The sequence below is a fragment of the Numida meleagris genome, chromosome 26 (assembly GCF_002078875.1).
Source record: "Numida meleagris isolate 19003 breed g44 Domestic line chromosome 26, NumMel1.0, whole genome shotgun sequence".
Lineage (NCBI taxonomy): Eukaryota > Metazoa > Chordata > Aves > Galliformes > Numididae > Numida > Numida meleagris.
In genome coordinates, this window is record NC_034434.1 from 998,050 (window position 1) to 1,070,138 (window position 72,089).

Consider the following 72,089-nt stretch of genomic DNA (forward strand, 5'->3'; position numbering starts at 1 on the left):
CTAAAGGAGAATTTGCAGAGGCAAACAAGGCAGTGCTGCACAGGTAAGCACTTGTGAAATTATTACAGAGAGCTGAAATAGCCCTGTGACGCTCGGGTTCCCAGTTTGCCCTGGTGTTATTCCATTCATAGCTGCTTGTCCTTGAATCTCCAGGTGCAACTGACTGCATTAAGCTCCTCCAGTCTCCACGTTTCACCAGAAAGATTTCTTGCATCTACTTTCCTTTTGCTGTGGGGGAGTAGAGCTCTGCAGTTCTCTTGCTAACCCTAGATGGTGCAATTCAGTTAGAAAGCCTCAAAAGGTGAAGAAACACAGATTATAAGAATTACAAAGGTTTATTTGCAAGTCAGGTGGGACTTGTGAGGATGCGACAGCACAAATATAGTGGACAGCCCACACCAGGTGCAAGAAGTCACAGAATAATCAATAAATTTGCCAATATGTCCAACTGCTGGCTGCCTTATGACTGTGCCTGCTCTCCCTCTTGTGTCCGTGTCGGATGTGGAGGTAGAGCTGCACTGTGGGCAGCAGCTAAGGCTCTGATCCTCCATGCCAGACGAAGGTCTGTACAGCTCAGCTTCTTACCCCAGATTTGTCATGGGCTGGAAATCCCCATGCTGGTTAAGGTCTAAACTTAACGTTTTGGACAGACCTTCAAGGTCCAAAAGATATTGCTCATTAGCAGTCTGTGTTGTGCCAATGGGAATTCTTAAATAAAAACAAACAAAAGAACCCCCACCAGAGTCAGTGCACACCGAGCATGGCAAGCATAGCAACATGAAATAAGAACACGAGCAACACAAGAAGCTGAAATCACCTGTCCAAGAAGCTTTCTGTCCTCCACGTGTCTCCAAAGCCCTTGCTCTGAGACCTCTCTTGTGTTTATTGTGCTTCATTTCTGACTAGAAAACATGAAGAGGAGCAGGCAAAATGAATTCATTCCCCTTCCCAGTGGAAACAGAGTTCCAGAGGGCAAACTCTTCCTCTAGCTTACCTTGTGTGGGTTCCCTGGGGGTTATGTTCACAGCCTGTCAGCAGGGAACTGGTGCTATAGCCACCATCTGACTGGTAATGCAGACAAGCACTGCTTCTTGTCTAAGATCATTTAAATAACTAAATATCAATTATTATCCTTAATTGCTTCAATAAATCCTCTCAGGGGAGGCATGCATGCTTATGTTTCACCTTTATCCAGTTACTGCACAGCGGGAGAACAGTGCTGAAGCGTTGTGGCTCCGGTATTGCTGCTCAGATCCCCCTGTAAGCGCCAGGCCCTCCTCCTGTGTCGGCACCAACAGGACCTGAATTCCTCAAAGAGGCAAAGCAGAGCTCTGCAAAGGTTTAGCAGAATCTCTGGTGCTCCCTTCCCAAGAGTTAGCAAAGACTGGCCCAGGTCTGACATTAGGAGGTTTAGCTTCAGTGCTGAATTAAACTTCAGATCCAATGCTAAGAATAGGGCAGCTCCAGCCTACGAATGCTGGGGGAGTTTAACCATATAGACATGTTTCGGGTAGAGATGATCTGAATTTAGAGCAGAATGGATTAAACGACTTCTTGAGCTCTCTTCCAGGCCTATCTCCTTGCAAGTTTTAAATGAATGACAACAACAAAATGCTATCAGAGTTTAATTCATGGGTCTAAGCCTGCTTTGGACCTACCAAAGAAACAATCTGATGGAAAATTCGGGAAACTTCATCATTTCTGGGTTTTCCTTCAACAAGAAAACCCTCACACCTCGTAGTTTCAGACAACAGCAAGGCAAGGTGAGGATCTGTGACCACGATCAATGGTCACCATAACCAAGGCCAACAGATGCTGACAAGAAGCCAAGGAGTGGTGTGAGCTGCCAGCAGAGCACACAGCTCTTCGTCTCTAACAGGTTCTGTCTCAGTGCAGCCACAGTCTACAATGAAGAATAACCATAGGAGTGGTGTCAGAGACTCAGATGTAAAAGCATTTAATGCTTCCAATAACACAGCACTGTAAATAATTTAATAATAATAAATAGTTAATTACAAGAGCTATTTAAAATCACTTTTCCTAAGATGAGATATGACATTTTATATAGACAGGAATACATCATTTTAAATGCTTATTCAAAGCCCATTTCAAGCTACTTGTAAAATGGAGTGCATAACATTAATTTTATGGATTTCTATAAATATTTTGCCTTTTTTTCAGTCATTCATACACTCAAATTACGGCCGTATCCAAGTCATTAAAATTAACATCAAAATAAAACATAACTCCACATTATTATTAGCATAATTGCTCTACTATACAAACAACAGGCCCTCTTAGCATGAATGGCTGTTTCAAAAATAGATAGAAGCAAGTAACAAAAGTAGTCTCCAGCAGAGAGAGCAGTGTATGTTTACAACTTCTGACAGCTTGTGCTGAACTGGAAGCCAGCTGCCTGCGTCTGAAGACAGGCATTAAGGGCAAAACCAATTCGCCATTCTAATGATGAGAAAATTTGTCAAGTAATCCATTTCAGCGCATCACCACTCCTAGCATTAGGAAGATTTCACTCCTGTTTAAGCTGAATCTTGCTGCAATTTCGTTTCATTACAGTTTATCCTATGTACCAGGGGCGTGGAGAAGAGATTTGTTTCATGTGAAGACCACATGAAGGCTATAAAAATCTTTTTGCGTTAGTTGGGCCAGAATATACGCCAAAAATTACACATAAGGAATGTAAAATAAGAAAGGTGATTTATGCAAGCAGATGTTTGTTGCTGAACTTCTGACACAGAACAGTTTGATCTCCATTAACGACAAGACATGCAATTAGGTGGCTAGAAGGCAATAAAACTGGAGCCTGGGCAGGCGCTGCAGCTGATGTATCGCTTGCTAAACTGGCATTTCTGCAGCTGCAATCAGCAGTCAAATGCCATTAGTCTCTGCCCAGAGATACTGTTGCTCTGACAGCTTCTCTTGGTACTGGGATCTCTCCCAGAGGTGAAGGAAGACTCTGGATTTCTTGTACTTAAGACACAGTGCTGGGTTAACGTAGAGCCCTGACCCCTTTCTATCCCCTGTATGTGTGTGTCTGATGAGTGCTGGCTGTTTTGCTTAGCTGCACGTTTGTATTCTAATGAAAACATTCCACAACATTCTATTTGTCAAGATCATACAGCATTCCTCCCAGCTCTCTGAAAACGTAATAAATGCAACTGCTGAGGCATGGTTCGGATGGTTAATGGAAGCACTGAGCAGAACTGGACATAGGACAATTGCTAATGAAACCTGACTCATTTAATTCTTCCAAGCTCCCCTGGCCCACCCTGCTGTACTTTCATCTAGACTAGATTTCTCTAACATGCTTATGGAAATGTCATATTTCTTGCACTTAAGTACATTGCCTTCCATGACATATGCTTTTCTACTATCCAAAAGGTCTTTCTGTGTTTTAGGAGTAAATTTAATTTATCTGACATGATTTATGCTTTACTAATCCAGATTGGCTGCAGCTCATCCTCTTGCTCCCTCTCGCATGCTCAACAAACATTTAGGGCTGCTTAGTATTTTCCAGATATTGAGGTCAAGTCCAAACCCACGACGAAAGTCTTTTAGAACAAAAGTACCTTTGGTTCAGCTAACTTCTCCTGACAGCTTGTTTCTGCTTTTTCCCCACTGAATGTTGTGCTCCAGCCCTTTGCCCGACACAGCTTGCTCCTGTAAACTGCATCAATGGACAGGGCTTGGTTTTAATACAAAGCTGGCAGAGTATGAGTGCTAAGCAGCGCAGAACAGCCAAACATCTCCGTTAAGGAGCAGAACAGCACTTTCTGAGGCTTCTCGTGGTATATTTTGTGTCATTTTATTTAACCTGGGATTTCTTTCACCTCCTGTGTCCTGTGCAATGCTACCCCTTCTTACTGTACCCATGCACTGGCCACCCTTAAAGCCCAGCTTTTCTAATCTAACTTGCTTTCCATTTTCTGCACATGCAACAAGGAAACAAGAAATCAATGGAAGAGCTGACTCTAATTGAATTTTCTTTTCTTCCTCTAAATTGAGATGATTTGTGCTCACAGCTCTGCTATCAAATTAAAAACTCCGACCTCTCCTTAGTTTCCTTCCTAGTGCATCTGCCTCCCATAAATCTCATCTGCCGCTTCCAAGTTACTGACAGCTATCATTATTCCGCTGTTATTCCTTCTTCCCTGTAGAATAAATGTAGTCATTCTCACCCCAGCTCTCCTCTGTCTTCACTCTCACCAGTTCTTTTGTCTATTGGTGAGAATCCACCTTTCTCCTGTTTTGCTTCTTCCTCCCTGTCCCACAAAGCATCTCCACTAGTATGTCCCAGTAACTTGGTCTTGCATCAGTTTGCTGCTCTTTTCCTTTCCTGAACGTTTCTGTAGCTAAAATCTCATTTCCATCCTGCTTATCCACCTTCTCTTTCCATTAGCGGAAAGCAAGAGGGGAAATCAGAAGGCAGGAATGGCCTCTGCGGCCCTCACAGCAGTGCCATGAGTTGAGGATTTCTGCGCACCAGGTTGAAGACTGAAGGTTGCTGCCATGGGAGCAATGCAGGATGCAGCCTGCTCAGTGCCACACTTGAGTCGCATGGTTCAGAGGACGGTGAGAGCACATTCATTTTTCAAGCTAACCCAAATATTTCAAGTAAGTGCTGCTTCCGTTCTTTATTTCCACTCAATACTTGTGGTTTAAGCAAAGCCTTCCAAAGAATAAAAGTAGCAGGAGCAACAAGAAAACAAACAAACAACAACAACAGAAACCAAATGATCAGCTAAAACAAACACAACAGGATTTGACATGGGGGTCCTAAATTATAACAAGGGAAGCAAAGGGAGCAACAACCCCTGGTTCTTCCCAGTGGCACGCGGGCACCATGCATGCTGCCAAAGGGCTGCTCAAAACACCTTTAGGTTTTTGTACACACAATGCTGGGTATCTTCCTGCCATGAGTTTAAATATGCTCTAGCAAACAGCACTCCAATATTTCAACGCAATCTATAATCTAATCTTTTAATTAAACTATCCAGTAAGAAGCCCTTAATGGGGTTGTTTCACCCCAGGCAAAAGATTTATTCCCATTCTTGAGGATTAGTTAAAAACTTACCCACTTCCAGTCCTATTCTGGAGCTTAAAACGTGCATAAAGTCAGGAAAGAAATATTTGCTTCTTGTTCTCTTATCTGAAGGAAAACGAGGGTTTCTTTAGCATGGATAAGGAAGACATTGAAATGCTTTACATTTCTCAGAAATGAAGTGTTTTAAAAAAGCATGATTTATGTCAACTTTTTAACTGGAAATGTAATTTTTTTTTTCAGGTTATCAAGACTGCCTTCAGCATTTGGGGTCAGGTACTTCCTATCAGATGTCTCTTATTTTCAGAAGAAGCACAGACTTGAGTCCACTGCATGACTTCATTTGCATTCCTTGGGAAATTCTGACCTTTATAATAATTTAATTCCAAGTAAAAAACAGCAACCAAAATTCAAAAGTTTCACAGAATGAACTTTCCCAAACTGACAGACATCAGTATATTCCTTGATAAAGCGAAATGTTTTCTTTTTGGTGAAATAACACATTAAAACTTATAGCTTGAGTTCCCCAGACAGAAAACTTAAAATCAAACCATGCCAAGTCAGTCATATCTGTATTTCCAGGCTCTAAAAAACACTCAGACACAGTTTGTTGTGTCATAAAATATATTCATTGTGATTTGCAAGGTATTATAAAGCCAATGACATTTTTTCATGCTATAGGATGGAGTCATAATGCTATTTCAATTTAGTTTCTAAGCAGAAGGATAAATCTGAAGAGGGAAACACCCATATTGAAGGACATTTTTGTATTGATGTGAATCATTGTCAGGCAAATTAGTATTCTTGCAGACAAAGAGAAGTCAAAGCAACCATGCAATAAGTAATAGAGAGGGAGGGAAGGTTGTCCTACAGAAGTGCACTCATTATCTATTTGCACGCAGCAGTATTCAGAGAACTTCCAGGTGTAACTGGAGTGGCCAGGAGGCAAAAAATGAACAGGAAGAGAAGACGTTGTTCAAGTGGTAAAGTGCTGCTAAGTGAGTTCCTTCAGGACTTCCTCCATTGAAAAGGTTGAGAGGAATTCTTAATGAGGACCGGGAGACACTGCATGTAGGTTGTACCCAAAGTTCATAGTACTTCTGTTCCCTAGAAATGGAGAATATAACCCTGAGTTTTGCTGGAAGAGATATATTGTTTAATTTTGTTTTCAAACAGACTCCAAAGTCTGGTGCACTTGGTCTGCAGGAATGACAAACTGCTTTACCTGCCGGTGCTTGGCTTAGGATGTACTTGCTACCAAATTTCAAATCTCAGGGCTTGTGAGGAAATTACTCAATCAATATCCACAGTGTGATAACCCAAGGCTACAGCTAACTGCATGTTGTCAGAAAAATATTTGTTTTAAATATTAAACCAAACACATAGAACCAGTCAAATTAATGTAGTACGGTGTAACAGATATTAAGAAACATAATAGTTGTTTATACTTCTTAAAGCAAGAAAAAGCTTGTTTCTGCAAGTGCTGCAAAAGCTTTTTATGAATTTTATTATATATTTTATATTTTGGACCCCAGCTGGTTCCATTACGGACAAAAACCCAAGAGGCTGGGCAGCCATGTGGGCTGAGCTGCAGTGCCCCAGCACACTGGCACCACTCGTGTTCTTGGGATAGGATGAGGATGAATTCAAGCATGGATTTATCTGCGTGGACGTAGCCTGAAGGAACTGGTACCAGACCTACAAAAAAGGCACTTGGCATTGAAGTTCTACATTTGGGGAACGAATGCAAATGGTCTGGGGTAGATAAAACATCAATGAGTTAAAATGAAAGAGCTTTCATTATCAATCCCCAAATTAAATGCAACAGATTGTGATCCCAGAGGCTGGCCAGGTGAACCACCGCACAAACAAGGATACACCAACTTCTGAAGAAGGTAAATTAATCACTTGAACAAGCTAATGCAGTCTGGCTTGCAGTTGAAGTGAAATCTATGGGGTCACTTCCTCCAGTTCAGCTGATAAGCAGGAGTAATTCAATCATTTGCCCTTGTATATCAGTATTTAAGAGTCTGATTAAAAGCCCCAAGCCAGGTGTTGAAACCGAAACGTTTCCTGATAGGACTGTGTGCACAATCTGTATTTATGTAGCGACAAGATCATGGCAAGCAGGGAACGAGGCTTACATTTATCTTCTGCCTTTCATCCCAAAGATGCACAAGGCACATTCCATCCAGGGCAGTGCTGCTGCAGCTTTCATATACAGCTACTGCCGGGGTGTAAGAAGCAGCCAGGGCATGGCAGTGCACAGCCAGAAAGAGGACGTTCAGCTCTACTCATGTGCAGATCCCCGCAGCCAGACAGCTGTGTGCGTGGCTGGGCTGAACGGCTGCGAGGACTGGTTGCTTCTTAGGCCTCTCAGGAAAAATGGATGATTCTTCTCAGCAAAGAAATTCTTCAGTTTTTGAGGCCAAGATCCTTCATCTCACACTAGCTTGGAATAATGAAGTTTACTACTCTAGCAGTGGAACAGCATGACCCTGTGCTACCATTCTAAAGCCAGCACCTTGAGTAACAGTCCCATGAGCAGACACAACCATGCCAAGCAGAAACCATTCACACTGCCTGTTTTACAATAGCATGCTCAGCTCTTGAGAATGTGTCCCTGTACTGGAGGATCCAATTTAAAGAATTAGCTGGCCTAGAGTCTGTGATCTACAGCAGCAAAACCATGGGCTGCTGTCTCTTGAGTTGAAAGCTGTATTATTACCATCTAATGGGAACACAGTCACTCACATAAACACAGTACGACATGGGGAAAAACACGTTAGCTTTATCTAGATACATTTTGGCAGTGCTTCTGAGATGCTCTGCTGCTGTCTTCCCTCTCTGTCACTGAGTGACAGGTTTGGTTCTGGCTGGCCCACCCATCTGCATTGCCTCCTGCATGAAGGAGCTCCACTCAGATGCCCTCCTTGCTGCCCTGCTGCTGGAGGAGAGATGTTGATGCTGGCACAACCTCCCCCATTTAGCTGGGAGAGAAGCAGAGAGAAGCACGGGTACCCAACAGCCCAGGGAAGCACTGCTCCTCATCTCTTTGCATCTTCTGAGCAAAAGGAGTAGCTACTTGCTGTCTCTCCTGCTCTTCCTCCCAGAACTGTCAAGCCTGGCAGTGGGCCTGGGACTTTTCTGCACACAACCATGCACCTTCCTAATTCTCCACCTCCTTCCTAATGCGACTCCTAGCAGAGACTAAACTAAGTGGGAACAAGAGACCCAACTTACTTAAGGCCAGCACTTGCCATTGACCACTGCAACTGACTCTCTGCTCCGCCTTGGGGAGAGGCAGAGAAAAGGAGAGCAAGAGGCATTCAAGGTAAAATAGAACCTGGGACAACATCCAGTGCATCAGAGGTGGCTCCCATAAGACAGGTAAAACCTTCAGATATTGCTGCGAACAGTTGCTACAACACTGCCACAAATCCAGTGATTCCCCCAAGGCCATTGGGTGAGCAGGCTTTGGCCAGGACTGCTTCTTCATATGGATGTGGCATAACAACACCAAAGCCTCCAGCACACTATGTTTTTGTTCAGATCAGGTTAGGAAAGAAAGAATCAAGAAATCGCAGGAGTTGGAAGAAACCTCTCGAGATCATCCACTCCAGCCCTCTGCTAAAAACAAGTCCCATAGAGTAGGTTGTACAGGAAAGTGTGAGCAAACAGCCTGCTGTGATACAAGCACTCAGTATACAAAGCAAGCCTAATGTACAGATTGCCATCAGATTGTATCGCATCCAAAACTGAACAGGCAAAAAAGATGTCCCTCTAAGTCTCAGAAAGAGTCAACGGATTACAGAAGATAGATTATTCTGGAGATAGTAAACATATTTTCCCAAATCTATCACCATTGCAAAGGAAAATCACTGAATGATGGAGGGTGATGGAGGCCCAGTCTGGTGCCCAAATACCTGCATCCATGCACTGTGAGGTCACCAACCAAGCAAGGGGGTGGGACATCAGCAAGAGATGACTGTGACCTCCCTGATGCTCGTGTATAACTTTGAGCACCGGCAGAGTGCAGCGTGGACTCGTGTCTGCAATCCAGTTGAGCATATTTGCAAGACTTGGAGTGCCGTACGAGGACTTTGTTGGGTCATGCTATGGGGCTGCTGGCAACACTTCTGGGTGTCCAGCCCACAGCATCGCCAGTGTTTCCACAGCCCTGCCTGGCTCAGGCAGCCGGGGCTCCACAGAGTGCGCTTGCAGCAGCAGAGGTGAGCAGTGCAAGGATATGGCCCCAGGGCGGCCAGCAGGGAGCAGGGGCCAGGAGGGTTTGCTGCTCAGGGATCACAGGCATCACTGCTGCCTGCCCTGGGGACAGAGAGTGACCGAGGCCTCTCTCTCTCTCTCTCTTTTTCAGTTTGTGACACCTTCTGCCTGCTGCAGCGCCTGTGAGGGGAGCAGTCTCCTGACATCGGCTCTCCCCAGCCCACCACACAGCTCAGAGCCATGGAGGTGCCATCGCCCTGGACCTGCCCCATCTGCGGGCACAGCCAGGGTACTGTGGCCTACGTGACCCCCTGTCTCCATCAGCTCTGCTATGGCTGTGCACTCTGGCGGGCCAAGAAGAAACCGAGCTGTGCTGTATGCGGGCATAAGATCAGGACCATCCAGTACTCCGTGAGGTCAGACGAGGATTATCTCGAGTGTGCCGTCCCGCAGCCTGCGGCACGCTCTGGTTCTGGCCTGCAGGGTGAGCAGGGGCCTGCAGAGCCAGCATTCATCGCTCCAGAGAACAACTTTCCTCCTGAGGTCTGGGCTGTCTTTTTCCGACAGCAGCCCGACCTCAGACCCCTGCTCCAGTGGCTCAACCGGGAGTTCAGGACCATCTCCAGGAGCACGTGGTGGGTGGTGCACTCCAAGCAGCAGCCATGTCTGAGGACATGTCAGAGGCCTCCTGCCTCTGGACCAGGCCGCTCCACCAGCCCTGCAGGCCCCAGCGTGGAGGAGCTCCCCAGTGACCTTCAGGGGGGTCCCCAGGCACCCCACCACCAACACTGTGCCCTCAGAGGAGGATCCAGGGCAGGCGGCAGCAGAGGGCCCCTCTGCCCAGGGCAGGGACCACTCTCCTGGGTGGCCCTGACAGCCCCTGAAGAGGAAGGCCAGCAGCAGCCCCCAGGACTTGCCCCCACCCCACAAGAGGCGGCCCTAATGGTGGTGCTAGGCCAGCACCCCACCACCAGCCAGAACACAACACGGAGGACAACATCTGCCAACATCGGGTTGGACTCTTCTCCCAGGTAACACCAATAGGATGAGAAGCAATGGCCTCAAGTTGCACCAGGGGAGATTCAGGGTGGATATTAGGAAAAATTTATTCTCAGAAAGAGTGGTCAGGCATTGGCACAGGCGGCCCAGGGAGGTGGTAGATACACCATCCCTGGAGGTCTTCAAGAACCATAGAGATGTGGTCCTGAGGGGCATGGTTAGTGGGCATGGAGGGGATGTGTTGGGGTTGGACTTAGGGATCTTAGAGGTCTTTTCCAACCTTTATGATTCTGTGATACATCTGTGTAGAAGGCACCACATCCAAGTCAGTTGTTTAGGGTTTAACCACAGAAAATGGAAACAGAACAGCTTCTTCAAGTGAATTTTTATCCCATCCCAAGATATCAACCTCTATCTGGTAAAATTTTCTCCCCTCGATGGTGCTGCTCTCTCCCATTACCTTCGTGTGACTACAGTTAAAAGAGATGAATTCCACCCAAAGTAACAGATATTTCTCCCACTGAAAGCAAGATCATACTCATAACAGAAAAGAGGAATGGAGTTTAAAGATATATGACTGCAATGTGATGGGAGAGAAAGGAAGAAAATGAGAGATCAAATACAAATAACCCCTAAACTCATGGCTCTAAATTATTCAAGCTTCTCTCGGCTAAAACCTGAGCAGAGACAAAACGAGCTTTGCAGTAAAGCCACTGAAATGAGTAATTGCTCAGTGAGTTAAACCTCTCAAGGAAAACAGCTTCCCTTCCCTCACTGCAGCCACAGGAAGGGGTATGTGCTGTATGCACCAGCGTTATGCCAAGGAGCTACTTTCTGCACAGGCTGCAGTGGCTGGGTATTAAGATGCAGGAAGGTTTGGGCAGCTGTGTTAGAGGGCCCTGATGGCATTAAAGCTGACAGCCATGGCACAGGCAGCACGGCAGGCTGAGCTCAGCCTCCTGCAGGCCCAGGCAGTCTGCAGCTCAGGTGTAGCAGCAGATCAGCAACTCCTCACTGAGCCCTCCTGGCACTGCACTGCCTCGGGTTTCAGCAGCAGACCCCCAGGTAGTGCCCAGACACAGGCTCATGGGGAAAATGAAGTGTGCGGAGCAAGGAGCACACTTCCCTCTACAGGAGCCTGCTGCTGCTCTTCACCAAGAGGTGAAAGACTTGAGTGCCAAGAGCTTGCTTGGCTCCCAAGCAAAGGAATGCTGTGTATGAAATCTATTTAATAGCCAACCAATGCAAAATATCTCCTTAGTACGCTTCAGAAACCTTATTCAGTTCTAGTAAGTCTCTCCAACAAAGTGTTAATGTCACTTCTCCATTTCTTGACTTCTAAAAGCATCCTTCTTGTAGAGCTCACACTGAGGGCACCCATCTGGCCAGCCTTTCCCAGAAATATCCTCTTTCCTCAGCTGGAAACTTTAGGCAAGTGGATTCTGCAAGTGTTGTGCATTTGGATGACATGGAAAGGGTTGAAGAGGCCTCTCAAAACCTAGTGATGGCTATGGATTTTCTCAGCACGTTCCAGGGGTCATGACAGAAGTTAAGTGAACAACAAACCAGCCAAGGGTGCGTGGTGATGGAGAAAACTTGGCAAATTGTGGGCCAGAGCCACCGAGATGGAAGTGCAGCATAATGCATGATGTAGCTTCTTGCACTTGATGTACCTCACTGGTATTGTGTAACATGCAAACTAGCATAAAACTACGTATCATTTCCTTGAGATCAGAGGAACGTGCACATCCCAGGTTATCTATGCAGTGTTACATTAGTTACATATTGCTCTTCAATATTTAGATCTACCCTGCTAATTACTCCCAAAGGTTTGCCTGCTGCAGTTTGAGGTGGGTTAGCTCAGCGCTGGCTGAACTACACACTGCTTGTGATGGTTACCCTAGCAAGAGTTAAACTGGAGATCTCCAGAGCTGAAAACATGTGCAACTTGCATAAAAAGATCTAAAGCCTCATGTCTGCTGTTTCTAACTGGTATCCTTCTGGGTTGCCTTGTAGTGCAGACACATTGGTGGGAAGCTGTGAGCCTCACCACAAGCTGGTTACGCAGACAACTCGAAGTGACACAATCCTATTCTTAGGCATCATAAGTCTGTTGACGGGTTTTCTCATGGTGGGTTGCAGACATTTGCAGACCTTGGTAAATCCCCGGGAGTTTTGCTTTGTTGCTGTCCTAAATTTTGCCCTGTAATCACATAGAGAAATCCCTGATCCCTCTGCTCTGGTACGTACCCACTGAATAACAGCTCCTCACAGACACAGGTTTGCTGCCCTGCCTGGAGCAACAAAGAGTGTCCAGACAGCAGAAAGCACTCAGCCTGCCTCTGCTGCAACCTGCAGGCTGCCTCTGGGCTACCGTCTGTCAGGGTCGCTTGTGTGAAACAAGCAGCCAGTGCTCAAACTGCAGAGCATCAGCTGTTGTCACAATATGAAAGTCAGACCTTGTCAGCACGAGGACAGGGAGCAGAGAAACACTGGGCTTACAGCTCCTCCTTGTAGATCCCCTGTTCCAGCCTGGCCAACACAGCTTCTCTTGCTTTCTGTTCTCACTAAAGGCTTTTCTCTGCTTGACCTCACTGAGTAGCTCAGAGCACCTTTCCCATATGTACAGACGAAGAGCTCATATCAGGGCAGAGAAGTGAATGAAAGAAATTTTGGTTCATTAGCCAAGTCTAAGATGGATGGACAGAGAGGGTGAGAAGAAATCTCCTTTTAATTCTACTTAACCTCAAAAGAAGCATTTTGGGTTTTATTTTTTGCAAATTGGAAATGAGCTGGGAAACTATTCACTCACTCATCCACCCCCATTAAAATATAATTTCCTCCATTCCCCCCCCACCCCTTGTTTCTTGTCCCAATTAAAAATTCAAATGGCATGTGGCTACAGACCCACTGCTAAATCCCTGAGAGCACATTATAATAATTATGTTAAGCGGTATTTCTCTTTCTCAACATCACATATTCATATTAAAAGACATCAGGGGAGCACTTAAGCTGAGCAGTATGAGCACACAGGTAGCAGTCTGGCCCAGCCAGACGAGCTTTGTTTTGGCCAGCGTAAATTCTTCACTATACTTCTGCAGTCTAGGGAATTACAGTTCCTGGAAAGAGCCTGAAAATCATGACGAGAGTGTATACGTGGGTAAGCTTTTCCCTTCATCTGTTCCAGCCGCAGCAAAGAGCTGTTAGAGATGTAATGACTTGCTCAGCTATTTATACATACAAGCAATTGTTAGGGAAAAAAGTAAGAAAAGTAGAAATAAACAATGTTATCTTGTTTTGGAAGCATCTAGATAACTGCCTATTTAATAACTGTTATTTACCTCAAGCATTTAATCTGCTGTAATTACAGGGTGGCCTCTCTCTTTCAGTTTGTGACACCTTCTGCCTGCTGCAGCGCCTGTCAGGGGAGCAGTCTCCTGACCTCAGCTCTCCCCAGCCCACCACACAGCTCAGAGCCATGGAGGTGCCATCGCCCTGGACCTGCCCCATCTGTGGGCACAGCCAGGATGATGTCTGAGGAACCTCACAGAGAGCTTTGTGAGGAGTCTCATTACCATCATCACGGCCATGCATGGCCTGGAGCACTGCCAGGACAGCCATGCTGCTGCTGGGCAGCAAGACAGACCTGCAGCCACCCCCAGCCCCACCGCTTCCCATCAGGGGCCTCCTGCCTCTGGCCCAGGCCGCTCCACCAGCCCTGCAGGCCCCAGCGTGGAGGAGCTCCCTGGTGACCTTCAGGGGGGTCCTGGGCACCCCACCACCAACACTGTGCCCTCAGAGGAGGAAACAGGGCAGGCGGCGGCAGCGGGCCCCTCCACCCAGGGCAGGGACCACTCTCCTGGGGAGCACCGGCGGCCCCTGAAGAGGAAGGCCAGCAGCAGCCCCCAGGACTCACTCCCACCCCTCAAGAGGCGGCCCAGACGGCAGCACTAGGCCGGCACCCCACCACCGGCCAGAACACAGCACGGGGGGCTGGGAGGACAACATCTGCCTCTCAATCTGCATCTGAGAATAAAAATACACAATCAAAAAAAAAGAGACAAAGTTGGGCAGTTGGGGTTGCTGTCCCTCCCCATGCTGGTTTCTCCCTTTTCTGGTCCCAGGGAAGGCCACAGAATCATACGTTTTTCTCCACAATCAGAAACCAGCCAGTCATGACAGTGCCAATAAAACAAGTGTGGGCCCCAACACACACAAGATGGACATCACCATCTTCTAATAATAATCCAGTCATCCGCATCCTCTCATACTACCAGCTCCAGGCCACAAATAATTAACTTATCTGCAGAAAAGATGCAATCTTTATTGTTGTTGCTGCGTTTGCTGATGTTGTTTTAAGAAAATAATGGAACCAGATCAACACAGAACATGAAGCTAGTCTGATTTGTCCCTTGCTGAAGATTTACCCCCTTTGTGTTTCCTGGCTAAATAATAAGATGACCAGCAGGACAACAGCAGCCAAGGAATGCTGTGTGTTATATTTTGGAAAAGGAAACAGCTGGGGCAAAGGACCAGGAAAATAGAAAGCAAAGCATCTGTTGGAGGAACGGCCATCAAGCAGGGCCATTCAGCAGCACTTGTTGAATCACAGCGTGCACGTGAAGGGCAAAAATCACTTCCCAATGGGACAGTAACACTCTCAGTGTTTCCCGCTGCCCATGGGGTTACATCAAGTCCTGCCTGCACCTACTTGCTGGACAGAAGGTGGTTTCCCCAGACACTTTATAATGGAAGGCAAATGGACGGTGAAGAGAGGCTTTTACAGCAATTCGTACAGCTGTGGAGTTCAACTCTTCCATGTTTCATCTCTTACATACAGACTGCTGTCAAAACATTAAAAAAAATATTAACAATTATCTACTGAGCAGCCGTATCATGATTCAAACCCACACCTCAGCACCAAAAAAACTAAGAAATTTTTTTGCCATTTCTCATCAGTGTCCCAAGTGCTCCTGTCCCAGATGCTCTGCGAGCATCAGAGCCATCAAGCCACCCTGATGAAGACCAACCTACGCGAACCAGAACATTACAACTAAATTAGAACTTCCTTAGAAAGCAACAACATCTCCATTTATATCAGGATTACAAATGGAATATTTTTCCTTGAAGGATGAGCCCTGCACATATCCCAATCATATCTGCTGACAATATGATCCCTTTTTTTACCCATCAGCATCAAGGCAACAGCTTGGGAGCCACCGTGCCCTCAGCCTCAGGCACTCGCAGCACAAGTGTCAGCAAGTTTCTAATCCTGGAGCATTTATCTCCAGGGCTGGGGCAGGAGAAGCGGCACAGCTTGATTCATGAGCTAACATTTGTTCAGCACTCTGAAGGCTCCAAAGTCCTGTACAAGGACTAAGAGTTATTATAATTGTTTCTCTGATCTCAGGATGAGTTTCCCTTGCTGGTGGTTAGAAAAACTTTGCCATGTAATTGAACAAATCCAGATGGGAATAGCAAAGTTGCTCAGAGAAGGGACACGCTGGCAAACATTCTCTCATATGCTTGCATTCCCAAGCCTGCAGGCAGTTAAGAAACCTGCCTGTGAGCAATTGATTTCTCCCTGAGCCAGAGATCGCTTTCTTCTCTGCACATTCCCAGCCTTTTCGTGCCACTGTCCGACACAGGGGTCCAAATGAAGGTGCCCACTCCTTACACAAATGCTTGCAGCAAAAGAACATATCAGAGCACTCTCTAGGGACAATTCCGTGTAGTTGCAGCTTCCCCAAGCTGTCAGTCAGCTTGATACCTGGTGGCTGAACTGACAAATTGATGCTTCTCATCTGTTGTACCATACAGCCTGGTACAGAAAAATTGCAAAGGTCCTTCCTAGAGGACACATCACTGTGCAGATCCATACCCCAGTACCTCAGCGATGGGTCTAAATCTAACAAAGAGCTAACAAATGAAGCATCGGCGAGCAAGCACTGGTACCCCACCAAAGCAGCGTGGCATCACTACCAGCTGCTGTGCCCTGAGGTCCCCAGGTCTGAATGCAGCACCATACACACAGCGTGCAGGGGGCAAACAGCCTGAGGAGGGGAAAGATCTCTGTCCCCCGCTTACCAGCCCTGAGGACTCACAAGTCCATTGTCCAAAAGATCAAACAGAATTGAAAAAACCTGGTAGCACAATCAAAATACAAATAGCTGTGGCTCAGGCACACGCAGAGCTCAGAGCCTGTGTGCTGCTGTGACTTGCCAGGGCTGGTAGCAAACGTGGGCAGTGTCACTGATCACATCCATCTCCTTCCAAACAAAGAAGCAGGTCTGTGCCCCCCCAGTGCTTGTGGGCACCGGGGCTTCCTTTTCTTCCCACAAAGCTCTCGTCTGAGTCCCAGAATGGGACTGTGACTCTCAGAGGTAGCTGCGAGCTTTTCCTGGTTAATGGTAAATCTAGACTTTCCTAGCTTTCTTGATGCTCATTTTCCAAATTATGATTTGCTGCTTGAATTTATGTAAAATTTAAATGAGCTGAGCCCAACACACTCGTGTGCTAAAATGCTTCAAGTTAATTTGATCAGACTTCTGGGTACAGAGTCCCAACAGACCAGGGCTTATTTATATTCATGTACTTCAGATGGAAACAAAATGAAAATGGTACGTAGGTCCAGTAGAAGGTGCTTTTGACATCTCTTTGCTGGGGCCAACAGAACTAGAATATCTGAAATAGTTCCACATCTCCACAGCAGCCTGCTGAGCCCTTGACTGGCTGTAGTGGGGCTCTGGGCTGCTGGCCTAGGAAGTTCTACACAAAGATGGGAGGCTGCAGCCCTCACATAGCTCTTAATCATTTACCTTCACCTGCCACAAACTTTTTTGCCAGCTATAGCTAAGAAAGCCTTTGTGAATGTTGGCAGGAATTTCCCTCTGTAGGAGAGATACTATTCTCCAGCTTTGAAGTGCTCCATCAACCAATAGGCAGAATTTGTCCATTTTTAATAGTTTTCTTTTTATGTTTTATTCCATCAGTCTTGAGTTTAATCCACAACATTCTATCTCTTCTCATCTTTCTTTTTTAAAAAGAAACCAGTTTTAACACCAAGCATTACTATTTTTGCATTGATTCTGTGGCTGACTGCCAAAGGCCTCTTAAACACACCCCACAGAGGACAGAGCATTTGCTCCTTTGCAGGAAGCACACGGCTGGCAGAGTAGCCCTGGCATTGCACATGATTACATCCTCTCATATTTGCATTGTGCCACCTTGGAGATTTTCAAGATCCAACTGTAGTCAAGACCTAATCAACGTGGTCGGAATCCAATGCTGAGCCTGCTTTGAGCAGGGGGGAAAGACACTTTCCCAAGGTCCCTTAACCTCTCCTTCCCACTTGTACCACTCCACTATTTCACACCCCCAGGAGATGCTAACACAGGTGGGTCCATGTGAACCTAATGAGGTTCAACAAAGCCAGGTGCAAGGTGTTGCACTTGGGCCAGGGCAATCCCAGGTATTTATACAGACTGGAAAAAGAACTCCTTGAGAGCAGCCCTGCAGGGAAGGACCTGGGAGTCCTGGTGCATGAAAAACTGACCATGAGCCAGCAGTGTGCTCTTCTTGGAGGAGGGCCACCAAGATGAGCAGAGGGCTGGAGCACCTCCCCTACAAGGCAAGCTGAGGGAGCTGGGCTTGTTCAGCCTGGACAAGAGAAGGCTGGGAGAAGACCTCACTGCAGCCTTCCAGTATTTAAAAGGGGATTATAACCAGGAGGGGAATCAACTTTTTACAAGGGTAGGCAATGACAGAACAAGGGGGAATGGCTTTAAACTCAAGGAGGGAAGGTTTAGGTTGGATGTCAGGGGGAAGTTTTTCCACTGAGAGAGTGGTGAGGTGCTGGAACAGGCTGCCCAGAGAGGCTGTGGATGCTCCATCCCTGGAGGTGTTCAAGGCCAGGTTGGATGGAGCCCTGGGCAACCTGGTCTAGTGCCAGATCTGGAGGTTGATAGCCCAGCCTCTGGCACGAGGGTTGGACCCTGATGATCCCTGGGGTCCCTCCCAACCCAATCCATTCTATGCTAATGATTCTACGCTAATAAACTAGCACAGATTTTTTTTAAATCTGGATTTGCTCTCCAGTGATTTAGGGAGATCTACCCTGTCAAATCTTGCAGAAGCCTTTACCACTGCTCACATTACAGACTGAGCTTGTCGGTTTGACAGAGAACATTTGAGCCATCGGTCTCTGTGACAGAGTTTCAGTTCCACAAATTATCTTCTCTACCTCCTCACACCAGCAGCCCATAAGCACAATGGAGCTGATCTCTGCAGAGATGCAACCTGCTCATCCTTCTTACTATGAGTCAGTGGTGACACTGGTCATTATTCTCACAGAAAATGGTAAAGAAAGGAAGAAAAAATTTAGTTGTTTTGCCTTGAGTTGCCACAGAAAAAAGTTTCAAGTTTTCTTGGCAGAATTTCTGGTGTTAAAAGACATATTTGAAACATTTGGTTTTCAGGAATTCAGGCTTACAATAAGAAAAGGAAAGGATTGTGGTGTTTTTTTTGTGGAAAGCAGCCATTTTTTCCTCAAAGGCATCTGCTCAGCCACAAATCCAGCACAGTGTCAAAAAGCCATTTCACTGAAGTTGTTTCAGCTAGTGCTTCTTACTCACCTATTCCAGTAATTGATTGCACACCTCTGCAAAGCAGCTTCTTTTCTTATTCTACAAGCATTCATATTTTTCCTGTCAGTGCCCACAACTCAGACTCTATTTACATTTCTCTCCACATCACCACTCTGTTTCTTGAGTTTGCTTTTGCCTTTCTTTCCTGCCTGCTGCAAATCATCTATCACTTCTGATCTCCTCAGGTTTGGAGCTGTTTATTTCCCTGCTCTTCACAGCAGCAGCTACTAACAACACGGCACAATCCACTTTTCAGCCTGTACCACTGCTGTTCACCCAATATTGATGATTCTAGGGGGAGTCAGTACATGCATCTCATATCCAATACCTGGGATCAACAGCCCCCAGACAGCACCAGGAGAGCCCATGTAGCTGGAGAGAGGACCTGTGCTCACTTGAAGGATTCAAGTGCCCAAACAGACACCTGTTTACAATGCCTGAACCATAGCATCTCTGAAAATCTCGTCCCAGTGTTCAGTTCACACACAGCCCAGCCACGCACTGGCCTGCAATTTCCAGGTTGCGTAATGTAGCAAATACTAAATTCCCAAATATTAGGTCTTTTTATAATTTACTTCTATTCCTGAAGCATCTGATATTTTACTGAGCACTCTGTTCTTCTCATGACCCTTTCAGACCATTCCCCAGCACTACTGTCCCTGTTCAGGCCTTGTCCTCCCCTGTTCTCCCATCCTTGCATCCTGCCCTCTTACCACATCTTCACTCCCCCTCTGTAACCACCATAAAGGATAAGTTTTCAGTGCCACAAAAGCTCTCCTATGATCCCACCCCTCCTTCACACTAACACTAAATTCTCTTCCAGTGGGTCCAGCTCAAGAACATTCAGAATGAGGCTATACATCCATCCCTCACCAGCATACTCTGATGCAGATAGACCTCAGAGAAGGATTTTCTCCAGGCACTGATATTACAGCAGGTGGGATTAAAAATGCCACAGCAGCACTGTAGCATGGTCAGCCCTACACAGCCTTGGTACAGTTGAGAAATTGCAAAGAAATAGCTTAGAACCTATGTGCAAAGACACTTCCATGATTACAGTGTGAAAACTGGTTCTGCTTGAAGAAACAGGACTCTCTCTCAGAAATGTAATTTGATGTTTTAAGTTACAGAATATGAAAATCTTCACAATAATTTCATTATTTTTAATCAAAGAACTGTTTTCAAATATGTTCTGAAATGCACAAGTCCTAAAATTTTGAGCAGTTTTGTGTTTCCTTGCAAAAAGAAATGCATGGGAGGACAGACACATCACCACTATAGATTATGACTTCTTCCACCAAGACTGAATAGAGATCAATTACTTCCAAGCCACTTTGCCTTTTCCTGAGTGCCACTGTTGCTTAATCGATGGTCTGTGTGTAATGAAGTAGAAAAACAGCACAGAGAACAGGAAAGGCTTTTTTCCAATAGAGAAATGTTTCACATTGAGCAGTGCCTGAGAGGGGAGGAGATTGATTTGTGCTGGAGCCAAGGCTATGAAAATCATCAGACTGCACAGTAGCTGAGGTGGACACAGGCTGTCCCGTAAATGTTAGGCAGGACTCCACATGAGCATAAAAGAGGTCTAACTCCAGATGGGGAAGACATCTAGGAAGAAAAAACAGTCATTTGTCCTGTTTCACAAAGTATCTTCATCACAGAGCAGACGGAATGGTGCGACAGGAGAAAGGTCCTGGTTGGACCCACAGCCAGGAATCCCATCTCTCCCTCATTCATTACCTCCCTAGAAGTTGTGCCTTTTTAGTGAAGCTTCATCTCCTCCTGCCCGGCCCACATTGGGCTCCTTCTCCATAAGCAAGAGGTGCATGGGCAGTGAGTGCCATGGGCTTGGGCATGGAGTGCTGCTGGTGGGCACATCACTGAGTTATGCTGCAAGTAACGTGCCGTGCTCCAGGACCAGGGGAGGAAACATCTGGAGTTATAGGTCTTAGAGCATAACACAGATGGTGTTAAGGGATCATAAGGCCTTGGAGCCCCTCTGCATGAGACATGCAGGACCTAACTTACCCTATTTCCTCTCTTTCTCACGAAGGGACTTGGGATCCCTCTCACTGCTTGCTTCTCTTCGTTTCCAGCAAGGAACTCAGGACCCATTTTAGAATCTGAAGGAAGGCTTTCAGTGAGAGTACAAACTTGAACATTCCCTCTGCACATCTCTTCTGCTCCTGAGTTCTCCAGATACACCTACTTGCAATGCTGAGTCCTGTTGTGGAGTGGACTAGTAATTCATGAATGAAGCTCTGGCAAACAACTGCTGCAGAACTCTTGGACATTATTACATCCCCAAAGTCAGCAGCTGATAATAACAAGTAATTTATGAAACAATAATAAATAACACTGTTTATGCAAGACAGACATGATACTAGAGAAGTTTTCCTTGCTAGACAAAGGGATAAGATAATGAATTTATCAGTGGGTTCTGATCAACTGCAGTGGATTCCTCACCACTGATATTCTTAAAGCTGGGAAGTTTCTCCGTCAAATCTGCGAGGGTTAGTTGAAAGAAATCCCACAGTTTCCATTACAGTAGATGGGCAGAATGACCCTAAAGCTCACAAGTATTTCCAGGCTGCTCAACTAGCTTCAGCATGCAGCAAGCTGATGGCAACCAGCCATTAAAGGAAGAGCTGTATCAAAGGGAAAACAAGAGAAAAACAGCCCTAACTCTCCAGTTCTTCAGTGCTCTGACAACTGAATTTCAATTTCACAAGTGCCAGGAGGCCTGAAGCATTTTGTAAGGGGTAGTTTCCACTAGTTTTTGTCTTCTTGTTCTAGTTCTTTGTTCTTCTTGTTGTTGGGAATCATATAAGACATCCAGACCACTGGAAAAGCACCCTGTTCTGATTAGCTTAAGTCTGAACAGAATAAACTACAAGAATTGTGCTACGTGGGCTAGTCCTGGGTCCAGCTGGTAAGTCACAGGCTGTAGCTCAGCAATTGTCACTGCCTCCAGTAAATATGCAGAGATAGCAGTCAGCTCGTATTTAAACCACAATTACCTTCTCATTAGCTCTAAATGGAATTCTTACGATGGAGCTTGCCTTTGATCATTGGCACATACTTCCACAGGAGGCTTTGTTTCATTTTGGATGAGATGGAGGAGGAGGAAGACAGAGGAATCAGAGTTCATGCTGATAGAAATAACCTCTGGAACTGCCCAGATGCCCTGATTGTGCCTATGTTTGCAGCATCAGTAGGAGATATATTTTGAATACTTCCACAGAACATGTTTTGTGTGCCATCAGCAGCAGCATCTAAAGTATGCCTGTATCTACAAGCCCTTTGTTTCTTGAACTGCCATTGGGGAGTTGTTTTGATTTTTTTTTTTTATTACTGCTATTATGATCTGGTTGTTCCAGCCACTCCATCCCTAGAAAGACCAAGCCAAGGGGATTTGAATTAAACCCAATACGGTGAATGAGAAATAATTCAGTGAAGATACAGCTAATTGGTGTCAGCCAACTGACAGTTTAGCCGCTGGCTTTTCTTTTGTTTTCCTTGAAGTTCTATCATAAATTATTTTATGTTTGCAAATTACATTTTTTCCCCTTCCCCCCCCCCCCATAGCAAAAATAAAACCAGCAGCCTTCATAAATCACACAGGGTGGTTAGAAATCCAACATCTGTCTACAGAAGTATAAGCTTTTTTTAAAGGCATATTCAATGCACCTCGAAAAGCATTTGGCTAGCTGATAATTCCCTGCAGAAAAGTAGAGGAAATCAACAAGACGACTGACTGGGACACTGACTGCCAACATGAAAGAACCACAAATAAATGCCACCACTAATTGCTTGGAGTGGGTTCATTCAAGTAGACAAGATAGGAAATAACTGTAAAATAACTAGGGTAAGAGTTGTTAAAATAGTCTGGTCCTAGGTTTTTACTTTCCACATCTCTGAGAAACATGCTGTATTTTTGAGATCAGTGAGCATCTTTCGCTATTAAGAGAAAAAGAAATTAAAAGATTCAGGTACATTCCAACAGAAAAAGGCAATTTTTGAGCTCCTCCCTGGAGGATGGAAAAGATATTGTCTTCTCTGTTATGAGGCCAGAGGACACTTGTACATGAATATAGCAAGCATAAGTGTTTTATAATGGCATGGGCACTTGAGAACCTGGAAATGAACCATGCTGTCGTGGTGACCAATGGTTTTGGGAGTTCTGGATGCAGCTGTGGCCACACTGCTCCACCTGCAAGTTATGTACATCTCTAGCCCCATGAGATACATGGTCTCTCCTACAGCATATCCATGCCAGACTGTCAACTGCCTGATTGTGTATCCAAGATAGAGAGAAAGCACATTTATATGCAGGCAGAAACGCAGCAAAGTGCACTCTGACGTTTTGCCTGTATTAAAGTTTCCCTATGGATGTCCATTTTGCTCCCCAAAGCCACCTCTGAAGATATTTCTGAGGTTCAAGAGTCTGGATGTTTGCAAAGTTTGATCTCAATACCTTTATGTGAACTATAGTACATACTCAAACCAGCTCCTTGACTCGTTGATAACCACTTCTAAGTTGACAATCTTCCACTAAAATGGGTATGCTTCTGAGAAATATTCATCTTTGACAACTTAGGATCTCACTGAAAAGCCCTGGAGCTGAGACCTGGATGAAATTCCTTCTATTGAAAATCAGAGCTTGTGTTTTTCTGGTTCCTGGAGATACTAAATTAAATGAAGTCTTGTGAACTCCATTTTAAACAATTTTTAAGACATGATGGTTTGTTTTTTAAAGAAATACAGCTCTTCCAACAAAGAAAAGTCCAACAATTTACCTTTAAAAATATATCTTGATGGTTCAGTCCACATCTTGAATGGCAGATGAGTGCAAACCCATGATTTCTGAATGAGTCTGGCAAATCTCTACTCAAGAAGGCACCATTCTTGAGACAATGCCAAAGCTGCAAGTAGTTATTGCGGAAGCTGTTCTATAAAGAACAAAGGCCCCAATTCAGCACTTTACATATGGTTATGTCTAGATTAAAAGATGTGTAGCAAATTCCCTCAGAACCACTAGAACTACTCACATGCTAAGAATGAAGCACAAACTTCAGTATCTTGTTGAGCTGATGCCTAAGGATCCTGATAAGCATAATAAGCATTCGTCCTAAACACTGCAAAAATATAAGCTGTGAAATTCTCATAAAAAATTAAGAGGCCTCAGGACATAGAGATGAAACATGAAAAACAAATTGGCAACCTTCTTATTAAAGCAAGAGAAAACACAACATAATGCAGTCAGAGCAATAAAGAAGCTCCAGCTCTACATCAGCTGGGTGAATCAAATCAAAGCAACATAAAAACATATATACATACAATAACAGCAGACAATCAAAAGCAAAGGAGCACAGTACCTAATGACTCCTGCTTGGAATAGTGTGCATCACATAGATTTTTGGATATAAATTCTGCCCCAGCTCATCAGAAAAAGTTAAGCTTGCTCATTATAATCCATGAATGAGAACATGTCAAGGACCTGTACACATAACCATGCTGGGCTCTGTGGTGGCCCTCCCCATCAGCACAGGGCTCTGTGCCCACCAAGAGCAAACCTTTAAGACTTTGGCCAAGAACATGCAGGAACAAGAGGGTTGTGTTTCCCTGAAGTAGCCACAGCACGCAAAAGTTCCAAGAGTAAAATCAATTATCCAAGGGCTTCTAGGTTGTGTTCCTGGGCTGCAGTGTTACTAAGAGGAGGTTGCTCATTTCTGATGGAGTCAATAAATAATTTGAATAACACCAGAGAAATTTGTCAAGTTTGCCACTATACACTTTACTGAGCAGTTCAAAGTAAGAAAACATAATATTTGTTAGAAAAGAGGCTGTGGCAGGAAAACTGCTCATACTGTAGCTGTACCTGAAGCTGGAGATACAGAGATCAAGAGTTAAACTTCAGCATGGAAAAAAAAACGTGATTGGTAACACAGTGGTGCAGGATTATAAGTGGAGAGCGTTGGCTAAGAAGGGCACGCTGCAGCAGCACGCTCAATGATAAGTGCACTTCATGAAAGGGAAGCTATCCACTTAGCATTTCTTTGCAAGATCATGCAGCGAGGTTCAGCAGCTCCTGTAATACAATTCCTTTCTCCAAAGGCCAATTCAGAAAGCAATTACACATCATTAGCATTGTACCTCGAAAGCCTAAGCTGATCCAAGAAAGCAGACCCCACAGCTTGATTAAGCTACCGCTCTGTGCCATTCATTTATACCTCGTGTTCCAAGTCGGGTAGGTACTACTGAGAACTCATCATTGGTGTTTTTTATACAGGAGGGCTCAGAAGATTAAAAAAATGCAATAAAACTGAAGGAGACTGCACAGGGAAACCCCATCAGTTTATCACTCAGACTGTTGCATAGTCATTTTTAGTTTACCTACACCTGAAGCATTAGTTTTACTTATTAAGCACCATGTCTAAACTGAAATAAAAATGGTTTTGGTTATTTTTATTTTTTAAAGAGGGAAATAAGCGAGATCACATACAGCTTGTCCAAATTCACTAAGTAAAAATGGCTTTACCTGTAGACAAGTCCCTCGAAGCTAGAAGTACGTGTACAGCCAGCTAAACCCAAATTAGATTCCATCTGGATGCCTTGGCTACTGTTGCCAATGCAGGTACAGCCTCAAGGTTTTCATCATGGACTGCATAATTTTCTTTGCAAATAGAAAGGATCCTGGAGCAAGCTTACACTGTCCACGTGGGAAGCTCTGCATTGTGCTAGGATCATCTCCTTCAGCGCATGAAAGCTGGGTCCCTCTGTCATTCAGTTGCTTCTCTTGAGGCCACTTAGTTCCAGCTGGAGCAATGGTTTCTGCTTCCAGTTCAGGTTCACCAGCAAATCTAGGTGGGATTGTGCAACCCTTCACCATCTCCAGCAACATCCCCCCACCCATACACAGATCACAGAGAAGTGAAGCCCAGAGGTTATCCACTGCACAGCTCCTCAATTCATAACTCAGTGCATTTGTAAACTGCCACTGCTTCTTATTAAAGGTTTAAGCCCACTTCTAGCTAATTTAAGATAAGAAATATCTTTTAACCTCTCCTTCCCTCGCTACACAATCATAGGTTGAGTAACACCACACATACTTAGATGTGAATCCATTTTTCCCTGATGACTTTTAGATGTATATATGCTAAGAAAATGATAAAGAAGTTAAACATCTGTTCTTTAATTAGACTCATCCTTCAGAGTTATATGAAAATTATAACAATTATAACAAGGAATATTATACACTCCCACAGTTCAAAATTTCCAAATACGTCGTTCTTACCCCTCAGTACAATTCACAAGTTTTTCAACCAAGCTATGCATTTAGCAGCTTCTAACCTGCTTCTCTCTCTGACTTGACAGAAATTGTTTAAGGGATGAGTGTCAGAAATCTCTTCTCGACAGAATGGGTTTCCTGTCTCTAACTACTCTGCTTGTACTCCCAGAGTATGGGAATTTATATACACATCAGTAAGCACTATCTGCTGGCTGGGTACATCACAGTATCTCTCATATATCTTCCTCTAGTGGCTATATCTACCCTGCATTACAGTACCACTAGAGGAACTCACTCTAAAGATTAACACAGTAAACATCTTGGAAAATGCAGCCTCACTTCGTTAACATCTCACGAGGACACAAGATGCCAAACCATTGCTATCACCCACATTACACATAAATCAGCTCACAAAGAAATGAGCTACAAAGGGAAGTGCTTTGTTAGCAAGAACAACCTCATCTCTGCCACAGCAAACTGCTTCAGGTTTACTACTCTTCCTTACCCAGAGGTCTAAATTCTCTTGCTTCCTTTGCAGAATTTACACAAACTGCTAAGGAGAGATCTACAGTTTTTCCTCTTTCTATACCCACTACAACAAAGCATAAGCTATCTTGCTGTCCTTAGCAAAGTGCTGCAAAATGGGAACCTTGTAATGATATTTATGCTCCAGCGTTGCTGTTGTTGCGGCAGGCTTCACAGCAAACCACCTGAGAAAGCCTCTCCTCTCAATGCAGCAATTGACATTGCACAGGCACGGGAAAAGTTTGTAGTGGAGATTTTTGTGGCTCAGCTGTAGAGAGCCCAGTGTCAGTCCAGAAAACACTGGATCAGGAAAAAAAAAAATCAAGCAATAAAACAAACAGCCCTTGTCCAGGCCTTCTCCCTCTTTTTAATGCTCTGCCTTGCCCTGTTCAGAAGTATGTGGCTCTAAAAGCACATGGGAGCCAGAGGAGTGACTCACAGGAGGTTGGGGATTCACCTGCGATGCTGACACTTGCATTTTTCTCTTCCCAACAATGCTATGTCACTCCTCCTCACAAAGGTAACAGAGATACTGTAAGAGAAGGAAGAAGACAAGAAGCCTGCCTTCCAGAGCTCCCTGCCCACAGGTCTTATGTAACTGGAAGCCTAGATGAGATTCACCTCTAAAACCATTTTCCAGATTACCCTCCTCCACATCCTGCTTTCTACTGAGCTCCGCCATTTCTGTTAACTCCTTCCTCACAGCCAAACTCAGCCTTTCCCGGTGGAAAATATAACGAGTTTATTCCTTGCTGCATTTTTTCCCAGCCTTCAGGCCACCTTCTGAGGTCCCCCTGAATGCTGTAGGAACCTTTTGTTTCATAAAGATGAGACTCTCAAAACCCCCACATTACCTCACTGTCCATGAAGTCCATAAAGGAATAAAAAGCCCAAGTGGCAGAGCATTAAGGACTTGGATTTTCCAATCTCAGCAACGTATTCCTTGGAGTATGAGCCCAGCCCACTTGTGCTACTGTCTGTCACAGCAATGCTAAAATGCTTTGCTGACACACTGGCAGAAGAAAAAATCTGGTTTGGGCACAAAAACACTGTCACAAACCTTCTAAATAGCTTGTGGTTCCCAGATGAGTGCATTGCACCAAGATGCAGATCATTCTGGGAGAGGTAAAGTTATAACCCCTATCACCCTTCCTTGAAGAGAGGCCGATACTTCAATTATTTACGTGGGGTTTAAATATTTAGCTTGGCACTTACACCCTTAAGGAAACTATAGTTACCACTTCATCATCACAAGGCACCTATCATTTATTCATAGAATCAATAGGAACACAAAGCAACAGTAATGCTTCATTCCTTTGCGTGCATCACATGGTCAAGGCATAAAGATTGTGAACTTCTAGAGGAAGCAGCCTGATTTTTTTTGTGGTCAACACAGCTGCCCACAAGACAAGTAGATTCAAGACAACATCTCTGAAATGAAAAAGTCTGGGAAGTGAGCAACAATCCAAACAGGAGGCTGAGTGCCACTGAAGACTTTTGGTGGACTACTGTACTGACTGGTGATGGCAGAGATGCAGACTGAGACCAGACTTCTAGCGGCAGGCACTGAACCCTGGGACCCTTTAACCTGAAACTGGAAACATTTACAGCTTCCCAACACATCTTGTTTTTAGCAAAGCCTGAAGTAGAGCACTGTGCAGCTCAGACACTGCTAATGAAAATAATGCCATGTAGTATTTCCACAGCATGATTTTGCTTTGCCCTGGCTGACCTCATTTCATGGTAGGGAAGGAGCATCTAGTTCTCTTTAGCATCCACTGCCGAAGTTACCAAGAGGCAGATGCTGCTTGCTTTTGAGAAGGCATTCTTTTTAAAAGCAGAAATTAAAAAAAAATTAGAAACTCGATTCAGGGAAGCTGGCATGCTAACTCATTTTCATTTAACTGCAATATCATAAAATCAGACCAGGAAGCATCCTTCCAAAGCATGATAATACAATACAGTGTTAACCCAATGTTATTATCTTTAAAAGCCCCTTAAGTCTCTTAAATTTCCTCTATAAACAATGGATAAGCTTAGCATAGAATGGCTTCAATGCAGTGAATCTCATTTCAGGTTTAACTGAATGGAGAACAGCTGAGCAAAGATGTAGACTCATCATTTATATGCTTCAGAACTGAATCAGAAGCCCTACAAGCTCCCTTGCTCTTAAGAAACTACGCTACTACCCCGTTAGCCTACAGACATACCTACAGAAAAGCTTAAACTGACTTAACGTTATTAGAATGAGACAGTATACTGGTTATTCCATCCCTGACACTCCAATTGCTGTTCCTGAGCTGCACTGCCTGAGATCTGTGGTACTGCTTCCCTCCCCTAGCCCTGCCACCTGCATCTGCAGGATTTGCAGTTCCTTGGTTCCCAGTCCACTTCCCTTAAAGATCACTGGCAATACCCCTGTTACCAATTTTTTAGCACCCTTACTTTCTACCATCATTCATCGTTGTCTATTCTTCTGGCAGGCATCGAAATAGAGACTGACATGCTGTAACAGCTGCATTGCATTTAATTCCTTTTATTTTATTTTGAAACATTACCTGCACCATGACTCAGAATGCTCTATGCTCCATTATGAACTAGACAGAAACAAAATGAAAATTAATCATGCTTAGGATGGATCTCAGCAGATACCAGGACTACCAATAGAGCTCTTATGGAAAATAATGCCCTTACGACAAGAAAGGGCAGCTGGATTCATAACATGAATAATACTTACATTAATAATTGTCATACCATTAGCACCAAGAGGCATAGCTGGCCAAGACCTTGCCCCATCACCTGCCATGGCTTCAGTCTCACTCTTGTCAAGCAAATGTACATTTACATTTTCCTTTGCTGAGACTAAAGGTCCGGCAGGACAGGATAACAAAGGTAACACAGCTATATTTCTACAGAGGTGGTTGATAAAAAATGACATCTACTGGTCAGTAACAGTACAAACCCAGTAGGCTGCACAAGGCATTGAAGTGTTAGGGGTCTGAGAAGCCAGAATCCAGCACATTTTTAATTCCCCCTTGTATCCCAAACCTCCTCATACCCTGGTTTTGTCAAGCATTAGTCAATAGTTCTACCACTGCCACGGAGAAAAATCACAATAATTGCTAATTTGGCAAAAAAAAAAAAAGAACAGCAGCCAATGAAGTGGTAAATATTGATGACTAAGTTTCCAGTACAGGGCAACCTAGAACACTCAGTGAATAAAGACTAACTCAGCTTTAGAATAAAGAAAAAAGGAAGGTCATATATTAAAGGATAAAGACAGCAATATATGCATAATTTTTGTTAAGGCCATCGAAAACTGTGGTTGTTATTGAGATGGGTTTTCACAAACAGACTAAATTCTCAGGAGAGGAAAAAGGAATTAGTTATGAAGTATTTAAGCTGTGCATCTGTGCAAATACTGGGTATACAAGTTGGACGTTGGGTGGCATAAGGACCAATTTCCATCTTTGTCGGCTTGTTGCTATAAGTCCCACACACAACAGAAAACAGTAAGAAAATTCCACCAGGAAGTGGGAAAGTTTGTTTCTCAATTTACGGCTGCTTTCATGTTGGTTTCTTCAAAAATGCCTTCCTGCGGAAAGAACAGTGGTATTTTAACATTTTAAAATGCAAAAACTCCTGGCACAGGGAGAAGCTTGAAATGAGAATTTCTGTTTGGGGATGCTGGTGCACAGCATATTGGCTTTGGTATCTCCTCCTGTCCCCTTGCCAAACACAGCAGCAGAACTGCTCATGTTCTGTAACAGTCATCACCTTGCTTTTCATGACTAAATTGCATCGTGGCCATCTCATGTCCACAGTGCAGGAAATTGCTTTCAGCAGGAATGAGGAAGCACATAACAAGAAACCCTACAACTGCCACGCACTACTGACACAATTCAGGTCCAGACTGATGCTGAAATCAACACAATACAATTTGCTGAGTGGTTTTGTAACAACAAAAAAATTAAAAAGAAAAATCTGTATTACATTTTCAGTTTGGGCTGTATTATTTCCCTCAAATTTGTGAGGTTTCTCGAACTTTCATTTTGCAAGAACTAACTCTCTTGTACAGAACCGGACTGAGCAGAGGAGCTCCCTTTAGCCCCACCACACAGCTGACTCCACATCCCTGTGTGCAGAGCCCCAACAACCCCTCCATGCCAAAGAGGGCAAGGGGCCAATGAAGCCAGAAAACGAAGGAAGGGGGAATTAGACAGTTCCACTGATTTCCACTTGAGCTTTTTCTTTTTGCTCAGAGCAGATCCAGGAATTAAATTTCCTCAAATCCTGGTATTTGAAGTACATCCCTGAGAGCTTGGTGTGCTCCCCCAAGTTTCTTTCTCAAATTTGAACCTCTCTGTCATCAAAAGGAAAACTAAAGGAACATGATTGCCAGCAGGCAGCACCTTAAAACAAAAGTTATAGAAATAGCAGTGGCTCTGAGAGCCAGGTACGTCCTTCCTATCCTCTAAAGGAAGCATCTTCTTGCTGCATTTTAGTGCTATATTCTTGCAAGGGAATCATTACATCAATATTCTTTAGTAAGACAAGCATGCTGTCACTGTAAATTTGACAGATTAATATTAAACTGGATTTAAGATGCTGCTTTTACATAACATTCTTGCAATTACCTGGCTAATAACAATCACTGTGATAAAGCAGTATAGTTAGTTACTGAGGGAGAATTAAAATCAAATCCCAGTTTGACATTCACACAGAGCCCGTCTAGGAAATGCAGCTGGGTTCAATGGAAGGATTTGCTTTATACTGCCACTGAAAGCGTGAACGGTCCTGGTCCTCAGCTACTATTCTGCAATAAATTGGAGTTGTCAGGCACTGTAGTGATAGGAGAAAGGATAACAACTTTAAAAGAGAAGAGCTTTAGATTAGATACAAGGAAGAAATTATTCAATATGAGTGGTGAGAATGCCCAGAGAGCTGTGAGTGCACCATCTGCAGAGGTGCCTAAGACCTGGGGCACTGGCTGGGGCCCTGGGCAGCCTGGTCTGTTGGGGGGTGGTGTCCCTACTCATGGCAGGAGTTGGAACTGGATGGTCTTTAAGGTCCCTTTCAACCCAAATCATTCTACGGTTTATGACTATAGTCAGAGATAACATATGAGACTCACACTGTTTCAAAGTGCTCTACAAGTCACTGGCAGCTTTTTACAGCTTACAAATTACAAACATTCAGAGAACAAATGCTCTTTGAATTGAAGCTCTGCGTTTGTCAGCTCCTGCAAAATTAGCTTGCAATATCACCACTGCCGCTGTTGACCTCTTTAGCATGTCACAAGTAACTTTCTATATTCAACCATCAAATTATCCCCTCACACACAAAGAAAAGAGAATTACAGTCATCAGCAGAGCACACAAATAGAAAGGTTGCTTGCAATTCAAATAAGAGTTTCAGGTTTGGGAACTCATTAATGCTTTTTTCTAGAAAACTCCAAGCAAAGTTCACTACCTTCCTTTTACAGCGACAGCAAAGCCAGCTGGGGCAGCTCCTGAGATGCTGGTTCACTGCTGGTACAGCCCAACCCATCCTGCACCAGCTACACAACCCATACTAACTGCTCTGTCCCACAACTAGCAGTGTCCAGCTGCTGGCTATCAGCAGTCACTGGCCTGAACAGATATCAATGCATATGTTCAAAGCACGTTTTTAATACCCATGGCCCAGAAAACAAAGGTCAGCCAAGGGGCCAAGTGCATTTCTATGTCAGGGCACTTTTCTACTGAGTAAATAAAGGATTATCAAGCTGCAGTGTTACGCGGTCAAGGACAACTTCCTCTCCAATGTCAAGTCATACAAATACATAGCACCAGAATATAACATCAGAAGAGCTTTTCTAAAAGCATTATGCTTTGAAGAATCAGTTGGTTTCAGCTGACAAAAAAAATAATCTATTGTTTTCCATTAGTGCACTTACCACTTCAGTACTTAGGAAGGTACACAGTCTTCAAGACAATGAATTGACTCTCTCAGAAGTATCAGGTATCAACCACAGCTGGTGGTAGATATTGGATGTGCTAAGCCAGGTCACTGGTTGAGAAAGAACAACCAGATTGCATTCTCACACAAAACAGAACTGTAAGAACCAGCTGTAAGTAGAGCGATTCTTCCTTTCAGAAATGGCCTACGATATTTATAAAGGCTTGGATATTCAAACAAATCTTAATTGTGATGTAATGGCTTGCACTGTAATCAGCCTCTAGGGAAAGTGCTTTCAATTAAACAATGTAAACATTACATGCTCTGCTCAATTTCATGACTAAGAGCTGGGAGTCATAGCATAGGGCCAGAACCCACAGCACAGAGGAGAAACACAGCTGTGGCTTGAAGTTATCCCTCTTCTCCCCTGCACAAGGCTGCCTGACCTGAAACTCCCTCACAGCACCTGCTACCGTGGCAAGGAAGGACACAGTGTAATTCATAAATTTTTGGCCTACACCAAGCCACTACACCCCTACCTACCAAGCCACTTGCTCATATGACTAGATCCCAGGAAGCATTCAGCACAGAATAAATTTGCATGCATTTATGCTTGGTGTAACGGAATGGAAAATGGAGCAATAACAGCAGAGTAGCAAAGTCCTATGCTAAAACAAGTGAGGATTTGCTTAAATGTAGCAGTTGCACACACAGAAATAATAAAAAGCAGCTGCTTACCTTCAGAAGACCTCAAGTACAGAGGGTCTTCAGCAAAATACCCTTACCTCCACTGCCAACCCTTAAATGAGGCCTGGGAAGGGGTGGATCCTGGCTCCACCCCTTCTGATCACTCAGGTGCATTGCATGCAGCTGAGCTCCCTGGGTTGGCCCTGCCTTCCTGCCAGGTGCTCAGTCACTGTTTCAAGCCGTGACTCAGCATTTCCACTGCAGTTGGGGTATGTAAGAAGAGTACCAGGGCCATGATGCACGGAAAAGAAAGTCGTGAAGTCTTCCTAGCTCTATTTATCCTCATTAGCTGACAGAGTAGAATATTAAGGAAAGGTCTTTTTCCCTCAGTGCCAAGTTAGTACATATGGTATCATTCTTCCTAGAAGCAATCAAACCCACAGTGAACATCCAGCAGGTGTAAGCTGCTTCTGAAATTTAACCTGAGGCCAGGGGAATTTGAATTAGAGGTAATGACTCCAGCAGCTCTTGGCTTCAGACGCAGGAGCCCTGCGGTGCCTAAGAGCTGCTGTAAGATGGAGCAGATTTCCAGCAAGATGTACTCGCTGCTTCACCCCTCATCTGAACTGCATTGGTTCAGCACTTTTGAGAACTGTTTTTCCAGCATGTAACACAGGCAGCTCAGAAGGGGCCAGGAAGAACTATTTGAGGACTGAGTTCATGGGCAGGGATGCAACAGATAGCCCCAACATGCCTGTAGATGCTCTTATCTGGAAATGAGAAGGCAAGATTTGCTCCTTAAGCAATGGGATAAAATCCTTGTGATTTTGCTTTTGTTTTTTTTCCAAGTGGTGCCTTTTTAAACAGTTTCGTTTAGGAGCCAAGAAAGGTTGTGGAGATGGCCAGCATCATAAGCCTCGTTCCATCTCCTTCACTCCTAGGACAGATCCAGGTCTTCTGCTCAGGATGCCCAGGACTGCGGGTTGGAAAGGCCAATTCTGTGACTTTTACCCCAGGCAATTCCTTTCTACTTCTCCAATGAAGCTGAAAAGGTGGATTCGACAGCTTCCTGGAGCAACGTGGAAGTGCAGCATGTCCCAGCTGGCATTCTAAAGCACCCTTCTCCAAGATATTCAGCAACAGGTACAATTTACACACAGCAATAACAGCCTGAAGTCTCTGAATAAATTGCTGATTTTGAAATAGTGAATGACATGCTAGCAACAATGCACATGGAACAATGTATGAGAATAAAAGGATGGGTTTCATAGCATTTTATCCTCTCATCATAGATATTTGTGTGGGAATTCTTGCTGCCAGGGAGATAGCATGTCTAAAAGCATCGTGAAGAGTCTTTGACAAGCAGTTCCAGTTTATAAATGGAAAGTTTTCATCGCTTTTTTTTTTACCCCTTCATCATTTCCACAAAATAGGGAAGTTACATTTTCTACATTTTTAAGCTTGATTTTCTACCCATCTTTGATTTCTCCCCTCTAGCAAAAGTAGTTGTCAAAAAAAGAGTAAAAAAGGACTAGCTGTAATGAACAGCAAGCGTTCAGCATCATTTGCAGTACGAACATTTTCAGGAACCGGTACGTTGGTTTGTAGTTTTGTTTTGGTTTTGTTTGTTGGGTTTTGTTTTTAGGGAAGGATCTGAGGAACGTGAAGCAAGTTAAAAGCAAACCAAAATCTCATAAACTATATACCTCACTGAGGAAGAACTTCCACACGGGGAAAAAAAAGAAAGTTTTATTCCTTATTATTGGACGCAGTTTATGCCACATCACTGTGATGGTTTTGAAATGGCTTTGCTCAAAGCAGACTGACAAGCCCGGGGAAATTTCCAGCCATTACATGAAATTTCCAATAAACCTTCAGGAGACTAAAATATTTCTTCAAATAACTTTTCTCCTAAAGAATGGGAAGCTACTTAGAATTGGAAGCTCATATATATCCATTTGCTATGCAACTGCTTCCTGCTTCTATGATGTTTTATTTCACCTTGAATATGGAGTATTTAATAAGGAAAATGTTAATGCTAGGCTTCCTTTCAAGAAACTTAGTGTAGTGCCTCTTTCAAGAATGCTTTTTTATGCCAAGAAGAAGGCTGCCCTTGTCACCAGTACTGCAGGGATCAGGGAAAGCAATTGCAAGACATTATTGCCCTGACAGCCAGTTACATTTTGTGAGCTTCATGCTCCAAAGTAGGGAAAAATGCACACATCTCACATCCAGGGGCCTCTATGCCTGTGTGTGCTTGGATCGGTTGGAGCTGGATCTTGAGCCCGTGTCTCCCAGACCAGGCCCCAGCTCTGCTGGCTGCCTGCAATTCCACCAGGCCGTGCACACATGAGCTGCAGTGCATGGGCAGATCGCTGCTGGAAGCAGCAAACTGGCAATTTAGGACCCAGCTGTGGATTTCTTGGATGTTCTGGTCTGACTTGGCTTAAAAGCAGAAATTTATCTCCAGATCAAAAGAAACCACACTCCCCTCCCCAAAACAAGAATTCCCCGATGCAAACGCTTTTTTATCCCCCTCATCCTTTATCCTCCTCTTTTGTCATTTTGTATTTATATAAAGCAATTCTCTAGTTTAAAGATTTTTAACTAGAAAAAAAAATATTTTGAACTCCAATAGTGAGTAATATTCTGACCTTTAGAATTCATTTTCAATGATGCAGATCAGAATAAGAGTTTATTCTTGTCTGTCTTGCTCCCTTGACACAAAGTAAACAACTGCAATCTCTGAATTTTCCTTCAGCAAAAACGAAGACAACAACATGTTCCTGGCTTCACCATCCCCCAGTACTCTCAATATGCCAATGCCAATTTAGGTTGAGGTATAAACTATCTGTACCGAGAGTTTAAAGGATTGAATCTATCACTCTCTACACAGCATTGTAGAAGATATTTACAATAAGAACTCAGTGACTTGAACCAAAGTACTCAGTCCTACTTCTCACGGAAGCTTTGTAAGCTTAAAATAACCTGAACTACTGAATGAATTATCCCCAAAGTTCTTTTCAAATATCAGATGACATAGACAAAGTGTAGACAGTAAAGTGAAGATGATACTCTCAAAGGAACTCCGTGTCATGACAAAGATAAAGGGCAAGACCAGCGACTCTGGTTAAACAGCTTAAAGATCAGAGCTAGCTCTGATTTTCATTCAGAAGTCAACGTCATCTCATATGAAGTTTCTAAAGGCTTCACTGAGACTATTTTTGGCAAGTGTGGTATGGTCTTCTGAAGCCCATCGTACAACATACGCATCAATGCAAGGCAGCCCCCTCCCAAAACTGCAGGGCCATGTGCCACTAAGAAGCAGTCACAATGAAGTCTAAGTAAAACAGTGCACATTCTCCAGCTATGATTTACATTCTTTTTGAGACAGGGCTTCATTGCTTCAAGTCAGTCTCCTCCCAGCAGGTATTTGTTGGCGCCGTCTGACTGCTCATTCATCTTTGAATTTAAGGCATGTTCCCAAATGCTTTCATTTGCTGGGCACACTTTGAAAGCATCAGCATTCAAAGCAGCAATCCTAATGCCTTTGTTTCAAAGGAAGCAAATAGCCCTGTTGGAGAAATCAACTAGTCAGTTGCAGTGAAGCATCCAACCACCTATTTTTCATTTCTCTAAATTGTCCGTACTCAACAGGTTGGTTTTGGTATCGGTGCAGTTCCCCAGACCTATTTTATCCCAGTGACAGACAATGGAACGTGTTCTTTCTTCCCCATCCTTGCCTGCTCCCTCTGACCTGCTCCTTGAATTTGTCTCCCTGCTAAGAGGATGGGAAATTAATTTCCCAGATTTGCGATCTGTTTGAAGTGTGCAGCAGCAGTTCCAGCCGTATCAGTAACGGGCCATCTGGCAAGTGGCATTATCAAAAGAGTTACGTTTCGTAGTCATGTTCTGCTTTTGCTGAACACAGAGCAACAACTAGAAGAGAGGGACCCTTTCCTGTCCCCTTTCAGCAGAAATATGAACCTACACACTTGGTATGAAGCATTACATCTCCTCCACTGAAGTCCTTGTTTGAATTCCTAGAATGTGTTCTTTTACTTTATTTATTACCTAGTAACCTATTCTGCTCAGGCACTGCCTTCATTTCATTTTTCCTAGAGCCAAGTAAATTTTTGGCACTTAAAACAATAATAAATATTTTCTACTCATTTTGACATTTTCATAGCACACACAAATCATTTGCCTGGCGTGCACCAGCAGCAAAGATACCACGAAAAAAAAGCACAGTTGACCTCAGGAGTTAACTTTCCACACCAAGGAGCAGTGAATGGACAACAATTTGTTTCAATGCTTTGTAAAACACAGCTTAAGTTCCTGCTCATCAACATGGTAAAAATAGTCCTTCAGGAAGCAGAATCTTCCTGAACAAGGCATCTGCTTTTGCTGAACTCTTGTCTTTAGAGTAACTCTAGCACTAGCTGAGCAGTTAGAAACCCAAACAGTTCCGTGTAAAAATAATTGGTGAAGCGCATGGCAGGTGCTCCCTATAGTCTCCACTGATATAATTCACATGCATGTTTTCAAGAGACCACAGATTTCATGTCAACTTTTGGAAGTAAGAGTAGGATGTTTCAGAAGCATGAGTTTTTTGTTAAAACTGGTAACTTTTTACTGGTTCATTCATGTTCAGGCGCTTCCCTTGGAGTAAGAGAAGAAAAGCAATGCATGACAAGTAACAGCACAAGGATGCCCATCTAGAAAGAAGTTGATCAGGAAATTTGAATGGATAAGAGGAATTACATCTCAGAAGATGTAGGGGAAGTAGAAGCTATAGAGCAAAAGAAGATGTCAAATTAATAATACAATGTCATCCGTATCATCCGTACTGAGCTGCTGGAACTCCATTACACATCTTTCCAGTGGGCATGGGGAGACAGATTTTTGGGCGATGCTTTCAGCCTGCCTGCTGGTTGCAAATAAACCAGTGTATGAGCATCCCTCCTCTGAGTTTCAAAGGATAGTTAATGCTTCACAACATACGGTCCTTAAGCTAAGCTGCTGAAGGTACAAGAGTCTTGAAATGAAGCTGGGTATGTTAAGTGTATGACCAGGGATCACAGCTGTTCACCATTAGGAATAAATATGAGATGAGAGCATGAAGTAAGAAACAACTTCTGCTGTTCAAGAATAAGGAAGAATTACGAAGCAAACTGCCAGTTCCCTCAGTCACAACCAAAGGTCCCATACCCACAACCACATACCCATAAATGCTTCATGTGCTGCTTCCCTTTACACCTTTCAAACATAATCTCTCCTTCAGCCACCCAGTGCACTTCGGAATGCTGTTTAGGACATCGCTACTGATCTCACAATATTTGTTATCTCCAAGACAATATTTATTCCATTTTCCCCGAGCAGACAACATCGTTAATATAGTGAAATAAAGCGAAGGCAGCAATAAAAAAAAGGAGGGTAGTGGAATATCTATTCTCAGAATTCTTCACTTCTCTTTGGAGGCGTAGAAATACTGATATCTTCCTTCCATGGAATTTCATTCGGGACTGTTCCATTTAACTTGGCCTTCCTGTGACCACCTTACTTTCTCTACAAAGAACACACCCTAGCAAGAGTCTGGTCTTGAACAAGTGCACTGTAATTCTGACATTTATGTCTATTACTCTTTATTTCCATTGTTTGCATCTCCCTCTTCAAAAGCAGAAGGAATCTGAGTCCCAAAGGATGTGATTTTCCACATGTTGTTTCTAATGATATCAGCAGAGTCACTCAGCAGTGAGCAGAATTAGAGCCATGGTTACAAATTGCTCCTGGGGATTGGAGAGAACATGCAAGATGTCAGGTAGTGATTGCTTGCTCCCCTTAGGGCAGGGGTGATCTCACTCAATTTTATACATCCACAATGATCCTTAGTGAAGGGAAACGTGCTTGTGAGCAGCTGATGCTGCAGTGGGGCAGATGAGCTGCAAACTGCATCATCTACTATACCTAGTCCTCCAGTGCAATTAAGATATTCTTGGAGTATTTGAAAGGAGATGTTCCCATGACAACTCAGACACCTAAACACAGGGGAATTTCTTTTCTGTTTGTGTCCAGCAAAGAAGATAAAGGCCTTGTGTAAATGTGCCAGTTCTCAGTCTCCTTGGGCATCAAGCCCAGTATGGAAGAAAATACAGAAGCACAGCACCACTGCATAGATTTGTCAATCCTAACATTACCAGAGTTTGAAATCCCCAATGATCGACAAATATATGGAAATCCACCTACCATGCACAGAGATGTGGGTCATCTCTACTCTCCAGTAGATGCTGTGCCAGAGATTCGAGTATTTAGAGAAGAGCCAGATGCTAAGGCCTTGCAGCACTACAAGCACCAGCAGACAGCAGAAGGGCACAGCTGGTGCAAGGATGCTAAGCATTGCTACTGTTCTCAAAAGATGACTCTATTCAGTTTTTCCCCATATTGTGGGTACTTTCCTGTCAAGCCCTCACTCGCTGGAAGAAATACTCAGGAAATTTTGCCCAGAAACTGCATTGTTCCAACAGAGCCTCAGTGGGGAGAGAGAACAATTGTCAGTCTACCTAATGGGTTTTAAAAGAATGGTCTTATCTGTTAGCATGAGGGTGACAGCCTGTTGGCAGATTCCAACCAACTATCGTAGCAGGGTATTAGGTCTGCCAAGCAAACACCCTGCACAGTACATGCAGGGAGCACAGCAAGAGCTATGGCATCTCTGGGAACAAAGTAATCCTGTGCTGGGCAGACAAGTCTGGAGGAGCATCTCCTTCCTGTTCCCCATTACCTGTGAACACCACAAACCTATGTCTTTGTGGAACTCCAAAGCTGGCTGTTGGACTAAGCCAGGCCCTTCCTCATCTTGAACTTAACACAAGTCTTAATGGGGACAGCAGGTCAGATTCCCATTTCAAAGTCAGCTGTACAATTCTAGGTCTAAGCTAGTCACAGAAGCCTTATATTCAGTCAATGAAGAGAAACAGGTAATCCAGAGATGCTATCCCAAGATAGGCTATTTCTCTTCATCACCCACAGGAGGTGCATCATCCTCAGACATCCAATAATTTCATCACCAAAACTGGGAGGAAGATGAGAGGGCAGAGTGAGCTGCCTGCACACCTCTGCAGCAGCCCCAGCCCCTCAACACTGCTGAAACTGTTCCAGTTTGTAAGACAACCTCAGAAGAATTAAATAAGCAATTTCATATTAATAGCAAATACATGTCACTTATCTAAAGCTTTACATCATCTGAACAAACAGCAGGAGATTCCCCTCGGTATAATGAGGATGACAGGCCCAGTGAATGACTCGCCCGCTGTCAGAACAGAGGTATTGCACAGGCTGGGGCTGAGCCCAGCCTCCCAAACTTCATTTGCTAACAGCTTGACCCCCTTCCTCTTCCACTGCTGTAATTTGTCGCCTCCAAACTCCCGAATAACTGAAACAGAACTCTGGCACCTTAATTAAAGCCAGCACTTAGCCAGGAAATCTCCTCTTTTAGCTCCACAGCTTTTGTAGATATGCTGCATAAGAGGCACATAGAGTGCTGGAATTAAGAGGATGTAAAAATAATCCATACAGAACAGCACAGCAAGGAACACCCTGAGAATATACCAGCATGAAACGCATCTGCATACCTTCTGTACAGATAGAAAAGGAAGATGGAATTTGACAGAGCAATACTTAAAATTCAGTTTTCATCCTTACAGAGAAGCAGTTAACAAATTAATTGAGCTTAACATCCATGTTGAGAGCTCAGCACTGCTATAGTCATCAAAGGAGAAAGTCTACTTTATGACTGGTTGAGAGAAGCACAACGAGTCCTTAACAGACTAATCACTACCCCTCAGAAACCAGTAAGATAGAAAAATGGCAGCCCTTGCAATTTTTCTACAAAAGGATGGAGTTACTTTGTTTTTTAATACATACTTTGAACCCAGCACTGATCAGTTCTGACCCCAGGAAACAACACATCTTACCTAGAAATGCAACACTGTCTCTGCTATTGCTATACTTTTCCGGCTTGCTTAGCAAAATACAATATCCTGGGCACCACGGACCTTTTAAAAGGATTATTCTTTATTTGTTCGTTTCTAGCTATACTAATAATTCACCCCACTTGGCTACCACAAGGTCCAAGAAGTTCAGTTGCTCTCCTAACCTCCTCACAGTCTTACCTGTCTCTTCTTTTTTCCTCCTCTGCCAGGTGCCAGTGGGAATTTGTGGTTAGACAGAAATCCCCCATCCAAACATTCTTGGAATTAATGTAACGCCGAGTGGATGGAGCAATAGATTCTGCTCCAGTGAACAAAGAGATTTATCGTCCCTTTAAGGGCATACTGACTTTGCCTCTGGTGTGTCAATAAATTGTTAGTAGTCACTCACAACACCCACTACAACATGCCAATCTGACATTTACCTTCCTATATCCAATCCTAACGGAACTGAGCTGCTTTTTTTTTTTTTTCTGGATCATAGGAAGAGTCAAATATCCTCCCCCGCAGAAAACAATCACTGTAGAGATGGGAAGAGCACCCAATTCATGCAAAATCCTAAAATATATGAACATGTAGTGATATTTTAGCAAATTATTCCACGTCATGTTTACAGTCACATCACGCATCTGTGCAAAGAATATTTTTGATGCGTTCTCAGTATACTACAAGGATAATTCCATACTAGCCAGTACGCTAAGAGACCATTAATATTTCAAAACAGAACACTGAAAGTTGAGACATGCTAGCAGTAAGGTCACTGTGGTCGCCCTTTCCTCTCCAGCTACCTAATGATACGTTTTCCCTATGTCTCATTCTCAGAAATGACTGAAACTGTTGAAAATAGCTCAGATGGAAATAGGCTATACACAATTTCAACCCAAAAGGACTAGGCAGAGTGATAAATGAAACTCTAAGAAGTGTAAGTCAAGTGTCACCATGTAGTACAAATTTTGTCTTGAATTCCAGCTACTGAAGGTAATTACTACAGAGGTCATCGACTCTCCCATTGGTAAACCAAAGTACAGAGCTTTTAAGTAATTTTCCTATTGTAACACAGAAGGCAAAGGGAAAGTACAGTAATTCTGATTCTCAATCCTCCACAAAGCACTGAGTCCACCTTCCTTTTGCGTAGGTCCTAGAAAGGCAAGCTCCTAAAATAGGAAAGAGATTTCTATGGAGCAACCAGAAAAAGAAAGGATAGAAGCATCAGCTATTAGAAAAATAACCCGGCAATAGGCTCCATTTCCTAATGGAAAGATCCAAGAGAATGCTTAACATCTCTCTAAATCCAAGGAGTAATGAACCAGCAGAATGAGCATCTGGGCAGGGAGGTCACCATCACCTCCGGACCTGCATCAGTTTTCTCCTGCTTTCCACAGGGGACAGTCGTGGCCAACCTGAGGAGGAAAGGCAGGTCTGACCTAGGGTCACTGCTGTAAGCTGCAGCCAAAGTATTCAAGTGCTGCTTTCACACTGGAATGAAACAGAGCAGAGTTCAGAGGGTAGTTCACATCAGGCCAAACTTTCAAGGTCAAGGTGGTCTTCCTCTCTGCTTCCTGAAGCCAGCAGGGCCACAGTGGATTTCCTCGTTACCCCCTACACGTAGGATGTGAAGCTGTATGTTTTCCACATCAGTGCAGAAGCCAACTGTGTACAAGTGATAACAAGCAGAGTTTGGGAGACATCTATAAATGTTTATCATAAATACCACGAAGTTCCATTCTAGTGTGATAGAAGACAGCAGCTCATCTTTAAGCCAGGATTTCAGATAGTTGTGAAAGATTCAGAAAGAATTATTCAGTAGACACATTACCTCTGATGATAAGAAGTACCAACTATCTTGAACAGGATTTCTCTGTGTCACTTGAAAACAGTTGATTTAAACTTATCTCACAAAACCACAGATCTGTCAGTGCCATTTCTCCAGGTTAAGCAGGCAGCATCCATTGAGAACAGAGCCTCAGAACAGTGCCTTTCACCTCAGAAGTTGCTTCTAAAACAACAGCAACAGTAGGATGATCTATTCTTCACACTCCTCAAACTAGATTGCTTTGCAGCATGAACTGTGCCGTGCTCTCTTTAGATAACTATTTTGTGAGCTGCTTTGTTTCCATAATTGCCCCTCTTGAGAAATTTTTTGTTTCCTCCCCCCTAGTTTTAACTCCATTTTTCCCTCTCCAGCCTAAGGGAATAAAAGCCAAATGGTTTTCATATGGAGTTTGGAAAGTTGGTTGGCTTCATTATGGCCTCAGTCACTTTTAATCAGCTGCCCTAAAGAACAACTGGAAATAATTAACTGAGCTTCTCCTGGGCTTTCAGGTTCAATAGAGAGGTGAGCAAGTGAAGACAGACAAAAGGACAATACTCCTATTAAAATCTGGGCACTTTCTGGGAAGACAAGAATATAATACTATGCTTCAAGATGTCTGCTCACACCAGTTAAGAACCTAGGCAAAAAGTCTTGCAAGATTTTTATGTAATTTAAAAGTGTATTTTATGCTGCTGGAACCTCTGGCTTTGTCATGGGTATTACTTCTCTAACAGTATGGGGTGAGTAAAGTCAGTCAAGTGCTTTTGCATAAACAGAGGCATGACCTAATTTTCAAATCTCTCCGGAGCCCATAGTAATCATTTACCTGTGCTGCAGGAAACTGATAGTCAAGAGCTGAGGTGTTTGAAACAGACAGTGCAGGATACCACCGCTATTCTGCACAGAACAGCATGCAGAAGAGATAGCAGAGAAGAGACTGAGAAACAGCAGAACAGTCACAGTTTCTAAGAACAGTAGGGAAAAACACAGCATTGCAGTACTTAGCTTAAAAGCTTTGAAAATCTCAGCTTCACCAGATGGGGACTGAGCTGATCTAACAGCTCCTAACAACAGCGCTGCTTCCCCATCTCCCTTTGCTCCTAGCTCTCTCCCTTACCTCAAGCCAACTCCAAACCTGGTGCATTCTTTCCCTGAGCAAGTTCAGCTCATTAACCCAGCAATAAGAAGCTTCTCTTCAGTTGGCTGAACTGACCCATCAGACAATTAATGAGCACCACCAGAAGTAGCACAAACAAAGGATGAGTCTCAGAGAACTCCTGTTTGGCAGTAAGGAATCGTGAGCTCAGCCCAGATGATTGTGAAGCACACTGCTATTGTGCAAGGTGCACAAGTGGTGATGAGGTGAGGAATCCACACTGAAAGGCAACTGAGAGACAGATTACCCATGGAAGGCATGAGGCTACTGTTCAACATCAGCTGTTATTACTGCTCAAAACTTAGTTTTATGTTTACTGAGGACAGGTCTTAATCATCACCTCCAGTATGTATCTCTGTGCTGCGGATTACAATAAACCTTTTGCTATTCAGAAGCAGTATCCTTGTGGCTGGACTCTGAGAAAGGCAGAAGCCAGCAGGACTGCAGTTACACGATGGGAACAACGGTGTTTGTAGCCAGGAGGGAGGGAAACAGCCATAGAAGTATGAAGCAGCCCTATGACATGTTTGTATGGTGTCATTATCTGATTGGAACTGTACTCTAACCACAGAGTCCTATAAAGTAGCCGTCACAAATGGAGAAATGTGGTCAAGTTAGGCGAGATCCCCCAGCAGAACCACGTTTGGACTCTAATCACCCAGGGTTCCTCCCCTCACCCACCCACCATTATACAGCCCTTGATCACCAGCATAAATTTGCACATGGAATTTCTTCACGGCAGAAATAGATGCTGAAAAGAATCTCCACTCCCTTTTAATTTCTGCCTCTTTCACCGTAAATATCATTTACTACAGCAAAGGAAAAAATACTCAGAAACCTTTGGCTGTTGCAGGGCAGGAACAAGAAGGTCCAGAGGCAAACCGGATACTGGGGGCATGCAGTCAGGCAGAATTGCCTCCCCAGAGCAGCACGATGGCTGGAGGGGAGCGGCTCTGCTCCGGCTGCCTGCCGCCCTCCCCACAGGGGGTTGTGCACGCACACAGAAAAACCTATCTTGAAAGACTGTGTGCCTGGCTTCCCAGCAATTAAACTGCAGATCAAAGGAAACATAAATGTGGACGTTGCTTTGCTTATTAGTATCATCTCTGTCCTTGATTGCCTGAAGGCCTTTCCAACAATGTTGACTTTAATTACTTTAATGAGAGAGAAAATGATCTGAGGAGTGTCAGCTCAATGGGGTAAGGTCCCAATAAAAATGCTAGGTCTAGGATCATTAGTTTAGCAGTTAATAGTACATTATCTTATGTTATTGGAGCTAAATGTAAGCAGCTACAGAAGCCCAACTGCTGTTGGGATCGAAGGTGGGGAAGCAAATTAGAAGGAGCTTTGAAATAAAGTTCTGTTACCCACTCTCAACAGATTGCTCTTTGCTGATCCATTACAAAATAAAATTCTTTTAGAGGGTGAAGCAAAGCAAATTTAATACACTGTGGGTTTTTCTTCAGCGCAACGCTCACAACAATTATTAAAAATGAACTTTTTGAAGTGAGTGAGTTTATCCAAAGCAAATAAAGATAAAGCAAATCAAGGCCACCTCAATTCTTTAGCCCAAGCTGCTAAGCAAGAGATCCTCTGTCTGCTCAGCAGTGTTGGAGTCCTCCATGACTCTTCTCAAGCCACAGGAAAGGCAAGATGAAAACATTTACCTTCATTTGCAATGAAAAGGGCTTAAATTGCATTGCGTGACCTAGTATCTGCTGCGGGAGAAGACCATTTGCAGCGACCACAACTGAGCTGACACAAAATTAATTTTGAATGGGATGTTGTGATGATGATTCAGAGCCATAAATCAATCCCATTCAAATTTCCACTCGATGTAGCAGTGCTTGCACTTGTAAGAAGAAGTACAGTTCCTCCTTGTATTACCAGTGTGGAGGATTAGAGTTGCTGGTTGCTTCAGCTTGGAATTTGAAAGAGAATTTCATGAAAACAGATAAATTATACTTCCCAAGAAAAAAATTCCTTCCTGAACTTTCATCTGATGGTGTAGCCTGGTATGCATGAGCCAGGCACAGCAGGCATCAAAAGTAACAGGAACCATCCTTGGAGATTCCAGCAGACACCTATTTCAGGCTTCATTTTTTAATCTGTTTTAGGAGCAATTCTGCTTTTTTCAGCAAGTTCTTTGAACAACTTTACCGGTTTGTGGCTTGTGGAAAGCAAGCTGCATCTTTTAAACAACCTTGGAGTCCTCATCTATTGTGAAAGCCTCCTCTGAGAGCAGTCTTCAAACATGTAAGTGATGTCTGAGAAGCACAGCCAAGTGGTCATTATTGGGAATAAAGACACTTCTGCAGGTAAATGGTTGCATACAGATGCCGAGCTAGAGTGCTTTTTCTCAAAATAAGAGAGTTCAGTCTTGAAGGATGGATGTGACAGGCTAAGCTCTGAGTCCTGCATTCCATGCTTTTCTTTCAACAGGGATTGTAATTACCCTTTAGCATACAGTGGAAACTCAAGGGGGAAGCAGTGGCCTGCTGACTGCAGAGGCAGCTCTCAGGTCTTGCTTTGAAAGCAGCCGATAGTTGGTCCTCTGGCTGCTCCACTCTCTGCTGCAGGTTCACAGGGAAAACAACAGCACTTCAGGCTTAGCTGCCTCTTCCCTGTCCAGGAGAATGGGGCTCCGTAGACAGCTGGCTGTTTCTTATGATTGTCCGCATCTCTCCGCTAATCCAGACAGCACCATTTCTACAGTTTTACATGTTTTTCTGTGCATGAAAAGGAGAGGTGGTATTTAATGTTCATTTGGCAGGCCTATAGAGATGTAGAAGGTCTGACAGAAAGCGCATGAAGCTGAGTGCTGACAGTGTATGACAGCACAGTACTGGCTGCATTACCCTGTGAGGCAACTGAACTCAGTTACTGGGCATGGCTACGTTACCTAACAACATCACAGAAAGGTCCATGTTGAGGCTAAAAGAAGGAATCATATATGTTTCCAGCGAGTTTAATGAGGAAATCACATGTGGTTGTAGAAAGATATCCTGAGAAGGACACAGGGGTGCTTCTGGTGATTTCTGAGCTTGAGAAAAGGAGAGAAAGGAGGAAGGGACTGCTGAGCCGAGCCCAAGGATGCTTCTTTGTGAAGCCAGGGTAGCAGCGGTGGAAAGCAGAACCTGATCGTGATGTGTTTCAATACCTAACCTAAAGTTTGACTGTGATTCCAGCTAGCTTGACCTATCTTTGTTCCAGCCTGGCTCTAATCCATAACCCCTAGGGATGCTTTAAGATCTCTCTGTGCTGCAGTCATCACGGCACGTTGCATGCCCCACAGAACTTTCCTCATCCAGTTGAAATTAGGAAGAAACAGAACCTTGCACTACCCCGCCCTTACCTCCAAAAATTCCAAGTGAGCAAGGGAACAGGCAGGCACAGCACAGCCTGGTGGTTTGGTAAAAGACAATTTTACTTAACAAAGCAGCTCAGACACTTTCTCTTAAACAGACACTCTCCCTTTAAGACTCTATTTGCCAAAGGAAGAACAAACATATTGCTAAGAGAAACAACAGACACTGAAACCCTGTGATCTGAAACTCGACCCTGATTCAACAGCCAGGAAATCCTGGGAAACCTCCAGAGGCAGAATAAAATCCCTCGCCTGGGGTGGAGGAGAATGCAACAGTCAACATTTTTATGCAGACTCAGAAGGGATCAGCCATTTACAGAAAACAATCAGAGCATGTGCTATGGCAGGAGTCAGGATCATAATTACTAGGACACCCCATTTTTCTGCTCCGAGGCGTAAGCTGATCAGCAGATGGCATCCAAAGGAGCTCTCCCTTCGGGTGGCACACAGCAGAATTAGCCAGGGCATGGAAAGTCTCTGACATAAGCCTGGCAGTCAGAGCAGCCCTAAAGACAAGCGACATTTTCTGATGCTGAAAACCTGACTGCAAGAGAAAACTGTACAAACGCAACCATGCTTGAATGGAGAACAGCAAGGGACTGGTGACCGAGCCATTTATTCCTGCCTGTGTGGACTGGAAAAAAAACAATCAAATGATGAATGCATTGGACTGCAATCCACTTCAAAATAACCTGCTTTACCCATAGCAAACTGGAAGTTCATGAGTAAACAGCCCCAGGAAGAACTGTACCAGGAATCTAAGGTATGAGAAATCATGGGGCTTATTGACAGAAGCAGGACAATAGAGACCGGCCAATTTTTGAGAGGATGAAAGGATTAGGTGAAGTGTTGCCCACTTCAGTGGGAGCTGATAGTTTTCTTGGTAATCTCAGGTGATAAAATTGAACGGGATAAAAAATGTGGCTATTTTTTCCTTCTCTAAATCATTACATAGATCTGAACACCTACTACTGAGATTTTTCCTTCTGGCTCCTTTGTCATTATCTGTAACTGTGCCAGCTCTGTACCAACCAAACCAGCATGCAGTTCCTGTAAGTTGGTTCAATTTTATGCCCACTGGTTCAATTTTATGCCCATCATTACTGTTTTCTCTACCATTTATCGACTACATTTAGTAGTCTTGAATGGCACGGAGGTAAATGCTTGGGCTCCTACATGCCTGGACTCCTCCACTGTGCTCCAGGGCAAGCAGAACAACCTTGACCAAAATTATTCTCTTGTATTTATGCCTTAGGTATTGTCTGGTTCAGCAATAACTGCAGGTTCTGTCTTTTTATTACTGAGGAACTTTTGTTGCACTTAATCTGGGACATGAACCGTGGGCATTTCTCATCTCCGGAGTTTAATTACCTCTTTGAATGAAGTAAATGTTACATCAAGTGGATGGAAGGAGGTCATGGTTGGAACGATCTCCTTGTGTATAGATCAGAAGCACAATCTCCTTTATCTGCCATTGACTTCTAATGAGGAATTTCAGATTCATCAGTTTAAAAATAATCTCAAAAGTACAGATGACCAGTGCCAGTTGATTCTACTTCTCTGTTGCTTTGAATTTTGCTGCCATGCATCTTTTTTCTCTACTTTTTTAGCTGTTTGAATTTGTCTCTATTCCTTGTGCTCTAGAAACCCTGCATCAGAGACTTCGGGAGTAGCAGCTGGATGCTGAAAGGGATTAAACAAGCCAGAGGAGTTGGTTTCTCTGTGCACGGATTTGGACAAGACAAATAAACTTGGCACAGCTTCATAGAGGGAGGGTTATTACCAGCTCCACAGAGGAGAAACATCTTGTTGACATTATTTATTTAGTGTGCCAGCCCCACATCCCTGCCACGTTTTTACCACCAAATCCAGACCAACCTGAGCAAATAGTGAGTGCAGTGAGAAAATAGTAAGAAATGGTGCCAAAAATAAATAAATAAACAAAGGGAAGAAATGCAGCTTCAGAGGTTCATTGAATCTGGGAAGTTTCGTTACAGATGTCTGGTAATCTTGTCGGATCAGCCCAAGGGCTGCAGATTAGGAAACAAGGCCTTAGTCCACTGGATGCTGTGCCCAAATCTGAAGTTTTAGAAGATGTAGCTTATCAGCCCTGGGGACAGACATCCTGGAAGATAGCTGTCTTGAGCTCCAGAGTAAGTGCAAATTCATGTTGAGCACTGTGCCTGCTTACAGAGTTCCCTTCAAGAACACAGGTCTTAAAAAAACTGAGGAAAGTTGTTCAACAAAACTTGCGCCTTGGTTCTCATCTTTAAACTTCTTGAACAATATCCTTCAGAGTTATAAAATTTATTGCAGAAAAACCAACCCATGAGTGCCCAAGGCTGGGAATCTAATAACTGAAGGCATTTTTAAAAGCGCTCAAAAGTAGGAATTTAATAACTTAAGTCTGGTTTTGATCATGACTCTGGATTGTGGATACCCTGAAATCAAATTGTTCAATAAGAGACATCCTGGAGGGTGGCGTATTTCTTTTTCAGATGTTTCATCAAGCATTTAATGAACCAGAATGCCCCTGCAAAAATACCTACATTTCCTTCCCTTCCACCTCTGACACACTGCTGCAGGTTTTCACCTGTGATGCATTAGTCCTTCTCAAAGTAAAAAGTTAATCCCACTGACCTTTCAGGAAGAATTCAGCTTTCAGGTGGATGTTTTTTTCCTATATCCAGTCCCTCCCTTGTGATTGCCCTTTTTTTGTCAGTCCAATTTTTTTGAGCAGAAAAGCACAGCTGAATGAAAGCACTTCAACTCAGCCTTTTAATGTCCTCCACCGAGACTCCTTTCAGCTTTAAAGCCAATGCACTTCACCATGCCACTGAGTACACCCTTTCCATCCTCCGAAATTATTCTGCATGAACATACCAGAGGAATCCCTTCTGCCCCAAGAAGGCACACGGAGGGGACAAATCCTGCACGAGGACGAGTTATTGCACAGCAGGTTGTGATGACAGAGCTGCAAACCCAGCAGAGAGCAAGCCTGAATTCTCCTGGATTGCTTTTTTTCTCCCATCAGCCTCCTCTCCTTTCAAACACATCTCCCCAGCGGTCTTCCTGAAGGAGAATGTCAGCTGATGCCTAACACATCTGCTTACCTCCATGCCATGTTTGCTTGCTCCATACACTGACATACAGTGGGCACTGCGCCTGCCGTCACATATGCTGTTCTGGGTTCAGCTAAGGTACGTTAAGAGCTTACCAGCCTGTGACATCAGCTGGCATAATTGATCGTGGAGTTGCTGTCTAACCTGGTTCTGTCAAAATGGGTTTAAAAATCCAACAAACAAAAAACTACTATTAGCAATGTTTTAAGCTAATCCAGATCATTTTGATAGAATTGGGCTAGTGAACAATTCTAGCTGTCAGATCAGCTAGATGTGCTAACCTCTGGCAAGCGACACAGCACTGAACAGGTGGAGAAGGGCAGAGATCTCCAACTTCTCACTCAAATGACTAGGCTGCTCAGACAACCTGTTTCCATACCCTAGACTGCACAGTTTACTGCAAAGTGTATTCCACAGAGAGGGTAAAACCTAGAGTGCATGTACATTAAGCATGGAATGACTCCATCCATATACGATGGAGTCAGTACAGGTCACACACCTTGCTTTGCCCCTCAAGCCAGCACCCAACCACCTTCAGCTGCTCCACTGATCTGCCCTGGGTGGTCCAGGAGCAAGCACAAAGAGATGAATGCGTGGTTGTGACAAGGCAGTGAACAACGCCACAGACGTTATTCTAATGTAGGGTTTATAAGATATTATCAGGGTGACAGCAGCATTCTGGTTATGATTCACCCTTGGTCCATGAGGCTGAATAATTCAATATTTCAGTGATACCCACACAGGAGTCCAAGCCTATCAGCTCATACTCCCCAGGACTGGAACAGTGGACTCAGACCCCCAGTCTTGCTGTGAGACCTCCAGCTAGGTGATAATGCATTGGAAGCCCAGCCTCTTCCACCACCATGACTAATAATAAATTGGCAATATGACAGGACATCCTTGACCCAATTAACAGTCTGTGTAGGAGAAAATGTGGAGAGAATATTTTCCTATTTGCAGATGGGGCACTGAAGCACACAGACTTTAAGGAGCAGATTTCTGGCTGTGCATTTTTTTTAAGTGACAATTTTCCAGCAGCTGCACTTACTTACAATCATTTATGGACAGATTTCCAGTCCGCTACTACTTGGCATGTCGGTCTAGGACTCTATCTGCATATCCTCAAGTGACTTTTATCTAATAGCAACCGCCATTCAGACCGGCTGTTGAACATGTTCAGTTAGTGTGATCTCAGTGCACAGCAGAGTCCTTGCTGTGATATTGCCAGACTTGGATAAAATCCTTTTGGCTTTGACTTGAGAGTGGTTACGCCAGTGCAGACACTACCCTCCCAGCCAGCCGTAGCTGAGCACAAGGAATATCTGTGTTCCACAAGATGACTCCTTCAGCACTCTCCTTCCACTGACCTCATTCTAGGCTAGTGCTGATCTCACCAGGAGTAACAAGACTTTTAAGGGGATGCTTCGCTTTGAAGCTGAGCTCCATGGACAGCAGCAGATCTCTGCTGTTGCCTGGCAATAGCAAATGTGTTCCCAAAGCTCCCTACCCCGATAGCTACTTCAGCATTTTCAAAGAGGTGGACTGGGGGATGGGGTCATTTCTCAAGATCCTTCACAGGCTCCCGACATGCAGAAAGGCCTCCCCTCTTTTGTTCATTGCTTGCAAACCAGACACGTCCAGCAAAAATTGGCCATCTTGACTCTGGTAACTAATTTGATGTCATAGGCAACTGTCAGACTCCGTGGTACCATCTGCCACGTTCACATGATTGTAATTTGCAAGACACTCTGCATCACCTCCCTGTTTAAAATAATCCTTTCCACTGAACAAAGTCTTTAACATATGCACAGTACATCTAAAGGAAAGGAGGAATATGTAATGACTATTTACCATTATCCACAGCAATACATTATTCATGCTTCCCTCTGCTAGCAAAATCTTTCCTTCCCTAGTATTAAAGTGGTACATATTGAAGTAGAATGGCAGACCCTCTGGGATTCCAGATGCCTTTGCACTGGTCTCATTAGCATATGCTCTCAGATTAATTAGTATATTCATTATATAGCAATTTCATTACAAGGACTTCTTTGGCAACATGTGCCATGCTGTTTCACCTGGAGTGAGAGCACAGCACCAGCAGCATCTTTTATGACAACTACAAAATGAACTGGCACCATATGCCACTGATTCAGACAACCAAGATGGTGAGACACCAATTTGCAAGTGGAGTGCTGAGAGGCTGGCACTTCAGGGAGCACTGCTTCCAACTCAATCCTCCCTGGCGCCTTCACCCTGGCCTTTCATCCAAAGAAAGTAGGTAATAAAGATGTTATTCGTTAGCATTGTAATATTGAACTCTCATAGCAATGCTGGCTGTGATAATCTCAGAGTATTAGAGAGAAAAGTTTTGCAGGGAGAGGTAATACTTTTTATTTGAATGGATTTTGAGAGGGAGAGGAAATCAGACAAACTTTCAGGTACACAAACCTTCAAGGATTTGTTTCCTTCCAGCTATATCAGTTGAAGTAATAAAAGACATTCTCTCTCCCACAAACTTCAAGGGCTGTGTGTCGGAAAGCGTGCAAGCCTTTTCCGGCATTTATCAGTTACTCACTGCAAACCTCACCTCTTACAGCTTTGATTTGCACCTTCCCTCCAGACCTCCCAACGTCTATGGTGAAACATCATTATTTCTGTTTAGCAGGCAGGAAAACATATGCCTGCAGCAGTGATGTGACTCACAGCAAGGGCAGGAATATGCTGTAGATCCCAGGGCATGCCTTATCCACTGCACCATGCTATTGCAGCCTGGATTTGGGGACTGAAGTTGCCTCTCTGCTCCATGTCTTGGTTGTGAGGTTGTTCCATGTGTGTGTACATTCTTTCTGACCATCTCTGGGCACTGCTGCAGGGCTGGAAAGGAGCTGCAGTACTGACCACAATACCCATAGATGCTCACTTCTCAATGGATGGTTCTTTGGCAGTTTAGTCTTGTAATATAATCTACTGATCAACCTGTGCAATTCAGAGTGATGCAGTATCCCCTACTCACCCATACACCACAACATGCCCTCATTTTGTAACTGATGACATGAGTAACATCCAAATAACTATGAGCCTTGTCTCCCCACTTTATAGAACTTCAGTTCTGTGAGATAGTTTCCACTGACACAAGTTCTTCCCATGTTTTTGACTCAAGCAGTAAACTCACAATGCTGTCACATTTGGATTTAAAATCCTGTAGTGGATTTTAAGTATTACTGCATGACAATATGAATGTCCCTTTGAAGACCGCTGTCTGGAACACAGTTCACAGCAAACAATGTTAGCTTTGATAGGAAACGGCAAATGTCTCCCAGCAGACAGTATTTACCTGTCTTGTAGGAGCAGCCAAACAGAAGAAAACATTTATTTGTGAATAATTTATTTAAAAAGTGATGGAAAAGCTTTGAACTCAGTCTTTTTCACCTATTACCCAAACAACTCCTGAGCAATCAGATATGAATTCTTGCCATTTCATGACCTCCTCCTCTTCACGTGTGCAGAGAGATGATACAGTACTGATACTGAGCAGTCTGAGCTATCTACAAAGGATTTTGTTATCAGTTAATCCACTCATAAAAAAATGCAGTCACCTCCAGGAAACGCAAAGTTCTCCTTTATTTCATCCACCTTCCTTTTAGTTCCTCTACAGCATGTATTTTTATAGACAAGGTGTTTTTAAATTGGTTTCGGTAGCAGTGTTTTTCATAACACAACAAGGTCTTCACCTCTGTCTCTCAAGCTGTGAAAAACTGGCTCTGAGTAAAGATGCTAGCAAGGTGAGGGGAAGGCGTGTGTGCTTGGTGAATTAGCATGGGTCTCCCAGTGACTTCTACAACTGGACTTTTACAATCATAGAATGGCGATAGAATATTTTATCACCTCACTTCCCTCACCTTTCAGGTCCTTATCTCACACCTGCTGTCCAGTGTGAAGGCTGTTAGATCTTTGAAAAAGAGATCAAACAGCTGTGAGACCACTTGCACAAAGACAGAGCACTGGGTCGGGATGAAGTCTTGTCTGAAGACTCTCTGAGTCCAGATGAAAGCCTGACAAGTCGAAAGGTGAAAGAAGACCCACACATTAATGACAAACAGAAATGTTCAACAAAAGTGGCACATTCCTGTTACTGCAATGCCTCCACCTGAGAGGGAACAAGCTTCCCAACTGAGACATTTCAGCCCAACACACATTCTCTGAGGAGGCAAATGGATTTCCACTTTCCATTTTTCAGGAACCAGATGGGGCTATGAGGGATTATGGAGGATGGAGAGCTCCAACACAGCCTTCAAGCCTCTTCTAAATACCATGCTTCAGTGACTTCTTTATAAAATCTTAAATAGATTCCTCATAAAACAGAAGGTCAAGGACTTAAAGTATAACAACTGTGACCTTTCCTAACCAAACAAAGAGGAAAACTTCCTCCACCTCCCGGATCCTACAAGATTTCTAGGCTTACAGCCTTGTACCTTGGAATAAGTCACAGCGCCTTTCAGTTTTTCTTCCTCTGCATGTATATTCCTCCAAAGAGCAAAGACAGTTGTTTTCAATATGACAAAAATCAACCGTCTTTAAGCAATTTCCAGAGCAGGTTTAGAAGGCAGCGTTCAGACAGAATGACCAAAGCGGCAGTGACAAAGGCTGGCACCTCCAGCTGCTGCAATGCTGAGATCACAGATCTATATCCAGGAAAATCAGAAAGTAAGGAAAGTGCAAATTGCTCTTATCCCTCCTGCCAAGCTCACTTACCTGCTTCTAAGGCAAGTACAAAGGAAGAACCGCGTAAGGTTTCAAAGCAGTCTAGCACACAGGACAGGGACTTCTTCAGATGTGAATGACAGAGGTGAAACAGAATTGCAGCCAGTAGGAAAACAGTGCATACAGCCCTCCTGGCCCATTTCTGACTCCATTCTGTCAATGGAAAATTTCTGATCTTATAATGAAATGGATAAAACTTGTAATCTTGAAAGCTTCTATATATTTAAAGCAAAACTAACCTTTCTGCTGAAACCTTTCAGTTAGAAATTTCTGCCAAATATTAGTACTATACAAGGAGATGGAGAGAGGGAAGGCACCATGTTTCTAAACATTCACTTTGTTCTAAATCAAAGTCCCCTTGGACTGTACTGAAAACCTCAATCTAGGTTGTTTCAAACTTCACCTTGTAAACACATCGTTCCTTGAAGCTCTGTTAAATACAATCTAGTATTCCTGCCCAAAGCTGCAAACCTTCTATGGGTTGCAAGTTGCAAATGATCTTTTATTGATTTTTTCCTACATACAGTGGGGTTTTTTTTGTTGTTTTGCTTTGGTTTTTTTTTCAGGAAAACATGTACTAGTGAGCTAAAGCCTTGCCGGAGACCAGGCTCACTTCACTGCAATTTAAATGAAAATAACTCCAGCAGTAACTGTTTAATTGTTTTGAATTATTGTTGTGAACTGTAATTGTGTCTTTCATGTGCTGAAAGGCAATGATCAACTATTTAACTTGCTCAGTAGCTAATTAGCTCATTAGTGGCATTTATGATTACTGTGAGTTTCAAGTTCCTCTAACCGTTTGCAAACAGATTCTCAAGTGATTATCTTGCCGGACATCACAGGAGGAGGTAATGGTGAAGCTGCCACTGGGGGAAAGGAGAATGACACTGAGAGAGTAACTAAGCAATATTGAGAGAAAAGTCATCACAATTAAGAGTATGTGAGCTGCTGATGGCACAGGAAAGGAGGACAAATTGTAAGCTGTAGTGCAGGTATGGAGGTAAAGTTTAGCCCTTTGAATTGCCATTACGTTTGGGAGAGGAGATACTTTTCGCCATTGCACCATTCATATTTAAACTTCTGTGCAAGTGAGCTGGAACGTTCCCATAACAAAAAGTGAAAGGGTTTGGCCCAGTTTTGAGAAGATCTAGCATTACTGGAAGTGGAGATGTGGTATGTAGGAGGTTTGAAATCCAAACAGGATGGAACAAGGCCAGCTCTACCCTGCAAGGAAATCAGCACTAGAATCACTTCTAAGAAAAAAGACATGCATCCTTTTTAGAAGATCCTAAATTTTCCTTCTGCTAACAGCAGCTGCTGTCTCCATGTAGGCTTTTAAAATACCTGATCAAGAATTCTCTGTGCTTGCTCCTGTCATATAAAGCATGAGTCAGCTGTGTAGCCAGAGCCAGCGCAGGGCCCTGGGGTTGCACTCAGCACTGGAAAACTTCTTCAACTCCTGAGTGGTTTCAGGGTGTTTTATTAAGGCTCCAGCTCCTGGGCTCACACAAGCAAATGAGAACTGAGCTGTGACAAATAAATGCAGAAGTGACTGGAAATAGGTGGGGCACTTTCTCTTTGCTGACACGATGAATGCTTTTCAGACATTTCAGAGCTACTGTTTCAGGAGGAGAGTAAAGCATAGTTTCCAGTTAGGTCACAAGATGGTGTGGGAGAAGAGAGCAAACATCGGAACTGAAGATTCACTCTTTTACAAATGTTTAATTATTCGGAATTGAAACAGAGAGAGACAAATCCCCATTCTGCCAGGTTAGCTCTGAGACGGAAAGAAACCTCTTCTGTTCTGTTGCACTGATGAAGTCTGAATTTCATCTCTGCGTGTTCCAGATTAGTCAGGAGTAGGGAGCAAAGTCACAGCGGAGAGTTCTCCACGTGCAGAACTTTCCACAAGCAGCTCCATTTGCATGCAGAGCTGCTCTGTGCTTCCCATGTGCCTCATCAGCTTCCACCACAGCACCCAGTTCACAGAAGACAGCAAACTGAAAAAAAGGGTCTCTGGGTGAATGCTGTATTTTTTTTTTAAACCCTTGCCTTCGCATCCGATACTGCAATGCAAAAAGATTGGCTTTTATGGCAAACAGGACTCAACATCGTTTAAATACTAAAACAATGGGCAAAGAAAAAGAAGCACAACAAATACTAACTCCTAAATCATCACCAGGTAGCATGGGAAGTACAAAGCAGAGGCACTGTGCTCAGCCCTTCACTGATGTTTCAGTGGAAATTCTTCTTCAGGGAAGACAAGCTAGCTGCCTTTGCAGCCTGATCTTTCGAACCTGGTTTTTCATCTATTGGGATAGCACTGTTCTTTTTCCTTATGAGCTGACAATATCTCAGCTTTATTCTGCCCTGAAGTTGTTGGTCTTGTTTGCCAATTAAAGATAGGAAACAATTTTCGGTAGGTGGGAGGGAGGAAGGAAAACTGAAGGAGCATTAGAAAGGTAAAGGGAAATAAAAGGTTGGTGAAAGCCTTTGCCGGGTTAAAAACATCATCTTGCCAGGATGCTTGGCCCAAAGAATTTAAAGATCTGCAAGAAGCAGGGATAAGATAGTTCAAATGACTGAGGCATATATGGCTACTTTGGAAGCAGATGTAAACAAGGCAGTTAAAAGGACAAGTCTGAGAAGTCCCCAGGACAAGACCTCTGACATAGAGAGTCATATTTAATAGGGCTTCTGTGTGTCTCGTCTTAAATTGTACTTGCACCATTACATACTTGGAGTCTCTGTATTCTCCAATACCCCCAAAGACAAGCAGATTTTAAAACAGAAGAAATAAATCTTCTCTCCAAATATCAGTTGTTTTATAATTCACTACCTACCACTGCTGTGTTTAAGCTTCATCTCAGATGATTATGAAAAAAAGAAGGCACAGACAAAAGGCCAAATATATAACAGCAGAAGTCCTCGGGGTCATATTATTTAAAACAGGAGTTGCCTGGCTCCTATCACTGAAGAATCTCTTATGGGAAAGAAAACATAATCACTGCAGTATTGAATTTCACTGAAAGATTTATAATCTAATTTAAAAGTATAGGGATTTTTTGTTGTTGTTAATTATAATAAACAGCAAGTTCATTACAGTCCTGCTTCCAAAGAAATAGCGTATTGTAGAGAGGGGGATAAAGCGTTGGTTTCATTCACTCACAGGGCAGAAGTTAACCAGAGAATTACCAAGAACTAAGAACCAAAACACTGTCCCTCTGCCAACAAATTGTCCTTCAATGTGAACGAAACACACATGAAAAGAGGCGCTTCCTTTGAGTAGAAGAAATACCTGTTACCTAGATGGCTCTCTGCCATCTTGAAGCACCATGCAAGGAGGTAGCTTTGTTTGTATGGTGAAATGAAGACACCAGCAAAGGTCAGTCGGGCTAAAATCAGGATCCTCTGAGTTTACACCCAGAGTCTGAGATGCCAGACCGTGATCATCTGGATGGTGAATTGAGCAGGGTGCTCAGTCCAGATGCCTGCTTTTCACCTGGCCCATGTAGTCTTCTGCCATACTATCACATCTCCAAGAGTCTCTGAACTCATCCAGTCCTGTGTGCTCCTCCAGTTTTGGAGGAGGGCTTTTGCAGTGGCTTTAAGTGACTGCTGTTAGTACCTCAGAACAGACATAAAGCCCACAGTCAGGAGTTCAGTCTGTTGCCTGAACTGACCAAGGAGGTATTCTAACTCCCCGTGGGGAAGAACGAGCTCTAGGTTTGCATGTTCCAAGCAGTGCTTCTGTGTGTGAATAAGACCAAACTTTTGTAAGGAAACAGATCCATTTCAATGCTTTATCTTCTGAGAAGTCTTCCAAATTAACTCAGGCACCTCAGCACTGCATCCTACCACTGCCTTTGTCTGCAAGCAGGCTGCTTCAAGTGTGTTTATGCATGCGAACTTTGGCTCTTCCTTGCAATGCAGAGTTAGCCTTCCAGATTAAATGTCTTTATTTGCTTACTTTTATTCACATACACTCTGACGTTGCCTGTTAACAGAACATTTTTCTCTGACCATGAATATTCAGTGGAAAATGGCACTGGCCTCTAACTTCAGTCTGAATGCAAAGATTTACAAGCTGTTTCATTCAAGAGCTCGCATGCTCTAGCATCTGGATGCTTGGCAATGATTCACTATTAAGGGAACCTGCAATTTGTCATGGGCTTTTGTTGTTGACTTGTGCAATTTGCTGATTATATCTGCAAATCACAATTTAAAGTTTAATCTGATCAAGGGGATGCGCTCCATACGACATGCTCTGGTGAAAATCAAGGAAACCTTTGAAGTAATTCAGTGAAACAGTAAGGAAAAAAAAGATATCAATCAGATGTTAAAAAAATAAAACCTCTCTTAAAAGTTGAAATACCGCTTAGCAAAATTAATTCAGTTCCCTTAGGAAACAGCAGAACATTGTGCCTGGAACCTAGGTAGTCAGAATTATTGCTGGGTTGAAGACTGGGAGTGTTATTCTTTTCTCTCTGAAGTTCTTACAGGGAAATTATCATCCAAATTTTCCCACTGGGAAACAATATCCCACTTGAAATGACAAATGAGAATAGCACAGAGAAAGTATATACCCATCCCCCATATTTTTCCTGCATTTTTTTCCAGTTTGTTGCCAGTTGGAACACAACACTGAGTGCTAACAAGTGGTTGCTTAACTTGCTTTTAGGCCACCACTTCCAGCCAGGTTTCCAATGGACGAAACCTGGAGCAAGAGAGGAGTATACACTTTTACCAACCTGGAGCTCACACATGTGGACTCGCCAGCAGTGCTGGGGGTTTCTTTTCTTTCTTTTTTTTTCCCATCTCCCACTCTTTTTAATACAGAACTGGCACCATTCCCAGGACCATGAACTGTACCAGTTACATGGTGTAAGAACAAGAGATGGGATAAGTGGTGAGGGCAGAAGCCTTCCCTTTCTCTGAACGGGGAAGGATTCATTTCTTTCTCCCCTTGTTACTCACATCAAGTCTGCATTTGCCCTGAGCTGGAAAACACTCAACAACAGTTGCAAGTGTTATTTCTCACACTTTCACTACTCAATACCTGTCAGAATTTGCAGATTAGGAAGTGGAAGTATTGTTTCTTAAAAATGAAATCAACATCCTACATCTCCTTCAAAAATAATGTTAACTCAACTCTCCTAAGAAATTAAGATGAAACATGACATCTTCTTTCTTTGGGAGATACAATTGCTGTCTTTCTTCCCAGTGTTTTTACTTGATGTCAGAATTTTGCACAAAACATTTTCTAAATATTTTTATTCTGTTTTCAGTAAAACTCCATTTTTCAATTAGCATAAATCCACTGTATCAGGAGAGGCTCCCACTAGTGAATACGAAGAGTGGATCCACCACCTGGACAAAAGTGTCAGTATCTGCAGAAAACAGAAGCAAAATAAGCTGATATCACCTTTCTTTAAAGTACCATTTTTCATGGTCACCCTTACATCTTAAGCAGATTTCTCAGTAGACGGAGGGAGGTTTCATGTTGAAAATTCAGGTATTCTTCAGCTCTGCACAGGGTTTATAACAGGCATCCACAAGAAGACCACAGAGCACACAATGAAGTCGGAGCTTTGCTTTAAAAGTCAGCTTTTGCAGAGGTGTGCACAATGATGCTTAGGGCTCTGTGTGCCTGTCCATCACTTCTGCTTCTCTATAGGAAACTGCTTTGACTGTGTTAGTGTGCTAAATGTCTCACAAGTACAAAGAAGACAGGCAGTACTAGGAACAGGGCTTAAATGAATTAAACTTCTGCCTTGCAAGATTCATTTTACCAGCACATTTTCTACCTTTATTCAAAGCATTTTCAGCTCTTTGAAACTATATTAAATAGGACCAAGTTGGATGCAGCTGCACTTGGGAAGAGGTCATTCTAACTAACTGCCACAGAATAGACTTACAAGAATGTGGAAGCAGATATTCTCTTTTTCTGTATCAATGCTGGATCTACACTATGACATGGAGCTAGAAGGTGCTGTGCTATTACAGATATTGCAGCTCAGACAACACATAAAAGCAAGGACTGCTTTGTTTTCATTTGTTATGGCCTGTGGCAACACCTGTATGAACTCTGGGATTAAACCTGCCCAAATTCTGTCATAGCTAATCAGATTATGTTTATTAATCTGTCCAACACAACAGAGAAAAAATAGCATGTAACTACATAGTAACAGTAACAAATGAAAGCTGGGGGTTACTGAGGCTGCTGGACTGAAACTTATCCTCAGGCTTTGCAGCTGAGCGTCACTGCCATGAAACACTGTTTCCCCATATCCTCAGCCGCATAGATGGGGAATAAAGATACTGAGTAAGGTAGCCAGCATTTTAATTGACAATATTGATGATTAAGTGGAAGTACCTGAGAAGGTACTTACACACCATAATCAAATCACCTCTTTTACAGTAAATCCCAGGTAAACAGCTCAGACTTGCAACTGAAAACAGTAAATCAGGAAATGCTCTGTTAAGAAAGCCAAAATGCAAAAACATTTACAGGAAAAAAATAAATTTTTCTTAACTATGCTATAAAAGACTTAAGGTCAATTAAAATTGTGTTGTTAAATCCTGCTTCAGCCCGTTTACTCATATGGCCCTTACGTGCTGTTCTGTCTCGGGGCAGCAGTGCTGGCATGCAAACAAAATAACCACCCAAAATTCACGATGAGTGAGGAGTAGTCAGCCAAAGCACAGTTGTCTATGTAATCTTGTGCAACTTTTAAAATACCAGCCTGCTCCAGAGATCTACTGAACTTGCTGTGTGTCCATGATTCCTTCACCTGTAAGCGTGCTAAATGGGTTAACAGGCCATTTCATCCTTCATTGTGGCTCCCATGTGACACTGCTGTCCCCTCTGCTGAACAGCTGTTTCATAACCCTTCAGAATCCACTGCATTAGAAGACTGCTTAATTCAGCCTCACTGTCCAGCTCTACAGAAAGGTCAGCATAGAGCTGTGAGGGCTGCACAGAAATTAGTGCCTCCTATTTTAACATGTTGCCCCGCAACGTCAAGAGGCAGATGTTGGTGGTATGGCAGTAGAGGTTGAACCTTCCCAGCAGTATTCCATTACATGTTGTTGCTGTGTGACAGATGGCAGCAGAGGGGCGGGCTGACACAATGGCATCTGACATGGAAGTGCGGATGGAGCAAAGGTGTGGAAATGAATTCCTCCGTGTGGCAAAAAAATGCACCCACTGACATTCATTGATATTTGCTGAATGTTGATGGAGACCAAACAGTGGCTGTGAGCACAGTGAAGTGGTGGGTGGTACAGTGGCGACAGCAACAGTGGGTCACCTCTGCTGGTGCAGATCTTGGCAAGTGCAGCACGCAGGCTCTTGTTCATGGATGGCGATAATGCATAGCTAATGGTAGTGACTATGTTGCAAAATAGTGTTTTGTAGCTAGGAATTTGCTTTGTCAAGAAGTGCAATTGTGCTCTTTGTACCTGTTGCAGTTTCCATAGAAATAAGGACGAGGCATTACTTTTGGAGTGACCTACATATTTTTTTAAAAAACTGATCCCTGTTACACTTCAGGTCAGGGCTGATGGATGGATACTTTTAAAGACTCTTTGAAACCTGGTGGAAAATGTCACTGGGCATAACGTATCTGTACTACAGATGTAGGAGCTGACCTAGCAGAGGAGAGAGAGATAGTTCAATGAGACATACCTGGAAGCAGCATGTAACTCAGATTTTTCAGATGGCCCCTGAGCAAAGGGGAGCCAAGATCAGTATTTCCACAGATCAGAATTTCTTCATCAGAAGAAAGCCCTTTGCTGTAATTATGAACTGATGTGAAAGCTTGAATATCTGAATTCAGGATAAAAGCACTTAATTCTCGAGTAGGTTTAATGCCATCAAGTCACAAAGAAAAGAGGACATTTCGCTGGTTTAATTCTGGGCAGTGAGATGGGCTTCTTTATACACAAAGTGTACCTTAGCTGGACTTATGCAAAGCATTTGACACTGGCTGATGCAACATCCTCGTCTCTAAATTGGAGAGGCATGGAGGTGATGGATGGACTACTCAGTGGACAATGAATGGGCTGGATGCTTGCACTCAGAGTTGTGGTCAGCAGCCCAGTGTCCAGGTGGAGACCAGTGACAACTGGTGACCCATAGGGGTCAGTATTAGGACACCACTACTTAACATTTTGTCAGTGACATGGGCAGCAGGATTGAGTGCAACATCAGGTTTGCCAACAATGAGCAATCTGGTCTAATGGAAGATGTCCCTGCCCATGGCAGAGGTTTGGAACTAGATAATCACTGAGGTTCCTTCCAGCCCAAACCATACTATGATTCTGATAGTCTATTTCCCACTATTTCCCATTATCTCAGCTCCTGCTTTCAGTATGTTTCATGGTTTCCAGCTGGTAACAACAGCCAGAAAGAAACAGGCAGAAGTAAAGCCTGTCCTGAAAATTTATCATACACAAATTTATGTGTAGAGAACCAATAAAACCTTCTATCCTGTTTCTAAGATTTCTTAGAAATAAGAAACTTCACCAGAGGGGTTTGAAGGAAATCATTCTGCAGAAAAAAATCATGAAAAATCACTGCCTTGGAACCATATACTTTTTCTGTCATGAAAAACACCAAATTATATTTGAGAATATCCACAAATCATTCAGCATTTGGAGGTGGGTAGAACCAATGAGTACAAAAACTTTGGAAAGAACCACACGCTTATTCCCGGACTTAATATTTACTGACAAATAGACTTAATTTTCTCAAGTCCCTCAGCATCCAAACAAAGGCACAATACATATGGAACCAGGAGGTCTGGTAAGCCAGAGGCTTCAGATGATTCAGATGAGATTTTTTGTTTTCAAAGAGAAATTGCAAAAAAAAAAAAAACACCTCTTCCTTCCCTCACATATGTCATTGTATTATACTTGCAGATAATGTGGATTTTGCTCTTTAAGAATAGAAAACAACAGGCAAGAAAGGACATTGTGGACAGCAAAGAATAGTGAAGTTTGCATGTTTCAGACAGGTGCTGATCTGATCACAAATTGGTTCCCTCTCTGGACAGCTGGTTAAGATCAACAACAGGTCTCCAGCTAACTACACCAAGTTTGGCCTATATTTTTAATCTCACAGTCCAAATTCATGTGTTCAAGGGTTTATGGCCCCTTTGTTCCTTCTTCACTTAGGCTGACCTATGTCCTGTCTTCCTCCTCATCAGCTGATCTCTGCCCAGCACCCTGTTCCTTGCTTCTCTGCACCTGAGGGAACCAATAATTGCTCAGTGTGGGGCTCTTGGCTGGACAAGGCTCTCAGAACTGTCACCCAGCAGCTGCTGAGGTATAGTGACAGAAAAAGTCTCCAACACCTGGATGCAGGGATGCCACACACTCTAGATATGCACGAGGCTGGCACTTTACATGGTCTCGTCATCAGCCTCAAAGCTGTCACGTCACAGGAAATATAAAAAAATCTTGAAAAGAAAGACATGATGTAAATCCAATGGCAGATGCCAGTCCCACCTCAGATCTGCCAGCAGCAACTCAATAGTGTTTTCTTTAATTTCACCTTTTCTTGATAATTTAAAAAGTCACAAAAATGGCCAATCATTCTGATGTTTCATTGGCTTTTTAACCTTAACCTCTTTCCCTTGCCTTTATCACTCCTTTTTTATTTCTCCACCTTTAAGTAGCGCTGCATTAGCACATCTTAAAAGTCTGAAGATGTTTTTCTGGGTTAAGCTGTCTGGTTACTTCTTGTATTTTAGCCAGCTCAGGTGAGAAACAGAAAAAAAAAACACTTTTCATATTCAAAGCTCAGGTTCTTAACAGAGCTTTCTTTTACCTGGCTTTCACAGAAGCAAGTGAGTCTTTACATATTTCATGTGTATTTTTCTTGGGCATCAGAAAATCACTAATTTTTCAAGTCTTAATGCTTTGATTAGCAAAACTGTACAAAACCAAGCAGAAATATATCATTTTACACAGGGGAGCTCAAACCTTCCAGTGCTTATTTATTTATTTTTTTATTAATGCTCAGAAAAACAAAACCTTCTGTTTAAGTGTAAATTAATTGGCAGGACTCCTTTCAACGCTCTTCAGCTCTTCATGTAGCTTTTGGCTGGTAATGTGTGCTCTACATCCTTCAGACTTCTGTACTGCCTTTCATCTGAAAACCTCAAAGCACTTTGCAAAAGACTAATTAATAAGTTTCAGCATAGCTCTCAGTGAGGCAGGTAAACTTGACAAGTAAAAATGTTAACATTCTTGCAGAAACCAACAGAGATAAATCCTCTAGACTTCTCAGGCAACTGTTAGAACCGTAAGAGTTTTTGTGCTCTTTGGTTTAATGCTGTGTGTTTGACCTTCCTCTGTGGAATGCAGAGCAAGAGCAACCTATCTCGACACTCAGGTCTTCGCAGTTGTTTTTGTCTCTGCTTGAAACAGCTGCCTTGAGTGATTCCCAAGGAGCCAGACACTGACTGAGCAAACGCACAAAATACATGATTCTCTCAAGCCAAACAAAATCTTCCAGTTATCTGAAAAATGTGAAGACCAAAATAGATTTTGTGACTTCTGCAGAACTTCCAGCCAAGAGTTCCACTTGCTTTCTTTCCTACTGAAGCCTATTTTCTCTACAACACCTTGTCTTATCTCACATAATGCTGCATATAGGAAACTCAAAATAGCAAAAGAAAAAAAATAGTGTGCTTTGTTCACAGACTATCAACAACTGAGTTTGATCTGTAGGGTGGGATCCAACAAACAGGGTTGTCTGATGTGACGCACTGAATGCAGAGATCTACTCAATGTGAAAATGATTCTTACTGTGAGCTGCACTGACTATACAAGCACTGGATAGTTGCTCAAAAGCCCCCTTTGCTCACTGTCAAATGAAAGTAAAACTGTTTATTTACAAAAACTCTATACAGAATTTCAAGTGTCAGGAAGAAGAACAGGCAAGGAACATCTTATATCTGCACATTAAAAGTGCCTACTTACATGGGACTTCTCTCTCTTCTCATTGTCCACCTGACAGCTGCTGGGATATTAATCTAACCTCGTAGTTACCATTCCAGTTGTGATACAAGCCCACATCCTTGGGCTGCATTCTCAGAGGATGATCTAAGCTTGGAGAAGAAAATGTTTTATATCCAACCTTTTCCTTATGGAAATGTTGCCCAGAAGTAACGGTGTCCAAAGCTCAAAGACTGTGGACCCTACAATCAAGATACAAAGGCTGCATCTCCCATTACAGGGATGCATCTTCCCTGTTCCACAAACCAAACACAAGAGATGGATCACCTTTGCGTAACTCTATACCTGGCACATGTTCCCTTTTACATGACTGTGCCTAGCCCATCCTTTTCTCCAAAATGACAATTTTAAGTTCACACCTGGAAATCTACTTGAACATAAAACAGACATCGGATGAATCCGTGAATGTGGTCTCAGAAGCCCACCTAACTGGTTACCACCCTGAAGCAGGAGGCCCCAGCTTACAGCTGCTGACATCCATTAGGAAGTGCACTATAGTGAGAATGTACTTTGTGGCTGCAAACAGCCTGTAGACAGAGATGAATCAGAGCACAACAATCTCTTGGTATGCCTTCACCAGCAGGACTTCCAGTCAGCATCCCAATACTCTAGCTCCACAGCTCCAAGTGAGCCAGATCTGTCTTACGACCCAGCAGTTCTCTCTGGTTTTGGCTTACAAGTTTCCTTCAGTCCCTTCCCACCTCCAGAGTGTTTTCAGACTCAAACCTCACTGCCATTGTGCCCTTTGCACTAGTTGCAGTTTGTGCGTTCTCTGTTCATCAGAGCCCTCACTGGTTTAATCCAAATGGGGAGTGACAGCTCAGAGTCTGTTGAGGAAGCGGGGTTGTCATCTCTGAGCAGTTTGGCTTGCTGACAATGCCATGGGCTAGAAGACGCTCCTGTCGCATTGAATGATCATCATCCATGCTCCACGGATGCAGAAGCTATTTACAAGAGATGACCCTTAAAGCCTTGCTGTGGCAGGAGACATTTCTCCAGCTGTTGAAGGCATGAAGTCACTTTTGAGAAGCAACATGGCAAAGTGCAAAATAGCTTCACACATGCATGCATGTCCCCCCACATACACCCATGATCTCAGATGTGAAGAGGCACTGCAGCTACGCATGCTTTGAACAGCTGCCTGCCTTCCTGCTTGCTGCCTCCCCTTAAAAGGATGCAGATCCTTGCCCTGAAGGTTAGTTATAAATCACACTAATGTCTTCTTCCTGGAGGGACTGCAAATGAAAAAAAACTGCATGCTATTATCCATCATTTAAAGAATGTTGTGTTTGTGGGTTGATCCAATGCTCAGATTTATGCCTTGACATCCACACTTGCAGTGGATGGAGATCTATAGCATCACACTGTGTAATTCATTCCTGACTGTCTTTGCTCACTGTTGGAGAGGAACCAGTGTCTGTTTCCTTGGATCCTATAGCCAGAATGGAAGAACTGTGGTTTTGAAGTAAACCTCTTGAAGAGGTGGGATGTTTTTCCTGAAATTTAAAGCTTTCCACATTCACTCCAATCCCAGTGCAGGATTTGTTCTGTACAAATGTTCTAAATTATGCATGGATTGTTTCCTCCTATACAGAGAATGCAGACGCTGTATGATAAAGCCAAAACATGTTCTCATCATTTCCCAAAGAAGCTGACAAATGTCAACATCGAGCCATGAAACACAGATATGGTGTTTTCTCTCACAGAAAATTGCCCCAGTGGAATATTTTTTGCACATCTTTTCAGAAACCTCTGTTTCTGCTAGGCAACCTGAGAAAAGTGAAGCTTACTGTCTCTGGAGCTACAATGTCTCTCCCCTGAATGAGCAGATGGAAGCCAAGAGAACTCTTAATATGAACAAGAGCTTGCCAGGACTAGGCTTAGTGTTTTTTACTGGGAAAAGAAAAAAAAAAAACTTTTCCTTATTATGATCTGTAGGCATCAGAAAAACCAAGTTTCATGCTAGGCTTCAGATCTGAAGATCTCTTGGGATCCATGAGTGATTCTTGCTGTGACGTACTGGAAGATGGCACCAAGTATCTTGAAACTGCAAACAAGGAAGGTGTCATTCTAGATATACTAGGACATTTATTTTTTCGGAGGACCAAAACCTTCCATAAGATGTGCCAAGACCTGGACATTTACTTCTTGATTCTATCACCTCCTCCTTAATTATACATCCAGAACATGTTTGAAGAATTGCTGGATTTGAAAGTGCTTGTTTCCACATCTTTCTGAGGTAGATGCCTTACTAATGGAATCTCAAGCAAGATAAGGTGAATCCCTTCCCCATTTTTAAATTCCAGCAGAAAACCATTTCACAAGCAAATGAACAGTTTAAGCCTTACTCCCTATAGATATGCATCCTACAAGTGGAGCTTTCTAGCAATCACAGAGCATACCTAGATGCAAGTTTTTCCCCTTTAGCATCTTCTTATGTCTAATAAGAAATGAATTTATGTCTATGCCATCTCCTCAGTGGAGAGACACGTTAGGAATCTCCTGTCTTTATCTGGCTTCTGATTTTCACAAAATTCATGGGACCTTTATCATCTTTGAGATCTCTAATTTCACACCAAAGTCACCTGAACTCTACTAATGGGTTCAAAACACACTGAGGGAAAGAAACAGACAGGCATATGAGAAGGCAACCCCAACACATCAGTCCCATCTTAAAAAACTAGACTAGGGAATTCTGAAGTTCAGAATCCCTCTTTCACCAGAAAATAACATTTGACATTTTATTTTCAAGATATAATACTTCATTAAACAGAAATTTTATAAGATATCAGCTTTCTAAAAATATTCCCCAGTTTGAGAATAGCAATTACACTCCAGCTTTTATTATTTTTATAATTTCCCCATTATTTCATGAACCACAATGCTTCTATTGGCACAGATAACATGACATCATATAAGAGTTAATGTAGTCTGGTGGTTGTTTTGTGTTGCTTTTTTTTAGCTTTTTCACATCATTAAGTGCTGCTTCTATTCAGCACTGATTGAAATGTCTCATTTCTTTCTAGATGAAAATGGCTGCAGCTTGGTGTAATCAAACAGTGTGACACTTTACAGTACAAACAGGAGATATTTGGATGTAGAAGAGATTTTCAATCAGCGCTAAGTAACTGCTGCACTTATCATCTCAAGTGTTATACACTTTTTAATAGTTATATTACATATTCATTAACGGTAGCATCTGTTAAGATCTCCTATTGATAAACAACGAAATGAAAAATATCATAAACAAAAAAAAAATGCACAATGTAAATTCTAGAAAAGTGAAACTGTCAGTGCTTATATAAACCTATATATTCCTAAAATATTTTCTCATGGGAATTTTTCCTGCAGATCAGAATGAGCTTTTGACACTGGGAGAAAGCACTCAGCTAGCTACTGCTGCATGAAACACAGTATTATGCTCTAAACTGGGAAAGTGTATGAGAGAAACTACTCAGCTGGGTGACCTCAGCCCTTCCTGCACTCATGGGAAACCCCAAGATCCATCTGGAGCGTGGGCGTTGCTGACTAGAGTGGAAGCTGACAGGAACAAAAGATCAAGGAAATAATTAAATCAGACAACTAAAAGAGGAATGTCCCCCAGAGACAGTAAACATCAGTGTAACACCTCAAGCTCAGTGCCAGGTCATTAGTCAATACATGTTCAGCTATTAAAGAAGCCACCTATTTGATAGATTCATTTGTGCCCAATGAATGTAAGGAGCCTTACAAGGAAACTTACAAAGGATCTGCAGACATATGAGCTGTGTGAATAACTACAGGTTCAGCTAGGCCCGTTCTGAGAGGTCCCACAGCTGTCAGAGCTGGCCTCAGTGCAAGAACCCTTCTGCTCGCTGAGTAACTGAGATCCCAGATTACCTCAGCACCAGGCAACCAGACATCTCCTCAAGCTCTATCCCACTGCTGGTCATGGTAATGTGTTCCTTGAACATCCATTACCTTCTGTATTTCAGGGACCTTGAAGTCAGCACAGTTATCAGAGGCAGAATCAACAGCTTCTGTTGATTTATTTACCCCTCACACTTTTCCAGAAAAAGAAAAACTTTTCCTGAAAACCACATGTCAGTTAACATACTGCATCTAGAGCTCATAGCAGTCAGGTCCCTGGAGTCATGAAACACAGGCCAACATGAGAATTTGATCTGGGGAGCGAGGGATTTTTGAAAACAAGCAAGAAGCATTTGCAAAGACACCTTAATCACCCGCAGCAGGAAGGACAGTACAAAGGCAGCTCCAGGCCACTTCCAAAGGCAAGAGTAACTGTTGGAAGGGAACTGCTGATCACCCAAAAGGGACAGGAGCATCTCTGCACACACAGCGGTAAAAGCAACCATGTGTGCATAGAAGTAGCCTCCTTCCAGGGCTAGGGAATCTCTTTAATGAAAAGAGATTGTCATTTATCATTGTTAGCAAAATCAGAATCTCTGCCTGAAGTGATTCACATTCATGAGTTAGCAGTTTCTGCCTGAAGTATTCAACCCACTCAACACATAGTTTGTAATAGAGAGCTTTACTGCAGCTGAGACAGGGTGCACAGAACCTGGAAAGCTGTTTTGCAATGAGTCTCTCAATTGCTTTTTAAAGGCTGAAGAGTAACATACACTCTGCCTGTGGATTTACAAGTAGTCTGTTTAAATGTATCTCAGTGAGAGAGCACATTATCCATGATGAATACGGAAGAATCAGGAGCACTTGACAGAAGAGAGGCTTCTTCTCAGATGCAACGTTCACCATCCATTTGCTTTGCCAATAATGCACCTACTGTGTATATAATTGGACTAAGAGGGTTAATGTATTTTCTGACTGGTATATTATGCATTTCATAAAAGTAAATGCAAGCTGAACTCTGGTAATGGCAGGTTCAAGACGGCACAGAGTATTTAACCAAAAACCTGCTATTATGGACCATGGGTTGATACAGAGCAAAATCCTCATTGGCAATGAGTTAATCAAGTTAAAAGAACTGCTCCTTGACTCTCATAACAAGCCAAAGACTTACAGATTCTTATTTTTGAGTTTGTGGGAATATCCTTGGTGGAATTCAACAAAATACAGATTGATATCATTCAAAACATCAACCTAAACGAAAAAAGGCAGAGTTTTTGTCTGAAAATACTGTCATGGGTGAGCTTATTTTGCCATAAACTAAAATATGAGCATCTACTCAGTCAAAAACTCAGATGTCTTAAGATTTGTTTTAATCCCCGAACTGGAGTTCAGCCCTATTCTGTGCCCGTGTGTCTATATTCTATCCACATAATAAAAAAGATGTTTCAGGCTTCTCTGCCTCACATGCCATGGTCTGAATGAGTCCAGCAGTGATCTGTGCTATCTTCCTGAAAACCTTGTTGCTTATAGGACACTTGTTGCTTATAGTTCAAAAGCCAGATGCCTTGATTTTATTTCTCACTGGTCTAAAGTCTTTCAATGCACAGAATGCATAATAAACTGCAAGATAGC

At 43.2% G+C, this 72,089-nt stretch overlaps 1 long non-coding RNA gene across 1 annotated transcript; it reads right to left on the reverse strand.

The window, feature by feature from the left end:
* LOC110388462 lies at positions 19,998 to 33,455 on the reverse strand. Its single transcript, XR_002432891.1, has 6 exons — positions 33,425 to 33,455; positions 32,685 to 32,797; positions 25,472 to 25,793; positions 23,982 to 24,068; positions 23,730 to 23,882; positions 19,998 to 22,321 (listed from the first exon to the last, which is right to left on the reverse strand). It is a non-coding gene; the product is annotated as an uncharacterized LOC110388462 (long non-coding RNA).